Source organism: Cucumis melo, chromosome 10, assembly GCF_025177605.1.
Source record: "Cucumis melo cultivar AY chromosome 10, USDA_Cmelo_AY_1.0, whole genome shotgun sequence".
NCBI lineage: Eukaryota > Viridiplantae > Streptophyta > Magnoliopsida > Cucurbitales > Cucurbitaceae > Cucumis > Cucumis melo.
Window position 1 is genome coordinate 14511516 of NC_066866.1, and position 72089 is coordinate 14583604.

The 72089-nt window shown below is 35.8% G+C and overlaps 1 protein-coding gene across 1 annotated transcript; it reads right to left on the minus strand.

The window, feature by feature from the left end:
• Positions 1 to 2431: 2431 nt before the first annotated feature.
• LOC103499095 (uncharacterized) lies at positions 2432 to 31863 on the minus strand. The gene is made up of 7 exons (XM_008461989.3): positions 31539 to 31863; positions 30834 to 30880; positions 4701 to 4827; positions 4368 to 4566; positions 3270 to 3399; positions 2957 to 3100; positions 2432 to 2860 (listed from the first exon to the last, which is right to left on the minus strand). Exons 1-7 carry the CDS (start codon positions 31723 to 31725, stop codon positions 2711 to 2713), a joined length of 984 nt encoding a protein of 327 aa, XP_008460211.1. The 5' UTR covers positions 31726 to 31863; the 3' UTR covers positions 2432 to 2710.
• Between the last annotated feature and the right edge of the window lie 40226 nt (positions 31864 to 72089).

Here is a 72089-nt window from a genome sequence, read left to right on the forward strand (position 1 = left end):
TTTTTATATTAACTTTTTTATATTTCTTTCAACCTTTCAAATTCTTCCTTTTCAAATCTTTGGTTATAAATATCTCATTATTTTTTTTACTCATTCATGTTCACAAGTCATAACAAAATGTTATGGTTGAAGAATAAATCAAATCATGTTTTTCTATTCTCTCTCTTTTTTCTTTTTTTTTTGATTTTATTGTCTATATTTTTATATAGAATTATGCAAGCTTGTGTATTTTCTTCATTTATAAGTTTCTTCTTAGTACACAACAAAAGTTGGGAAAACTTGAACCACCAACTTTGTGGCTCATATGTACATATGTCTATGCTCCTTATGTTTAAATCATGTAATATTGAGATTTTTTTTAGTGTAACCATGGGAATCTTTCTTATGTTTTTAATTAATGAAATGGTTGGGTGCCTTGTACTTTGATTTTGTTAAAACAATGTAAATATTGGTGAAATCTATTAAGTATACATAAAGGTAAATAAAATGTGTCAAGGAATATTGAAGTCTTTCCTTTTAATTTTTTTTTACCTACATAATCATTAAAAAAAATTATGATTTCACATTTACAATTTCATAATTTCAAAAGAAATATGATTTTGGTGGATGTTTTACCCTTTCATTATTATTCTTTTTTAGTCTTACTTTAGTGACAACTTTATCGTTCACATAGTTTTAATATTGTTTGTGGTCATTTTCACATTCAACAAGATAGAAGTTACACACTTCATTAACTTTTCATCTTCTTATTAAAAAAAAAAATTGATTCCATAACCGATATTAGTTAATGTTATATATTATTAGGGCCACAATATAACTTTTTCATCTTCCATAACTGATATTACATAATGTTATATGTTATTACGCAACTTAACAACCTTTCAATCTTCCACTTTATTTGGATATGTATAGATTAAATGGTTAAGTTTGCAACGTAGCCTAAGATGTTAAGAAATGAAATTTGAATTGTGTAAACAAATCAAATTTAAATATACATTCGAAAGATGACACAATTGTCTCTTTACCGAATAAATTCATTTTTCACTCATTACGGTGTGAATATAAAAAAAGTATAAATATGAAAATATTGAAATGATTGTTCCAAGTTTATAAAGTTGTTAAAATTATAATTTTTTCGGGTGTGATTTTCACGTGCATCACACACGTTTACTAGTATAACAAAATAAGGTTACCATGATACACTCAAATAGACATCTATCACCTTATAGATATCTATCTGTGTCTATTAACAATTGGTAGAAAGTAAAAAATTACAATATTCATAAATATTTCTAACAATTTTAATAAGGTTGATTAAATATAAAAAATTACTCAAATATTTACGGTCTGTGTAACAAAACCCATAAAGTTAACAATTTTTTAAATATTTCAGGTTTGTCCTCCCGTCTTTCGTCTCTCTTCTGCTGCAATTTCTTTTATCGTCTTTCTTCCTTGTTCTTTTTTTCGCTGTGATTTCCTTCCATTGTCTTTCTTTTTTTCCTCTTCTTTTTTTACGTCGTTTAAATTTGAGTAATCAAATATGATTTCTTTCTATCGTCTTCCTTATTTTTCTCTTACTTTTTTCGCTGCGATTTCTTTCCATCGTCTTTCTTCTTTTTCTTTATCTTTTTTTTACGTCGTTTAGACTAGGCTAACCAAATCTAAAATATCGTATATAAATAATCTTGAAAAAAATCACTTAGATTGAAATAACTAAATGTAAACGATCATGTAAAAAAAATAAACAATCATGTAACAAAAAAATTTTAAAAAAAAATCGTTTAGCCCAATCTAAATGATCGTGTACCAAATAATTTTAAAAAAATAAATGATCGTGTAAGCAATCTACATGATCGTGTACCAAAAGAATAATCAAATTAAATAATATAATTGAAAAAAATAAATCAACTAGATTTAGATAGTTAAATCTAAAAGATCGAATCATGTACCAAATCTAAAGGATCGTTTAACTAAATTAAACGATTGAATTGAAAAAATAAATTATTTATATTTAGATATCAAAATCTAAACAATCATGTACCAAACAATAGTCAAATCTAAACGATTGTATACCAAATAATAACTAAATCTAAACGATCGTATACCAAATATATTACGCACGTTGTTAATAATGTGATTGATGAAATACTTTTGATATTTTCCATTGTAGATCTGTAGACTTTTTCTATTTTCGAAATTGTCCTATATGGTGTAAATATTTTGCCACTTTGTTATGTTTTTTTAAAAAAAATCTTTTTAATATATGTAACTTTATAATAATAATAAATAAATTTTGTTTAGGAAGGAAATCATGTTTGGAAGTAACTTATGAGGCATTGAAAACTTTATAACAAATACGTGCATTTAACACAATAGTGCAACTTCCCATGTAATAATTAATTAATTAATTTCGTTTAAAAAAAAAAAGACATCCAAGAAAACCGACCCCTAAAACGACATTTACTGCACCAATAAATAAGTACAAAATTTGAGCAAATGTTCTGTGAGATGAAAAACATCAATCGTAGGAACTATCACTGTGCAACTAGAAACGGTCAGATGAAGTTAGATACAATACAAAACAAGATAAATTAAAAATCTCAATTAAAGTTGATAATACTGACGGCATTGAGCTGATTGAGGCAAATCGTCTTCTTCCTTCAAAATCTTCACTCTAACATTTCTTCCATTGCAAACTTGAATTATGCGTTCAGCTCTTTGCTTTGGCATCTGAAGTCAAAGCTTTGATGCAAAGTCGAGGCTTCGTAGTAACAAGATTGTTTGAAAGAACCGACACCCCCACTACCGATGATCCAGGAGGCAACCCAGAAACAGGAAGCAGCTCAACAAGAACGCAAAGCTGTAGGATAATCAACGAGAACAGAACAAAATTATGACACTAAATAGCATGAAAGATCTATGTGCCAAAGGGCCTTAATTATAATAATCCACTCACCTCTGGAGATTTCAAATCTACAATGACGTCCGAGACCACACCTTTCACGGCAGCAGCCACAATGCTAAAACATTTATCGCGTCCCAGAATAACATTAGCACCAGAACTATCTTCCATTCCTCTTCTGTTGTACCCTACTGCAAACTACAATAAACACATAAATAAATGTCGAAAGTACGACGAAAAGAAAGAAAAATAAGGCCCTGGAGCTTGGCATATATCATGGATAACCAAGCTTCATTGGCTAATAAAAGGGATAGGAAAAGGGAGGAAAATAATCTTTACTCGCTAATGAAAATCACCAAAGCTTTACCTTTACGGGGTGTGAAAGAATGTTTCCTTTATCCTTCATGAAATGAAGAACGAGCTTTGATACAACGCCCTGGAGATCATTTTCATTCAAGGAACAAGTAGCCTGGATGGGGAATATGCGATGGCACCAACTGCACAAAGAAAATAATTAATTAATTAATTGTTGTATATACATTTCAATTTTTATCTTCTAGTTTGTCATCTCTTCATGGTGCGAAGAAGTTATTATGGCTTTGCCTTTCCCTTGTTTCTTTTGGGGAGAAAGGAATGGACGAAACCAGATATTTAGTCACGAACAGACAAATGCATTTACGTAATTTCATGAAATAGAGTTGCTTCAACTCCAATTTCATAGTTGCTTTAACTATGAAATATACTGATTTCATGAAATCAATTTTAGTCAACTCTCTGGTGTAAAGCTTTTTTGCGTAGTTGCGCTGATAGTACTTGTCATGGGCTGGGCCTAATTTCAAACCATTTTATTCTGCCATGCCCGTGAAGCAATAAGAGGTCTGTAGGCTACCTGCCCATGTGCATCAGTCACGGGTTTCCAGGACTTTCCTTAGCCAGCCTTTCTCACCATGGTGTGGTTCACTCATGATTAATTTGAATCAATCACTCTCATCAACTCTCCCAAACATCTTGTTGGATGCAACACCCAACTTTCATAAGGCTCACACAAACATCATTTAACAAGTAAGCAAACACGGGCGCACACACACAACAAAGCCACACAAATCCAACCTTTGCGGAAACTCTTTCCCAAGGTTATATACGGATATCATATACAAGAATACTGTTTGCAATGCATGCAACTCTTACAATCAATGAAAATGTTCCTCCTCTCTTAAGAAAAAACAATCAGCAAAAGGTAGTGATAAAAATACAGAACCACTAAAACAATAAATTTCTGAAATTAGTTGCCCCAATAACTACTTGGAAAAGTATGAACTACCAAATGAAAGCCCTAGCAACTATATAAATTTCTAGCAAATGCAAGCAAAAAAAGTCAACCACAACCAAAAAAATAGTAAGCTCATTCAAACTATTCTTAATTGAAATGGTAAAATCAGATCAAAATGAGTAAGAAACTACTTACGCGAGTGACTTCAAAGTCCTTGCTTCTAGAGACTGCATTATGTCTTTGACAATATAAACAGTATCAGGAGATATATCCTTTGTAAAGGTAAACAAAAGCAAACCACTCCGCGTTAGCTTCACTAGTGAAATAGGAGAACATTTCTCTACTTTTGCCTCACTCTTTGTAGATATCAAAGAAGTTTCTTTAGCATGTTCATCTGATGTCATCAAGGTGAAATACAACAAACAAAATTAGAAATCAGTGGAGGCACAACAACCAACAATTGCAACTTCAAAGTATATTGGCCACAAAAAGCTACTATTACTACTACTTCAGCATATTATTTATTACCAGTATTCCTTTCCCCTCCAACACTTATATGATCAATGTCCTCTGAAACTTTCCTCCGTTTAGAAGTTTCATTTTCATCAGATATCACCAAAGTTTCTGTCATAGAACTACTGAAGTACTGAACATACTGCAAGAAGCACAACTGAAACTGAGTACATATGATTGTTGGGCAGCAAAAAAAGACAGCGAGTAAAACTTCTCTTATAGAGAATATTAATGTAGCGATGCATTGTTACGGTTAAATGATAAAACTTGTTCTGTTTTGGATTGGGAACTACGGAGAGAAGGTGCTTAACATACAGTTCACATCAATCTTGACATTAAGGTTCCAATTTCGCTTCGTATATGCTTTCTGTATTCAGACATTTCACAGAAAATAACCAAAAGTAGATGATGATTTTTAAAAAAATTATGACAAAAAAAGGCATTCAAAAAATTGGTGTCCTTGCTTTTAACAAAAATTAAAAACCATTTTTCTGGCTAATAAAGAGGTAAAAATCAGCCTTAATAATAAAGTTTCAAACCCATTATCTTCCAATATATATCAAAATGAGAAATAGAGCATGCATTCCAACATAAAACTTAACTAATCACAGACGAGGCTTCCTAAAATGCTCATTACGAAAGCAAAACAGTTCGTGAAGCAAACAACATAGGGAGAAATATGGTGCTTTCTTCTCTCTCCTCTCAACCCTCCTTCTCTTCCCGCTCTCCCCTTGCCACACTTCTCTTAAAATCAGTCCCTCTCATCTGTTTCATAGTGAAAGTATGGTTCAGTCATGTTCAACATGATAACGAAGACAATCTTAAAGTGTATCATGGGAAAGAAAGTGTTCAAAACTTATTTTAGTAAAGAAAAGAACAGAAGGTTCTTGGTAATAACAAAAAAACCCCATTCTCAATCCACCGAAATGGTGTCAGAAAAGTCTTTAACAATGGGTAGTGGCCGTTTTAGGTGAGTTTCTTATTACCCATCTCGCTCAAAAGTTCTTAAGGTATAAACTCTTAAGTTTTTTTAAACACTCAAAAGGTCCCATTCCAATTCTTTTTTTCTTTTTCTTTTTCATGAATAAAGATAATTTCATTGAGAGATAATGAAAAATTCTAAGGGCACCAATTCTTTTTGTTTGTTAGGGCTTATTGTAGCCCACATATATCCTTCCCCATTGTAATTTTTTGATTATTAGAAAATATTAAGAAAGCTTCTATCATGGTTTTTTCTCCATGTATTAGGATTTTCCACGTATACCTTGTGCTTTGTCTTCTTCCTTTTAATATGGTATCAGAGCGTGCTGACAAAACCCTAACTGCCATTGGCAAAAACCAACCAGTTCAAGATAAATTTAGTTCTCCACCAATCTTGCTTCAGCCACAGCTGCTATCGCCACCCACTGCCGGAACCACCAATTTTTTCGTTGTCGTCACTGTCATTGCTGTCTAAGCCGTTGTTGATCGTTATATTCAGTTCTTGCATATTCGTCCAATTCCAGCGCTGCCACAACCCTTTGACGGAAACCTTAGCCGAAACATACACCATGAAACCAAGATTAGTGAGTCGTTCGCCTACCACAAAGGTAAATTCACTGCCGCGACAACGAGCTTCTCGCAACAGCCAAGTCTTCCTCATCATGCGTCACCTAGTTATAAACATCAAGGTTCGGTTGGTATCTCCCTGATAATGGTACAAAAACAGTTGGCTAATCTCCAGACAAGTTTTCAGCAACAAATTGCTGCTTGAGGGGCAGCCCTAGGCATTTCCACAAACCTAAATTTCAATACTGTGAATTTTGACCTTCCTTCTAGTTTACCAATGTGTCCAAAGAATCTAGGAACCTCTTTCCCTACTTTAATTACTGCAAATTATTTGTCTGGCTCTACGGGAAATTCCGTAGGGTTAACTGTAGTAGAAAAGTTGAATGGTCAAAATTATTTCTCCTGGTCCCAATCTATTAAAATGGCCTTGAGAGGCGTCACAAATTTGGGTATCTAACAAGAGAGTTACTGAGACAGACCAGAAGACCTTCAACAACGAATTGGAAAGGGGAGGATAACCTTCTTCGGCCTATGCTAATTAGTGGTGTGGAACCTCAAATTGGGAAACCTTTGTTGTATGCTACTACCGCTCGAGACATATGGGATACAGTTCATAAGTTATACTTAAAGAGAGAGAATGCATCTCACCTTTATACTTTGCATAAGTAGATTCATGAGTGCAAGCACGGGACAATGGATATCACTTCTTATTTTAACAAACTAACCTTGATTTGGCAAGGATGGACCTATATCGAGAGATTGTTTGAGACTTCCTCCATGGAGGTATTTAGTACTCCAAAATTGAAGAAGTTGATCGTGTACATGGTTTTCTTACTAGCTTGAATTCCAAGTTTGACTTAGTTCGTGGTCGTATACTGGGTCAGAGGTCTTTCCCTTCATTGATGGAGGTGTGTTATGAGGTTCCTTTAGAAGATCACACAAGTGCAATGAACATCTAGACAGTTCTTGCCACTGATTTTGTGGCCTTCAATCTGAAGTCCTCCAATTCTGACAATGAAAAGCAAAACAAGAAGTTTGTCCTGATGTGTGAACACCGTAAGAAACCTTACATACAAAAGATAGTTGTTGGAAGTTACATGGTCGACCACCAAATGGTCAGAAACATCCACTAGATGAGAAGCATAATTCTAGTAGGGCATTTTTGAGTGAATCTGTTGGAACTTCACAGCCCTCAACCCCTACAAGGAATCAAGCTGATCATGGTACTTCTTGTCTTGGAGCCATAGCACAATCAGGTAACCATCAATTCTTCAGTCTTATTAGCATCGATGGGAAGAAACCTTAGATATTTGATTCAAGTGCTACAAACCATTTAACTGGATCCTCTGAACATTTTAGATCATATCCTCCTGGTGTTGGCAATGAAAAAATTAGGATTGCAGATGGGTTCTTTGCTCCTACTGCAAGCAAGGGTCATATTCTCTTTTTAATGGTCTCACTTTATAGAACATGCTACATGTGCCTAAGATATCTTACAATTTATTGTCTATTGTCAAGCTATCTTCTCACCTGATACTGTTTCTTTTCAAGACTTGAGCTCGAGGAAGATGATTGGCACTGCCTGAGACAGTAGGAGACTCTATTTCCTAGAAAATGATGATTCCTCTAGGGATCATTATAGGACTAGTTTATTGTCATCTTATTTTTTCAACTTTTGAAAAGATTATTTGTGCCGCTTTCGTCTTAGCCACCCAAATTTTCAATATATGAAGTATCTATTTCCTCATGTCACTTCTACATCCTATGAATGTCACTTCTCCATCCTATGATGTGTGTATTTGTGCAAAACAGCATAGAGTCTCATTTCTGTCTCAGGCCTATAGACCTACCTAGCCTTTCACCCTCATTCATAGCAATGTTTGGGGGCCCTCGTAGATCACTACCGCTTCAGGGAAACGTTGGTTTGTGACCTTTATTGATGATCATACCTGTCTCACATAAGTCTTTCTCCTCATTGATAAATTTGAAGTCTCATTATTATTTCAATAGTTTTACACAACCATTGAGACACAATTCCACGCCTAAACCGCTATTTTGCATAGCGAAAACGGTCATGAGTTCCTAAATGATACCCTTCATGAATTTTTGTCCTCTAAAGAGATTGTCCACCAAAGTTCCTACGCCTATACTCCACAACAGAACGATGTGGCTGAACAAAAAAATTGTCACCTCCTCGAGGTTGCTCGCTTTCTCATGTTGTCTAGTTCTATTCCCTCCTACTTATGTGGTGATGCAGTCATCACGACGGCTCATCTTATCAATAGAATGTTGTTTCACATTCTCCACCTCCAAACACCTCTTGAATGTTTCGAGTCCTACCCAACCACACAACTTATTCTTAATGTTCCTTTCCATGTGTTTGGGTACACTGCCTTTGTTCACAATCATGTGTTTTCGTAGGGTATTAGAGAGTTTATTACATGTTACCATCCTTCTTCTCGAAAGTATTTCGTGTCCATGGATGTTACCTTCCTCGAAGAAAAACCATTATTTCCTATGAGACCTCTTTAAGGGGAGAGTGTGAGTGAAGAGGCTGACTAACCCATTCCCTTCATTCCTTTAGCTCTTACTGCGCCTCTAGAATTCATCCTCCATGACACCATTCTACCCACCAACCAAGTCTCCTAAATTAGGAAAAATCTTAGGAAGAAGATGGTGCACCCCAATGCTTCGTTGGTTCCGGTCCATGAATCTGAACCAACACAATTTCAATGAACTTAATAATAATAACTTGTGTGTTGAGGATGATATTCTTGATGTGGTTCAGGTGGACAGAATGTTAGACCACCAATTATTCATTAATACCAGAGGAGGAATAAAGATATTAGCAAAAAGCAGTAAAGAATATGTAGGAGTCGGTTGTTATAGAGGGGACCATCTTTCTGTTAGAATTGTTTGTTATAGGGGGGAGCACCTGGAAGTTAATAAATAGGGAGAGGAGAGAGGGAATGGTGGGGGAATGTTTTCATTGAGTAGTGGGCTCTACAACTCTAGTGAGAGAGTTTTTAGTGATAGTTTCTTACGTCAATGAATTACATATCGTAATTCATTGATTCTATCTTTCTTATTGTATTCAGCACTTTACATTTCAACAAAGTTGCTCTTTCTATTCTGAGATTACTGTGTTTACACAGAACTAATATGATAGCTCTAGAAGAGACTAGCCTGGATGACTCAGACAAACCAAAGCGTTATGATTTCTCTCTTGACATGCTCATTGCCTTGAGGAAGGGTACTAGGTCTTGTATGAACACTCTACATGTAATTACATGTCTTCCAGTAATCTATCGCCTAAGTTCAAGGCGTTCACTACAAGTCTCGACACTACAATAGTATCAAAAAACATATATGAAGCTCTAGAGAGTCATGGGTGGAACACTGCTGTCATGAAAGAAATGGGAGCGTTTGAGAAGAATAAGACATAGGATTTTTGCACTCTTCCTAAAGGGGATAAGACAGTGGAATGCAAATGGGTGTTTACTCTAAAGTACAAAATTAGATGGGACCTTAGATAGGTACAAGGCCAGGCTTGTTGCAAAAGAGTTCACTTAGCTTATTGGTAGATTATTCAGAGACTTTTTCTCATATGGCAAAGTTAAACACAGACAAGGTACTTTTGTTTGTTGCAGTCAACAAAGAGTGACCTTACCATCAACTTGATGTAAAGAATGTTTTCTTAAATGGTGATTAGGAAGAAGTGTACATGAGTCCTCCCCCAAGTTTTGAAGTTCATTTTGATCACCAAGTTAGTAAGCTTCGAAAATCTTTTTATGGTCAAAACAATCTCATAGGACATGGTTCGACAAGTTTACCACCTTGATAAATCTCAAGGTTTCACTTAGGGATATTCTAATCACACATTGTTTACAAAAATGTCTGAATCTGAAAAAATTGTTGGGTTGAATGTGTATGTCGAAAGCATTTTCCTATCAAGAGATGATACTGTTGAGACTACCAAGTTGAAAAAGATGATGGGTGATGTGTTTGAAATCAAATACCTAGAAAATCTGAAGTACTTCCTCGAGATGGAGGTGGCAGATCAAGAGAAGGAATCTTTGTTTCACAAAGAAACTATACTCTTAACCTGTTCAAAGAAATAGGTATGACTGGATGCAAACCTACTAGTACCCCTTTGAAATTTAATGCAAAACTGAGAAAGTTTGTTGACAATGTTCCTATTGATAAAGAGAAGTGATTACTTTTACAAATACAAGTTATAATGACCTTTTTATAGAATAATATAGTAGAATTACCATAAAAATGTGATAATGCATAATAAATTTCATGAAAAGATGAACTATGCGATCTAAGAGTTATAAAAGATAAAATGTCCGTTTATCATGGTGTCTTTCTCTTCGCTTGGTTGGTTGACTTGAACCGGATTCTATCTAAGGACTCATCTAATTTTGTACTTTAGAGTGAATACCCATTCGCATTCCACCGTCTTGTCCCCTTCAGGAAGAGTGCAAAGATCCCATGTCTTATTCTTCTCAAACGCTCCCATTTCTTTCATGACAGCAGTGTTCCACCCATGACTCTCCATGGCTTCATATATGTTCTTTGATACTGTTGCAGTGTCGAGACTTGTAGTGAACGCCTTGAACTTAGGCGATAGATTACTGGAAGACATGTAATTACATGTAGAGTGTTCATACAAGACCTAGTACCCTTCCTCAAGGTAATGAGCATGTCAGGAGAGAAATCATAACGCTCTAGTTTGTCTAGTCATCCGAGCTAGTCTCTTCTAGAGCTATCATATTAGTTCTGTGTTGGATCTCAATCCAACACAGTAATCTCAAAATAGAAAGAGCAACTTTATTGAAATGTAAAGTGTTGAATACAATAAGAAAGATAGAATCAATGAATTACGATATATAATTCATTGACGTAAGAAACTATCACTGAAAACTCTAGCATTGCAGTGCCCACTACTCAATGAAAACATTCCCCCCACCATTCCCTCTCCCCTCCCTATTTATAAACTTCCAGGTGGTCCCCCTATAACAAACAATTCTAATAGAAAGATGGTCCCCCTATAACAACCGACTCCTACATATTCTATGGCTTGACGGACCTCTCTACCTTGTCATTTTTACATTTTCTTGACTGCATTTGTACTACAACTTCAATGCCTGATAGGCCTAAAGATTATTAATATAAATGCAATGCATTTTCATTATCGTTCTGTTATTTCTTTATTTACCTCGTATTTTAGTTTTCTATGATGTGATTGAAATAAAAAGTTAGCATGTTTTGTTTGAGAAATCCAAATGGTTGTGATGTTTAGTTTGTTTAACCAGAATTAGATTCAACGTCTAATTCTATTCGAGAAAAGAAAATAAATATTGGGAGTTAACTACTAAAGAGAACAAGTAACTAAGATCTCATTAAACGCCCGTATGTGATTTTAGAAGTAAAATCAACTTTGAGATTTAAACCTTATTATACATATAAAAAATGTGTGTGTGGCATTTAAATCCGGAGGGGTTACTTGCCTTAAAACATGAATAATGCATTCAAAAGGATTTTGATACAAATCTTGTGGTTGACTTCAGCATATGGATCCCAAAAAGCTACCATATGTGGCAAAAGCACCGAGAGGTTGCTCAGCTTAATTTGAAGTTAAATAAGTATCGCCTCAAAGAAATTTATCTTTTTTTCATTTCGCACTATTGCATAGGAACTTTTTCTCCATTATTTTGAAAGTCCGCTAACAAAGTCAGTTCAACAACATTCCCATATCCATGTCACCTTTCACACTCTAACATTAGTGTAAATAATAGCATTAGTTTTGTTAGAATTAGTACTTTTGGAAAAAATAAAATATAAGATTTTATTTCCTAAATATTTCCTAAATCTTTTCCTTTCTTATTCCTATTGTACTCTATTTATACTCCCTTTGTACCTATTGTTTTTGGTTCATAAGAAAAATAATAAAAACTAAAGTATCGTGGTTTTTCTCCCGGTTCTCGGGTTTCCACGTAAGTCTCGGGTTGTTGTTAATTGCTTTCAATATGGTATCAGAGCAAAGCAATAACGAAACCCTAGAAAATAACCTAGGAGAAACCCAGATCGAAACTGAACCCGTCGCCGCCGCCGCCGCCGCCGCCGCCGGAATCGCCGCCGCCGTGGACGCCGCCGTCGCCGCCGCCATGGAGAAACTGCTCCAGAACCTACAGAAACCGCCGATCTACCCAACGGGAGTGGTTCCGCAGCCGTACGCGCCGCCGTCTGACCAGAAGTTGATTCACGCGCCGCTCGTGTCCGGCGCGTGGGCCCACGCGCCGCCGCCGTTTCACGTCACCGCCCATCCCGTTCCCTTCTACGCACCGTCGGATGTCCAGCCGTCAAACCCTTCCGGCCATCCGCATCCTCATGCGCCGTCTACGAGCTCCGGACAGCATCCCTCAACCGTAAATTTGTCAAATCAGTACAGTAAGCAGCAGCTGTACGTTGACCCTTTACAGCAACCGCTGTTTTCTGGTAACGGAATTGATCAACCCCAAAACAGATCGGACATTGAAGCGAGCGAATCTTCAACGCATTCCAAACCAACCGAGTTGCCGATGTATTCCAAGAACCCGGTAACTTCGTTCCCTAATTCACAGTCAAATTATATAACTGGCTCTTTGGGTTCGTCTACAGGGAATTTTTCAGGCGAAAAATTAAATGGTCAAAATTATTTTTCTTGGTCCCAATCAATAAAGATGTTCCTCGAAGGTCGATACCAGTTCGGATTCTTAACTGGAGAGACTGTACGTCCTCCACCGGGAGACGCCTTGGAACGACTCTGGAAAGGAGAGGACTCATTTATTCGGTCCATGCTGATTAATAGTATGGAACCACAGATCGGCAAGCCTTTACTATATGCAGCCACAGCAAAAGATTTGTGGGATACAACTCAGACCCTTTACTCGAAACGACAGAATGCCTCTCGGTTATATACACTGCGAAAACAGGTCCATAATTGCAAACAAGGGACCTTGGACGTAACTACCTATTTTAACAAGCTCTCTCTCCTCTGGCAAGAGATGGATTTGTGCAGAGAGACAGTTTGGGACACACCAAATGACAGTACACAATATGCTAAACTTGAAGAGGCTGACCGTGTTTATGACTTCCTTGCAGGACTTAATCCCAAATTTGATAATGTTTGTGGTCGTATACTCGGACAAAGACCTCTTCCCTCCCTAATGGAAGTTTGTTTTGAAGTCCGCCTGGAAGAGGATCGCACTAATGCCATGGGTGTATTGACTACCCCTACCATTGACTCCGCAGCCTTTAGCGCTCGGTCCTCAAATCATGACAGTGACAAGAATAATGGGAAGTCAATTCCTGTGTGTGAGCACTGCAAGAAACAATGGCACACCAAGGATCAGTGTTGGAAACTCCACGGTCGTCCCCCAGGAGGTAAGAAACGGTCCTCCAACGAGAAACAGAACTCAGGACGTGCCTACATTAGTGAGACTACACCTGCTAGCACTTCTCAATCAACTGATCCTACTGTGAGCCAGACCAAGACTCCTACTCTGGGTGCCATTGCTCAGTCAGGTATGCCTCAGTCCCTTGGGCTTATTAGCGTTGATGGGAAGAATCCCTGGATCTTAGACTCGGGGGCTACAGATCACTTGACAGGTTCTTCAGAACACTTTATCTCATATGCCCCGTGTGCCGGTAATGAAAAAATCCGAATAGCCGATGGCTCTCTAGCTCCGATCGCTGGCAAAGGACAAATAGTTCCCTTTGACGGTTTTGCTCTCCAGAATGTTTTGCATGTCCCTAAACTGTCTTACAATTTGTTATCTATAAGCAAGATCACTCGTGAGTTGCATTGTAAAGCTATCTTCTTACCTGAATCGGTTTATTTTCAGGACATGAGCTCGGGGAGGACGATTGGCACTGCCCGGCATAGCAGGGGACTTTACATCCTTGATGATGATACCTCATGTAGTAGTTTGTCTAGGGTTAGTTTACTGTCATCCTACTTTAGCACTTCTGAACAAGACTGTATGTTGTGGCATTTTCGACTGGGCCACCCAAACTTTACATATATGCAACATTTATTTCCCCACCTTTTTTCTAAAGTTGATGTCTCTTCTCTATCTTGTGATGTGTGTATCCGGGCAAAACAACATCGAGTCTCTTTTCCCTCACAACCATATAAACCTACACAACCATTTAACCTCATCCATAGTGACGTTTGGGGTCCTTCCAAGGTCACCACCTCCTCGGGAAAGCGGTGGTTTGTAACTTTCATTGATGACCATACCCGTCTCACCTGGGTCTACCTTATCTCAGATAAATCCGAGGTTCCATCCATTTTCCAAAACTTCTATCATACTATCAAAACACAATTTCATACAAAAATTGCAATTCTTCGAAGTGATAATGGTCGGGAATTCCAAAACCATAACCTTAGTGAATTTCTAGCCTCCAAGGGGATTGTTCACCAAACCTCATGTGCCTACACTCCTCAACAAAATGGAGTGGCCGAACGAAAAAACCGACACCTTGTGGAAGTAGCCCGCTCACTTATGCTTTCCACTTCCCTTCCATCATATCTGTGGGGAGATGCTATTCTTACAGCTGCTCACTTAATCAATAGAATGCCTTCTCGTATCCTCCACCTTCAGACTCCCTTAGATTGTCTTAAGGAGTCTTACCCCTCTACTCGTCTTGTTTCTGAGGTTCCTCTTCGTGTGTTTGGGTGCACCGCCTATGTCCATAATTTCGGCCCTAATCAGACCAAATTTACCCCTCGGGCTCAGGCCTGTGTGTTTGTTGGGTATCCCCTTCACCAACACGGTTATAAATGTTTTCACCCGCCGTCTAGGAAATATTTTGTCACTATGGACGTTACTTTCTGTGAAAACCGACCATACTTTCCTGTTAGCCATCTTCAGGGGGAGAATGTGAGTGAAGAGTCTAACAACACCTTTGAATTTATTGAACCTACTCTTATTACCGTGTCTGACATTGATCCTCATCCCATAATCTTACCCACAAACCAAGTTCCCTGGAAAACATATTACAGGAGGAATCTCAGAAAGGAAGTTGGGTCCCCTACTAGTCAACCGCCGGCTCCAGTCCAAAATTTCGAACCTCCTCGAGACCAAGGTATGGAAAACCCTACAAAACCTTGTACTAATAATACAATGAGTGAGAATGACAAGTCTGATGTTGCTGTTCTTGAAAATATGGAAGAAAAGAACCGTGATGATGAGACTGAGGTGAGAATAGAAACCAGTAACGATGAAGCTGAACAGGGTCATACAAGAAAACTTGATGAGTATGATCCCTCTCTTGACATTCCAATTGCATTGAGAAAAGGTACCAGATCATGCACTAAACATCCCATTTGCAACTATGTTTCCTATGATAATCTCTCTCCACAGTTTAGAGCATTTACAGCAAACCTTGACTCTACCATAATACCGAAAAATATCTACACTGCTCTAGAGTGTCCTGAATGGAAGAATGCTGTTATGGAAGAGATGAAGGCTCTCGAAAAGAATAGAACTTGGGAGATCTGTGCTCTACCCAAGGGACATAAAACTGTAGGATGCAAATGGGTATTCTCTCTCAAATACAAAGCAGATGGTACGCTTGATAGACACAAGGCAAGGTTAGTTGCAAAGGGGTTCACTCAAACCTATGGTATTGACTATTCGGAAACTTTTTCTCCAGTTGCTAAATTGAATACTGTTAGAGTCCTGCTATCTGTTGCTGTGAACAAAGATTGGCCTCTATACCAGCTGGATGTTAAGAATGCTTTTTTGAATGGAGACCTTGTGGAGGAAGTCTACATGAGCCCCCCACCAGGATTTGAAGCCCAATTTGGTCAGGAGGTGTGTAAACTCCAAAAATCTCTATATGGTCTGAAACAGTCTCCGAGAGCATGGTTTGACAGATTCACTACCTTTGTCAAGTCCCAAGGGTACAGTCAAGGGCACTCTGACCATACTTTATTTACAAAGGCTTCCAAAACAGGAAAGATAGCTATTCTAATTGTTTATGTGGATGACATTGTTTTGACTGGAGATGATCAAACAGAGATCAGTCAACTAAAGCAGAGAATGGGTGATGAATTTGAAATCAAAGACTTGGGAAATCTGAAATATTTCCTTGGAATGGAGGTGGCTAGATCAAAAGAAGGTATTTCCGTGTCTCAGAGAAAATACACCCTTGATTTGCTAACCGAGACAGGTATGTTGGGATGTCGTCCTGCTGATACTCCTATTGAATTCAACTGTAAACTAGGAAACTCTGATGATCAAGTTCCAGTTGATAAAGAACAATATCAGCGCCTTGTAGGTAAATTAATTTACTTATCCCATACTCGTCCGGATATTTCCTTTGCTGTGAGTGTTGTCAGCCAGTTTATGCAGGCTCCCTATGAGAAACATATGGAAGCTGTTAACAGAATCCTGAGATACTTGAAAAATACACCTGGTAAAGGGTTGATGTTTAGAAAAACAAATAGAAAGACCATTGAGGCATATACTGACTCAGATTGGGCAGGATCTGTTATTGATAGAAAGTCTACATCCGGTTATTGTACCTTTGTTTGGGGCAATCTTGTAACTTGGAGGAGTAAGAAGCAAAGTGTTGTGGCCAGGAGCAGTGCTGAGGCTGAATACAGAGCTATGAGTCTGGGAATATGTGAGGAAATTTGGCTCCAGAAAGTCTTGTCAGATCTTCATCAGGAATGTGAGACACCATTGAAGCTTTTTTGTGATAATAAAGCCGCTATTAGTATTGCTAACAACCCAGTGCAACATGATAGAACTAAACATGTTGAGATTGATCGGCATTTCATCAAAGAAAGACTTGACAGTGGAAGCATATGCATTCCGTACATTCCTTCAAGCCAACAGATTGCTGATGTTCTTACCAAGGGGCTTCTCCGACCACACTTCGACCTTTGCGTTAGCAAGTTGGGACTCATTGATATTTACCTCCCAACTTGAGGGGGAGTGTTAGAATTAGTACTTTTGGAAAAAATAAAATATAAGATTTTATTTCCTAAATATTTCCTAAATCTTTTCCTTTCTTATTCCTATTGTACTCTATTTATACTCCCTTTGTACCTATTGTTTTTGGTTCATAAGAAAAATAATAAAAACTAAAGTATCGTGGTTTTTCTCCCGGTTCTCGGGTTTCCACGTAAGTCTCGGGTTGTTGTTAATTGCTTTCAATAAGTTTAGATACATGATAATGTGAATATATACTTACTTAATACTATAAGATACCGTATAAGAACAAAAGTAGGCATTATAATCCAAATATCTTAATATCCCAATGTTCGACCTTGGTTTATCCAGGTAACCTCTTTTTCACGCACACTTGAGCAAAATAGAGAAAAACTTATACATAATAGAAAAATCTTAAGGTTTAAGCAACGTAATAAGATTATGCTTGTTAGAGTTAGTGGGCTTGGCCTATAGAGAGATTTTCCCTAAATATCTTTCCTTTTTTATCTCATTGTATTATTCTATTTATTCCCCTCTCGTGTACCTTTTGTAATTATCAGAAAATAATAAGAAAAGTAATAGTGCTTTTTCTCCCGATACTTAGGTTTCCACGTAATCGGTGTTTTTGTTGGTTTATCGCTTACAATATGATACTTAGGTTTTCACCCTTGATTTGTTAACCGAGACAAGTATGTTGAGATGTCTTCCTGCTGATACCCCTATTGAATTCAACTGTAAACTACGAAATCATGTGCTCAAGTTCCAATTGATAAAGAACAATATTAGTGCCTTGTGGGTAAATAGATTACGTCTCATTTTCCTCCAGATATTTCATTTGCTGTGAGTGTTGTCAACCAGTTCATGTAGGCTCCTTATGAAGAACACATGGAGGCTGTCAACAAAATCATGAGATACTTGAAAACAACACTTGGTAAATGAGTGATGTTCAGAAAGACATAGAAAACGGTTGAGGCCCATACTGATTCAGATTGAGCAGGATCTGTCGTTGACAGAAAATCTACCACCGGTTACTATACCTTTGTATGGGACAATCTTGTAACTTGGAGAAGTAAGAAACAAAATGTTGTGGCCAGGAGCAATGCTGAGACCGAATACAAGCCTATAAGTTTGGGGATATGTGAGGAAATTTGGTTGCAGAAAGTCTTGTCTGATCTTCATCAAGAGTACGAGACACCAATGAAGTTATTTTGTGATAACAAAGCAGCCATTAGCATCACTAACAATCCAGTTCAACATGATTTTTTTTTAACAGAGACAAACTTCTTCATTAATAATAAGAACTCAAAGTACAGGACACAATGATATACGTGGAAACCCTAGTACAAGGAGAAAAACCACGATATAACTTCTTTTATTATTTTCTTATGCAACAAAGAATACAAGAGGTGAAGATTAATAGGCAAGAAGACACTAAATAAAAAAGGAAAGAATAATTAGGGTAAAATAAATGACAAAACACCCTTAGACTTTCAACAGATAACAAGCCCACTAATTCTAAGGCTCTCAAGTTGGGACGTAAATGTCAATAAGACCCAACTTACTAACACATGAAGCAAAACTCTATCTAAGAAGCCCCATGTGAGAATATCGACAACTTATTGATTTGAGAAAATGTAAGGAATGCATATACTACCATTATCTAGTCTTTCTTTAACAAAGTGTCTATCAATTTCTACATGTTTGATTCTATCATGTAGAACCGGGTTATTAACGATGCTAATAGCAGTCTTATTATTGCAAAATAATTTTATCATAGTCCTGACGAAGATCTGATAAAACCTTCTATAGCCAAATCTCCTCACATATTCCCAAACTCATAGCCCTATGCTCAGCTTCAGCACTGCTTTTGGCCACAACCCCTTGTTTCTTACTCCTTCAAGTTACGAGATTGCCCCAACAAAAGTACAATACCTAAAGGTAGATTTTCTATCAACAAACCATGTGCAGTCAGAATCAATATAGGCCTTAATACACCTTCTGTCACTCTTCCTGAACATCAACCCTTTACCAGGAGTTGTTTTTAAATACCTCAAAATTCTGTTGACTTCCTCAATGTGTTCCTCATAAGGAGCCTGCATGAACTGACTAACAGTATGTAAGGCCCCCCATATTACATACATATAAAAGGAAGGGTAGAATGGTAAACCAACATGACAACAATGATGAGGGAATAAAAAGGCAATGATCGTGCAGCGTGGACCCAAGGAGAGAGAATGTTGGAAGGCCTATATATAGCACATTTTCGGGATTGGGTTAGGTAGGTTTTATTTGGATATTTCCTTGAGTAGGGCGGCTGATGTGGCCTAGGGTTACCCTATTTGTGGGGAGCAAGGGTGGTATTTTATCTTACTGTTGTTGCTTTGTTGTTTTGGATATTGTTCTTTACTACTTGCTAAATCTTATGAATGTATCTTTTTGGCAATATAAATAAATAAGTACAGAGTGCTGCCTCTGTTTTTGCCATTTTGTCATTAGAGTTGGGTAAATTAGTGTTTATTCGTGGGTAACCTAACAAATTGGTATCAGAGCCATTAGAAACTGGGGGTGTTCACAAGGCAAATGGCTCAGCAGCAGATGGAAGGAAGGGTCGACGGAACTGAAAAGGAAATCCTAAGCTTGAAGGAGATGATGCTCGAAATGAAGAAGGCGGTTGAGAGGCTGGCGGATGAGATGAAGGAAAGCCAAAGTTATAAAAAAAGGGAGGAATCGGGAACGTCCGACGGCTCAGTGATGAAACAAAAAGGGAAGATGGAAGAGACTGAGTTGATAACAGAGACAAATGTGACGGTGACAGATAGAAGCAAATATAAGAAGCTTGAGATGCCAATGTTCTTGGGAGAAAATCCAGAATCATGGGTGTACAGGACAGAGCATTTCTTTGAGATCAACAATCTGCCTGAAGCTGAGAAAGTAAAAGTAGCAGTGGTAAATTTTGGCCAAGATGAAGTAGATTGGTATTGTTGGAGTCATAATAGAAAAAAAGTGGAATCCTGGGAGGACCTTAAGAGTCGGATGTTTGAATTTTTTCGGGATTCGGGACAGAAGAGCTTAGGGGCAAGGCTAATTCGAATCCAACAAGATGGTTCCTACAACGATTACGTGAAGAAATTTGTGACCTATTCAGCTCCGTTACCATATATGGCAGAAAGCGTATTGGTAGACGCATTTGTAACTAGGTTGGAACCCTCCTTACAAGCTGAGGTTATTAGCAGGCATCCCCAGACCTTGGAGGAGTGCATGAAAGAAGCACAACTGGTAAATGACAAAAACTTAGCTTTGAAATTTACTATAATGGAGTTGGGAATGGCAGAGTGGGACGAGGGGGGGGTCGTCTACAGGCAAGAAGACAGGAGAAAATGAGAAAGTAATGCCACGTAAAACTGATTTCCAGATGAAGCAAATTACCATACCCATTAAGGGTCATTTTAAAAAAGGAGAGCCGCCTATTAAGAGATTATCGGATGCAGAGTTTAGAGCAAAGTTGGACCGAGGGCTTTGTTTCCGATGCAATGACAAGTACTTCCCAAGACATCGTTGTAAAACCAAGGAAAAAAGAGAACTAATGTTCTTTATAATAAATGAAGAAGAAGAAACTGAGGAAGTGCATAGCAAAAACGAAATGGCAGAGAGGACTGTGGAGCTAAAGAACTTGGAACTCACCGAAGACACCAAAATTGAACTGAAGACTACGACCAGTCTAACCTCAAAAGGTACTATGAAGCTCAAAGGCTGGGTAGGGCATAAGGAGATTGTGGTGTTGATCGATAGCGAGGCGACTCACAATTTTATTCACCAGGCCTTAGCGGAAGAATTGCAAATGAGGCTGGAACAAAATACCCAATTTGGGTATACTATTGGGGATGGGACTCGTTGTAGAGGAAAAGGGGTCTGCCGAAGAGTAGAACTGAAGCTAAAAGAGGTCACTATCATAGCGGATTTTTTAGCAGTAGAGCTGGGAACCGTCGATGCAGTGCTAGGAATGCAATGGTTGGACACAACAGGAACCATGAGGATTCATTGGCCTTCCTTGACGATGATTTTTTGGAATGAGGGTAGACAGATTGTTCTTAAGGGAGATCCTTCCCTCATTAGAGCCGAATGTTCGTTGAAAACAATAGAGAAAACATGCCAAGATGAAGACCAAGGGTTCCTTCTGGAGTGGACAAACATGGAGTTGTCAGCCGAGGAAGATTATGAGACGGACCAAGAATTGAAAGGTGATGAAGCTGACATACCTATGATCAGGTTTTTGATACAACAATATGCCGATATTTTTACAACCCCCAAGGGCCTACCTCCCAAAAGAGAAATCGATCACCGTATCCTGACATTGCCCGACCAAAGACCCATTAATGTAAGACCATATAAGTATGGACATGCCCAGAAGGAAGAAATCGAAAACCTAGTAGCTGAAATGCTAAAAAATGGGATCATTCGGCCTAGCCGTAGCCCCTATTCAAGCCATGTTCTATTGGTTAAAAAAAATAGATGGAGGATGGCGGTTTTGTGTAGATTACAGGAAGTTGAATCAAGTCACAGTCTCCGATAAATTCCCCATTCTAGTAATCGAGGAGTTATTAGATGAACTAGATGGAGCAGCTGTATTCTCAAAGTTGGATCTCAAATCAGGGTATCATCAAATCAGAATGAAGGAGGAGGACATAGAAAAAACGGCTTTTCGCACACATGAAGGCCACTATGAGTTTCTGGTGATGCCATTTGGCCAGATGAACGCTCCAGCAACCTTCCAATCCTTGATGAACCAGGTTTTTAAACCTTTTCTTAGACGTTGTGTATTGGTATTTTTTGATGACATCCTAGTGTACAGCAATGATATCAGTGAGCATGAGAAACACCTCGGGATGGTTTTCGCCGTGTTAAGGGATAATCAACTCTACGCAAACAAGAAGAAATGTGTCTTTGCACACTCTAAGATTCAATATTTGGGGCACCAGATATCAAAGCATGGGGTGGAAGCAGATGAAGAAAAGATTAAAAGCATGGTCAGTTGGCCGAGACCTTCAGATGTGTCGGAATTAAGAGGTTTCTTGGGGTTGACTGGTTACTACCGAAGGTTTGTTAAAGGTTACAATGACATTGCAATGCCCCTCACTTAACTCTTACAGAAAGAATGCATTTAAATGGGGAGAGGAAGCCGAAACCGCATTCGTAAAACTCAAAGTAGCAATGACCACTATACCTGTGTTAGCATTACCGGATTGGAATCTACCCTTCACCATAGAAACGGATGCATCAGGCAGCGGATTGGGAGCGGTGTTATCTCAAGAAGGACATCCCATAGCTTTTTTCAGTCAGAAATTGTTGCAGAGAGCTCAAACGAAGTCCATATACGAAAGAGAATTGATGGTTGTGGTGCTATCAGTACAAAAGTGGCGTCACTACTTATTGGGAAGGAAATTCACCATCATTTCTGATCAGAAGGCTTTGAAATTTTTGCTAGAGCAAAGAGAAGTGCAGCCACAATTTCAGAAATGGTTGACCAACTTCTCGGGTAAGACTTTGAAATCCTTTATCAACCTGGTTTGTTAAATAAAGCGGCAGACGCTCTCTCACGAGTTGACACAAGGGTAGAGCTCAATGCGTTGACAACCTCTGGAATTGTGGACATGAACACCGTGAGTGAAGTGGAAAATGATGAGGAACTCCAGCGAATTATCGAGAAGTTGAAGAAGGAACCGGAAGATGGGGGTAAATTCGAGTGGAAGAATGGTCGGCTATTGTACAAAGGAAGACTGGTCTTGTCACATACTTCGTCCCTCATTCCCCGATTGCTGCACACCTTCCATGATTCTGTTTTGGGAGGCCATCCAGGGTTCTTATGAACATACAAGAGAATGAGTGGGGAACTTCATTGGCAGGGTATGAAGAATGCGAGATTTGTCAGCGAAATAAGTATGAAGCCACTAAACCAGCAGGTGTTCTATAGCCTCTGCCAATTCCAGACAAAATTCTAGACGATTGGACCATGGACTTTATCGAGGGACTACCTAAGGCAGGGGGTGTTAATGTAATCATGGTGGTGGTAGATCGCCTAACTAAATATGCATATTTCATCACTCTTAAACACCCCTTCTCGGCGAAACAAGTGGCCATAACCTTCATTGACAAAGTGGTAAGGCGGCATGGCATCCTTAAATCCATCATTTCTGATAGGGATAAAATCTTCCTTAGCAATTTTTGGAAGGAATTGTTTGCAACCATTGGGACCCTATTGAAAAGAAGCACCGCATTTCACCCACAGACCGATGGACAAACTGAAAGGGTAAACCAATGCCTTGAAACATATCTGAGATGCTTTTGTAATGAGCAACCGCACAAATGGGATCAGTTCATTCCATGGGCCGAGTTGTGGTATAACACTACGTTCCATGCATCTACAAAAACTACTCCCTTTGAAGCTGTCTATGGTCGCACTCCCCCTCCCCTGCTATCCTATGGAGATCGAAAAACTCTTAACAACGAGGTAGAATCGATGCTGAAAGAGCGGGACCTAGCTATTAACGCTTTAAAGGAAAACTTGTGTTTAGCTCAAAATCGGATGAAGAAAATGGCCGACCTCAAAAGAAGAGAGCTCAAGCTGAAGGTGAGAGAAGAGGTGTACCTCAAACTGAGACCCTATCGACAACGCTCGCTGGCTAGGAAAAGATCAGAAAAGTTGGCACCAAGGTTTTACGGGCCATACAAGATCATTGAAGAAATAGGGGCAGTAGCTTATCGGCTGGAACTTCCCCCTGAAGCAGCAATCCACAATGTTTCTCACATATCACAGTTAAAACCAAAATTGGGTGACCAGCAGGTAGTACAACGTCAGCACCCCATGCTGACAGAAGATTTTGAGTTACAATTATGGCCGAAAACTGTCCTAGGCATCCGTTGAAACAAGGAATTAGGAGCAAACGAATGGTTGATCAAATGGCATGGATTACCGGATAGTGAAGCTACCTGGGAGTCGGTTTATCAAATGAACCAGCAGTTTCCTTCTTTTCACCTTGAGGACAAGGTGAATGTGGAACCGAGGGGTATTGTAAGGCCCCCCATATTACATACATATAAAAGGAAGGGTAGAATGGTAAACCAACATGACAACAATGATAAGGGAATAAAAAGGCAATGATTGTGCAGCGTGGGACCCAGGGAGAGAGAATGTTGGAAGGCCTATATATAGCACATTTTCGGGATTAGGTTAGGTTTTATTTGGATATTTCCTTGAGTAGGGCGGCTGATGTGGCCTAGGGTTACCCTATTTGTGGGGAGCAAGGGTGGTATGTTATCTTATTGTTGTTGCTTTGTTGCTTTTGATATTGTTCTTTCCTACTTGTTAAATCTTATGAATGTATCTTTTTGGCAATATAAATAAATAAGTACAGAGTGCTGCCTCTGTTTTTGCCATTAGAGTTGGGTAAATTAGTGTTTATTCGTGGGTAACCTAACACAGTACTTACAACATAGAAGATATCTGGCCTAGTGTGAGATAAGTAGATCAACTTCCCCACCAGGCACTGATATTTTTCTTTATCAACTAAATTTTCCAATTTAGCATTGAACTCAATACACATATTGGCAGGTCGGCATCCCAACATACCTATTTCAGCCAACAAAACAACAAAGATCCATTTCCTGCCAAATCAGAGAAAGTTTGTTAAAATAGGATGTCACATCCATAGTTCCTTGTTTGCATTCATGGACTTGTTTTCGCAGTATGTAGAGCAGAGAGGCATTCGAACACCTCGAATACAATTTCTTTGTGTCCCAAATGTCCTTAGTAGACACAGCGTACAACAAGGGCTTGCCAATCTATGGCTCCATAGGTTGATTAATGTGGCCCAAATAAGAGAATTCTCCCCTTTCCAGTAGCATTTCTAAGGATCTCCTGGTGGAGGACAAGGTATCGCCCCTATCATAAAAACAAATTTGTGGCACCCCTCACAGATCATTTTAACAAATTGGGACCTCAAGAAAGAGTTCTGATCGTTCAGTTTCTCCCTTTAAAAAGAAAATCTTGTAAACTATGCCACAGCACTAGACACATAAGTAGAGGACAAAGTAGGAAACAAGTTACCAAATGCTCATAATACATCGATGAGGTTGTATGAAGATCGGGACAAGGGGTATTAGATGGAGCTCCTAACATTGCCTCAACCGCTGAGATTTGCTGTTGAAGCATGTCTAGTTGTCGTCGGGCGGTACCCTGAGAAAAATTCCACACATGAGGTTTGGATTGAACCAAAGATTCACCAACCTCAAATGTTGACTGGACATAAGGATTACCAACACCAAGGTGACAGTTGGGTAGAATTTGGTTCTCGATAGGGTTGGATGGAATTAGGGATTGCGGCAAAGTTGTAGGTGACGGTTGGACAAAGTTATGGTTTGCGGCTTCACAGTCTAGTGTTTGCGGCAAGAAGGTTTGAGAGGAATCTAGGGTTTGCAGCAAGATGGTTGCCAGCTAGGCAAGACAGATCGGTGTTAGCTTGAAAACTTGAAAAGAGCCATGATAACCATCTCTATGCTAGCTCTGCTAGATTGGTCCCCTCCTTTTGTCATTGAAATTGATGCTTCGAGAATAGGGTTAGGGGCAATTCTCTCATAAAATGGGCATCCCATTGCGTTCTTTAGCCAAAAACTAGACCCAAGAGCCCAAGCCAAATCAATATATGAGAGGGAGTTAATGGTTGTAGTTCTATCAGTCCAAAAGTGGAGACACTACCTCTTAGGGAGGAAGTTGACAATCATTTCAAATCAGAAGGCTCTTAAATTCCTCTTAGAACAAAGAAAAGTTCAGCCTCAATTTAAAAAATGGTTTACCAAGCTGTAGGTGTATGATTTTAAGATTTTGTATCAACAGAGGCTACAAAACAAAGCTGCTGATGCTCTTTCCAGAATGGAACAAACCCCTTAATTGAATGTTATGACAACCCCTGGAATTGTTGATTTGGAAGTACTGTTGAAGGAAGAAGAGGACAATGAATTACATAAACTTATTGAAGCACTAAAGAAGGAACCAACTGAAGATAACAAATATCAATGGGTGAACGGTAGACTCCTATACAAAGGGAGACTAGTTCTCTCCAAGAAGTCAACATTAATTCCTACCCTACTGCATACATTTCATGACTCTATTTTAGGAGGTCGCTTGGGCTTCTTGAGAACTTATAAGAGAATAAGTGGGGAACTGCAATAGAAGGGAATGAAGGCAGACATCAAAAAATATGTTGGACGGTGTGATACTTGCTAGAGAAACAAGACAGAAGCTACACGGCCAGCTAGTTTGTTGCAGCCAATTCCATTACCCGAGCGTATATTAGAGGATTGGTCAATGGATTTAATGGACGGATTGCCAATGGCAGGGGGAGTTAATGTAATTCTGGTTGTGGTGGATAGATTAAGCAAATATGCTCATTTCGTTACATTGAAACACTCTTTTTCAGCTAAACAAGTGGCAGAATCATTCATTGATAAGGTGGTAAGAAAGCATGGCATCCCCAAAACCATAATCACAGACCGGGACAAAATATTCCCAAGTAACTTCTAGAAAGAGTTATTCTCAACCATGGGCACTATATTGAAGATAAGTACAGCCTTCCATCCTCAAATGGATGGGCAAACTAAAAGGATAAATAGATGCTTAGAGACCTATTTGAGATGTTTTTGCAATGAGCGACCGAGTAGATGGCACAAATTTATCACCTAGGCTGAATTGTGGTACAATACCATGTTTCATGCTTCCACCAAAACCACCCCTTTCCAACTGGTGTTCGGTAGACCTCCCTGCAGAAGTTTCCGTTTCAGCTCTTTCATGATAAAAGGTGCCGCTCTAAATCCATACTTTCGACACGAAAGAACATAGTAGTGGTTCTTCAATGAGATACTACTACTAATAATCTACTACCTCATAAATAGTACCTCGGGGTAGCCACCGCTCCGTCTTCCTTATTTATTATTCATGCTAGGTGCTTAGCAGTTCGGACCCTCTGCTAGACAACAAGAGAAAAAGTAGCTTCAAAAAAAGCTTTTCAAATTCTTCACAATTCTTTGCGCCTTGCTGCTTAGTTGTAGAGTCGCTCGGCAGCTAGGGTTTGAGATCTTCTTCCTCCACCCTTGATCTCGTATGGAGATAAGAAATCCTCCAACAATGAGGTAGAGTTGATTCTGAAAGAAAGAGATATGGCCATCAATGTGCTGAAAGAAAATTTGAGTGTAGCTCAAAACCAGATGAAGAAAATGGTTGATTTGAAGAGAAGGGAACTGAAGTTTAAAGTGGGAGAAGAAGATTATCTTAAACTGAGACCCTATAGGCAACACTCACTGGCTAGAAAAAGGAGTGAAAAACTTGCTCCTAAGTTTTATGAACCTTATAAAACAATTGAGGAAATTGGAGAAGTTGCCTACTATTTATGACTGCCATCGGAAGCTGTTATTCACAATGTTTTCCATGTGTCTCAATTGAAGCTCAGGCTTGGAAAACAACAGCAAGTGCAACACCGACCGCCAATAATAACAGAGGAATTTAAATTGCAATTATGGTCAGAGACAGTGATGGGAATACGATGGGGTAAAGAGTGGGAGCAAATGAATGGCTAATCAAATGGAAGGGCTAGCTGGAAAGTGAAGCTACTTGGGAGTCGGTATATCAGATGAACCAACAATTTCCTACATTTCACTTTGAGGACAAGGTGAATTTGGAATCTAGGGATATTGTTGGGCCGTCGATCATCCACACATATAAAAGAAGGGGCAGAAAGGTCATTAGCCAGCAAATAAATGATGAGGAAATGATTGGGGAAAAGATCGTGATAGGTGGGGCCACGAGTAGGAGAGAGAGAGTGCTATAAATAGAACATAATGGGAATGTTGTAGGTACGGTTTATTTTTGTGTAAAAGCTGCAGAAGCTAAGGGAGAGGATTTCCCAGTCCCTTTTTAAAGGTGTTGGGTATGTCTTATTGTTTTCTTTACATTTTTTTGTTAAGTCTTCTTGTGAACCTTGTTTTCTGGTTAAAGTAGTATAAATAACAGAGTGCTACCTCTATTTTAGCCCTTCGTTAGGACTGATTATACTAGTTTGAGGTAGATTCCTAATAGTTAGTTGCAAAGGGGTTTACTCAGACTTATAAGATTGATTATTCTGAGACTTTTTCTCCCGTTGCAAAGCTAAACACCATTAGAGTCCTTTTATTTGTTGCTGTGAATAAAGATTGGCCCTTATATCAGCTAGACGTTTAGAATGCATTCTTCAATGGAGATTTAGAAGAGGTAGTCTATATGAGCCCCCTCCAGGCTTTGAAGCCCAGTTTGAACATTGGGTTTGCAAGCTTCAGAAATCCTTATATGGGTTAAAACAGTCATCAAGAGCAGAGTTTGACAGGTTAACCACCTTCATTAAGTCCCAAGGATATAGTCAGAGGCACTCTGATCCTACTCTGTTTACGAAAGTCTCCAAGGCTGGGAAGATTGCCACGTTGATTGTCTATGTTGATGACATTGTGCTTTCAGGGGATGACACTGTTGGATTGCCCAACTAAAAAAGGAAATGGGAGATGAATTTGAAATTAAAGATCTGAGGAATCTTAAGTACTTCATTCGGATGGAAATAGCCAAATCTAAAGAAGGCATTTATATGTCTCAAAGAAAGTACACTCTTGATTTGTTGATTGAAAGAGGTATGAAGAGATGTCGACCGTCTGATACACCTATCGAGTTTAATGCTAAACTGAGAAATTTAGTTGATAAAGTCTCAATTGATAAAGAAAAGTATTGACACATGGTAGGAAAGTTGATCTACTTATCCCATACTCGACCAGATATCTCCTATGTGTTGTTAGTACAGTTAGCCAGTTCACGCAAACTCTTTACGAGGAACACATGGAGGCAATTAACAAAATTCTGCTATACTTGGTAAAAGGTTGATGTTCAGGAAAATTGACAGACGATGTATTGAGGCCTATACTAATTTAGACTAGGCAAGGTTTGTTGTTGAAAAAAAACCCACCTCAGGGTACTGTACGTTCGTGTAGGTCAATCTCATAACTTGGAGAAGTAAAAAGGAAGGGTTGTGGCCAGTAGAAGCGTTGAAGCTGAGTACAAGGCTACGAGTTTAGGAATATGTGAAGAGATTTGACTACAAAAGATCTTATATGATCTTTATCAAAACTATGAGATGCCTATGAAGTTATTCTGCGATAATATGGCGGCTATTAGCATCGCTTCCCTATTCAACATGATAGAACCAACATGTGGAGATTGATAGACACTTTATTAAGAAAAGGCTGGACAATGGTAGCATATGCATTCCTTACATTCCCTCAAGTCAACAGGTTGCTGACATTCTAACCAAGGGGCTTATTAGACAGATTTTTGATTCTTGTGTCAGCTAGTTGGATCTTACAGACATTCACATCCCAACTTGAGGAGGAAGGGTGTTAGAATAAGTGGGCTTAGCCTTTTTTCAAAGCCCATGAGTTCTTTTGTTCCTTTGGTAACTCTAATTATTATTTCCTTTTTTATCTTGGCTCATGTTGCCTATTAATCTTTCCCCTTTGTATTATTTGTATTATGAGAAAATAATAAGAAAACTTGGCACCATGGTTTTTCTTCCTGTACTAGGGTCTCCACGAAAATTTGTGTGTTGTTGTTTTCAATAAATACAGCCAAAATATCTCATTCCAATTGAGATATTCTCCCTCCACTCACTTATAGAAGGCTCTTACTCTTATTAGGATCAAGAGCTAAGTCAAATGAAGCACACCACAAATCACATTGTGGTGGTATGTACTTGGTATCCACCGCTATCACGTCCTTAATCTTCTCCCTCAAACAAAGATATACTCTTCCTATTGGTCTACCTAATCTAATATGACTACTATACATCCAAATCTACCTAATATGATAGAGCTTTACTTGTTTGCCATGTATCAAGCACCTCTTTGTCCAATCTAGGTATTCATTGTACAAGACTCACTGATTTTTTATTCAACACCCAAGGACTCTAACCACATTGCTAAGTTAAGAGCATGGCTCAAATATCACTTGATGAATGAAGTGGGATGGACTTTACATAAGAAGTGGTTGAGGAATTCTCCTCTTTTTTAGAATGAGGATGCTGAAATTTCTTCAAAATGTAGGTGTGTGGAGATGTCAAAAGCAATTCATTCATAAGATATTTTGTAATATCACTATTTCAATATATTATAGTGACTAGATTAACTAATTAGATTTCCAAGTTCCTGTTACATGGTTGTGTTAATCTCTTATGATTTAATAGAACTATTGTATCTGCTCTTCCAATGGAAATGTATTTAATCCCAACCCAATTCTAACCAACTTTTCAGCAATTGTTTTTCATGCTACGGCCTCTAAATTCAAGTATGAAGTCCCTAGGTCATTTCGAAGGCAATATAGCAGATCAAATCAAAATCGCCAGAACAGAATTAGTATCTTCAAACACCCTAGATTCAACTCAATAATTTACCATTTAAACTTCAGAAAGTCTCGTTAGATAGAAACACGAAGTCATGAAGGTTAGAATGCATGACGTGGAGAATATTCAACAAAGTAATAAAACATAACCTTTTCAAGGATAAAGATAGCTTCTTTTGTGGCACTCTTCTCCCTCTCTGAAAAACAAAGAAAGGAATTATAGTATTTTCTCTTACTTTTATTTATTATTTTAAAGTAAGAAATTCCATCCTAACTCAGTTAAATTGAAAGGCGTCATTCAGATATGAACATCTATAAGATGGGGGGAAATGAAGTAAAATGCACAAAAATACACAATAAAAAATGAAACTGCATAAACAACGACAGCCGAGCAAAAAGAGCCACAGAGCTAACTACGCAAAAAGGGGGTTCCAATCCAAAACTGTACACCTAGAAGATAACCATATTCCTCCAAAGAACTCTCATGATCCTTAAAATCTACATTATTCCTCTCCAATCAGAAACCACACATGACTATCACAAAAGGGCTGATTCAAGAGATTCCAAAACTAGCCAGGCAAATATTCCGATGAAGTGTAAAGTCCACAGCGCAAATGAAAGAACGCTAATGGAAGAGCACGTGTTTATGGCATTAAAATCTTCCCCATAAAAAACGGCATGTAAACAAAACCTGAAATTTGAAGTTAATTGGCACTACGCTAACCAAAAATACCAATTTACGAGCATTCTTTTATTTGACGGCAATAAAAATAGCGACCAATCGATAGCAAAATACAGTTAAAGAACCAAATAAGGACATATGGCACTGCAAGCAATGGTAGAAGTGATTCTCACTGATAGTGCAAGTGATGAGGAACCCAGACTGGCAACGGTGAAGAAGCGCAGACGGTGCATTGTAGTCGAAACGAGGGAGGCTTATTACAGCAGAGTGCTGCTCCCATGGCGTCATCGTTTTCCTTTCGGTTTCAGCGACATTTTCTGCACGTTTGGACGCTTCTGCTTCAGGTTTGACGGAAGCCATTGTTCTGTTCTTCTGTCTCTGCCATTTAGGTGTTTGTACTAATAGATTACTTTGGCCGATGATCTTTCCGATGACAAAATCTACAACAAAAAATTTGAGAAAACACTATTTTATATTTGATTTTACAGAATCTGATTAATTTTTTCATTCATCAATTTCGAAAACCGAAAAAGACCATAAGCCGCAACGAACAATAATAAAATATGAACAATAACAAAATGTGATCTTAACCACCCGTCAACACAACGGGTGTAATATATTTGCTACACGTTTAAATTTGGCTTATTTAATACTCTATCATTTAGATTTAGTCTAGACAATTTTTCAATTTTTTGTATACAATCATTTAATTTGGTTAGACAAACGTATCCAAATCTAAATAATTTTTTTCAAGATTCACGATCGTTTAGATTTATCTATTTTTTTTGTACATATTTGGCTATCCAACACTACAAGAAATCGGACTTTTTCCGACGTCAAAAAAGACGTCGGCATAAAAGACGTCGGGAATAAGAGGTTCTCTCGACGCATAAAGTAAGACGTCGGGAGAAAAAGCTATTCTCGATGCATAAAGTAAAATGTTGGGAATAAGAGGTTTTTCCGAAGCACAATTCATGCGTCGGGCACAAGACGTCGGGAAATAAGGGGTATTCTCGACGTCGTAAGTAATTCGTCGGAAAAAACCTCACATGGGAAATAAGGAGTATTCCCAAGGCCTAGGTTTTCCTGACGCCGTAAGTGTGCGTCGGGAAAGGCCTAGGTTTTCCCGACGCCGTAAGTAGTGCGTCGGGAAAAGCCTCACGTGGGAAATAAGGGGTATTCCCAAGGCCTAGGTTTTCCCGACGCTGTAAGTGTGCGTCAGGAAAGGCAAGTAGTGCGTCGGAAAAGATCTAGGTTTTCCCGACGCCGTAGCCGTATGTAGTGCGTCGGGAGATCCCCTGATTATTTATTTCATTTCTGTTTTACACAGAACTAAAAATGAAAGGGAAAGGGTTCGGAGAAGAGAGAAAAATTTGTCGCTGTCCGTAGCTCGTCGTCGTCCCTTCCATTGTCATTGTCGTCCGTCGTCACGACTACAACTTCAGCTTCAGCCTTCCTCCATCCGTAGCTCGCCGCCAACCTTCTCTTTGCTGTCTTTCAAGTTCTTCTCTCTCCATTCTCACTTTTTCAGGATCCCGTTTGTCACCCTATAGCTAAGTCAGTCAATGACTTTCAAAACAAATATATCTTAAATGATTTTTTTTTATTGAAACAACTTTCATTGAATGAATATGTGTGCGTCTGTGCATCATAGGGTTGCCCTAACATTGGACAAACAAGAAAAATCTCAAGTTTAACGAACCTTTTCAAGTGCTTTTCTCGAACTTTCAGTATAGTGTCGGCAAAACGGTTCCTTAACAAAGTTGCACGGTAAAGCCTGTGGGGGGAGGCTTTTCCGACGCAGTACATGGCGTTGGGAAAGCAGAAGAGGCTTTCCAGACGTCGTGGATTGCGTCGGGAAAGACGGCGTTGGGAGAGGCTTTCCCGACGCATGACCAACACAGCATCGGGAAAGCCTATCCCGACTCACTTCCCCCGACGTTTGTCCCGACGCCGAGGACTGCGTCGGGAGATCCTTTCCCGACGTATTTTTCACTTTCCTCGACGTTTTTCGACGTCGGAAAATCCCGATTTCTTGTAGTGCAATGTACACGATCTTGAGCAACCAAATAAAGTTTGAAAAAAAATATATCTTTTATATTTAATATACAATTTTGAACCAAAAAACAGTTTAAAAAAAAAGGAAAAGAAGAAAGACGATAAAATTTGCAGACGAGTAGAAGAAGAAAAAAGATAATAGAGAATGACAAATCTGAAATATTTAAAAATAGCTAATGGGGTTTGTTACACGACCCGTAAATATTTTACCTATTTGTTATATTTATGAAAATTCCCCTTAATTATTTATATTTTTAAATACTTTTATTTTTGGAAATATATATATAATATAATATTGTAATTATTTTATATCACATTTATTAGGTATCTTGTAGGGAAACTTTCATAAATGTAACAAAACACCAAACTATTTACGTGTAACAAAGCCCATAAAGTTATCCATTTTTTAAATATTTTAAGTTTGCCCTTCCATCTTTCTTCTCTTCCTCGCGATTTCTTTCATCGTCTTTCTTTTTTTCCTTCTTTTTTTTCTGCCGCGATTTCTTTCCATCGTATTTCTTCTTTTCCTCTTATTTTTTTCTGCTATGATTTATTTCCATCGTCTTTCTTTTTTTCTGATTCTTTTCTTACGTCGTTTAACTTTTCCATCGTATTTCTTCTTTTCCTCTTTTTTTTTCGCTGTGATTTCTTTCCATTGTCTTTCTTCTTTTCCTCTTTTTTTTCTGTCGTTTAAATTTGGGTAACCAAATCTAAACGACCGTATACAAAAAATAGCAAAATCTAAAAGATCGTGTATAAATAATTTTGAAAAAAATCATTTAGATTGGAGTAGTCAAATGTAAACGATCATGTAAAAAAATAAAAGATCGTGTATAAAGAATCTTGAAAAAAAATCATTTAGATTGGAGTAGCCAAATGTAAACGATCGTGTAAAAAAAGTAAACGATCGTGTAGAAAAAATAAAAGATTGTGTATAAAAAATCTTGAAAAAATCATTTAGATTGGAGTAGTCAAATGTAAACGATCGTGTAAAAAAAATAAATTATCGTTTAGAGAAATCTAAACGATCGTGTACCAAAAGAATTAAAGAAATCGTGTACCAAATTTTGAAAAAAAAACCGTTTAGATTTGGGGACAAATCTAAACGATTGTGTAACCAAATTTAAACATAACCAAATTAAACGATTGTGTAACAAAATTAAATGATAGAATTGAAAAGATAAATTTTAGCCTATATCCAAACGATCGCGTACTAAACAATAACTAAATCTAAATGATCGCAAATATATTATGCACGTTGTTGACGGCATGGTTGACGGAGCATTTTTGGTATTTTACACGGTGGGCCTCTGGGCTTTTTCTATTATTGGAATTATTCTATACAGTGTAAATACTTTGCCGCTTTGTTATATTTTTTAAAAGACCCCGTCTTATAACTTATCTATTTAATATATTAAATAAATAATATGGGAGTCTTTTAAAAAATATAACAAAACGACAGAATATTTACTTTATACACGATCGTTTAGATTTATTTTAAGATTATTTGCTACATGATCGTTTATATTTATCTATTTTTTTAATACAGACAAATCTAAACGATGTTTTTTTTAGGAGATCTTGAACAACTAAATAACAGTTTGAAAAAAAAATAGATCTTTTATATTTATGATGCACGATCTTGAACCAAATAACAATTCGGAAAAAAAAAAAAAGAGGAAGAGAAGAAAGACGATGGAAAGAAAAAAATCGTTGAGGAAGAGGAGAAGAAATACGATAAAAGGGAAGAGCAAACCTGGAATATTTAAAAATGATCAACTTCATGGGCTTCATTTTGTTATACAGACCGTAAATATTTTACCTGTTTGTTTTATTTATGAAAATTTTCCAATAATATATTTATTTTCATTTAATTTTTGGATATCATTTATTAGATATCCATTTTAAATATGATATAAAATTAAGGCAATTATGGTAAGAATATATTAAAGAATTTCCACACAATTATTTTAATTTCTGTTGATTGCACATCATTTACGCATCCTATTTTCGCTCTCTCTATCCAGCTTTCTGGTGCCATAATCGATCACTCTCTCCATCCAATTTATATACTTTCTGATCTCTCTCTGTCCTATCCTTCTTATTCTGGTCATTTCCTTTCAAGTTATCCGGTGAGTGCATATTTTTTCATATTATTAATTATGTTTATGAAATTTTGTCATATAAATTAATTTTCTGTTGAAGTTTTCAATCATCTCCTTCAACTAATTGTTTCATGTTATTAACTTTGTTTCTTAAATTGTGGATTATAGTATATAGTCAGTCAAGTATATAATTCACATCCTTTCCCTTTCATATTTAAATAGTATTGTACAGTGATTATTATATACCCTTGCATATTTAAAATAATTTTGTGTTGTGATCATTATGTACATTTGCATATTTAAAATAATACATAAACAATGATGCATATATTTCTACTATTTCTTATCATGTATGGCCAAAATGGCAGTATATTATCATGGTTTTTTCAACGATTCCTTTGAGTGCATATTTGTTTCATGTTATTAAATTTGTTTCTTAAATTGTGAATCATAGCTTAAAGTCAGTTAAGTATATATTCCACGCCCTTTCCTTTTCGTACTTGAATAGTACTGTACAATGGTCATTATATACCCTTGCATATTTTAAATAATTTTGTACAATGATCATTATATCCATTTGCATATTTAAAATAATATGAAATTAATGATATATTAAATTTCTATTATTTGTTATTAGACGTGGCCAAAATTGTAGTATATACTATCGTCTGCTATACCCGATAGATTTACATAGAAAATGGAAGAACGATGTTCCTTATAGATTTTTGAATGAAGAAGACCACCGTTTGGAAGTTTCTTTAACAGGTGAAGTTTTCCCAATATTTGAATAAAGAAAACCATTCCCACGTTTCGCTTTCCTTATGAGATGGTCCACTTTCCTTTTTTTTTTTTAATATATTAATAATATTAAAAGTGGATAGTTTGGTCATTTGGGCTCTATATTTGTGTAAAATTGTAGCTGATTAGCACATTCGTGAAAAATATATGACAATATTGGGTCCATCATGTAAATAGAGGCCCTATTTAGGCTCTTATAGTTAAAACCTCAATCTACAACCGCAACAATCGACAGTAATCCAGCCGTCTCATCACAAAGCGACTTCAACCCAACGCAGGTGCCTGAGGCCTAACACTTCCAAAATTTTTGGGATAATAAGGGATATAGAAAGAATTTTAGTGGTCATTTTGAAAAATTTCAAAACCATTTTTTTTCTTTAGGTTTTTAGCAAATGGCACTTACAGTACGTGCATGCTATTTTATAAAATACCAAAATACCCACATTCTCAAACTATGAGTCTATAATTATTTTCAATGTAATTAACATGTGTTATGCATCTATGAGTCTATAATTATTTTCAACGTGTTAGAGATATAGCAACCCCTATGTAACGACCCAAACTTTTAAACCAAGTTTAGGTCATTACTCAAAAAACAAATAACAATTGACACTTTGATGAAAAAAAAAACTAAACTTCTTATAAAATTAATATCAAATTTTATGTTCATAAAGCATAAAATTTGCAATATCAGTAAAAATAATTTGAAAACATGACCAACAAATTCTAACAATTTTAAAGATAAATAAATAAACAAATGAGATAAAACTTTAAATAAAATGTCTAAAAATCAAAACACTGAAAAACTGATAATAGAAAATGTGGAAGCAAAACAAGGTCCCCATATGACATGTCACAGGTCCTTTATGTCGCTCGCTAGCTTTCCAAATCCTCTACCTTTTGCCTGAAATATTAAATATAAAAAAAGTTGGTATATAAAATATACCCAGCAAGAGACCAATTACTAGTCCCATTAGATGATATGTTAACTTCCCATTAGGAACATAATAATAATGTTGTGTACCCATTAGGGCACACCTGGGCGAGTGAGACCATATGAACAAACCTAATCGTGCAAGTAATCTCGTAAGGACACTCCTAGTCGTGCCAGTGATCATAGGTACACACTCTTAATGATGTCTATGATACGTAGGTACACCTCTAATCGTATGAGTGATTCCGTCAAAACAACTCTAGTCATGTGAGTGACCTCATATAAACACAGTATAAATGACCCCTAACTGTGCATGTGAACATTAGGTACACCCTTAATCGTGTGAGTGGTCTCATAAGAACACCCGTAGTCGTGCGAGTGACCGTAACCTTTCAAATAAGATTGTGCAACATTTTTTTGCTTGGTCAATAAGTCAGCCGTATAAAATTCGAAAACCGCAGACAAACTCATGGTATGATGTAGCCTCCCTTCACGTTATTGAGAAAATTGTTTTATAAAACGTGAGAGAGAAAGGAAATCATTAAAAACATCATAAATGAAAGCATTGAAGTCTATCAGTTGCAAAGAAAAGCTTAGTTTGCAAAGAGTGCGACAAGGCTTGGTCGGGGATTCAACTACTATGCCTCCTCTATAGTACATTTTGAACATTTTTAGCCTTGGTAGGCTTGCATATGAAAATGCTGAAATGTCACACCCTAGGTCGGTGACACAAAAATGAAAGCAATAGATTAAACAATGAAGAAAACATAAACAGTTGATATTCTCCCATAGGCAAACAACGCCTATTGCTTTCCCCATGCGGCCATAGGCAAACAACGCTCTGGACAAGCATGTTCGTGATATTCTCCCTCACCTAAACAGTTGACGTCCCTATCAACTGGCAAAGCTTGAATTCTTTTATCTTCTGTGTCCAGGCTTCTAGATCTTCATCACGTTCCCAACTGGTTTCTTCCACAGGAAGGTGTTCTTCCACTTTACCACATACTGGTGCATCCTTCTTGTGGGTCTTCTGCCCTTTCTTACTTGCTCAGTCAGAATTTCTTTAACATCTTTGTCTTCTTTCTGACTAAGGTCGATGATTGGGTAAACTACGACATTTTGCTGCAGGTCTTCGGTATCTTGATTATAGGGCTTAAGGTTACTCACATGAATTACTGGGTGGATTTTCATCCATATGGGTAACGTTACTCTATAAGATGTATTCCCTACCGTTTTCAACACTTCTACTAGTCCTTTGTACTTTCTGACAAGGTGTTGGTCTTTGCGTCCCTGAAATCTGATCTCTTCATCCACTTCGAGGCCTTTTCTAGGTATGCTCAAGCGATGTTTGTTATTTATTTCCACTCCTTCGTAAAGTTATGGGCTTGGGGGTTTTTTCCCTACACAGGGATGATCAACAAGGTGTGGCAATACATGTTGCCTACCAAAAACAATCTCAAATGGGCTTCTCCCAATCAACGAAACTTATCTGAGCATTGAAACAGAATTTGGCTACATCCAACAACTGGACCCAATTCTTTTGCCTTGCATTTACAAAATGACGCAAATATTCTTCGAGCATGTAGTTGAATCGCTCGGTTTGACCCTTGGTCTAGGGTGGTAGCTTGAGGATATGTTCAGACTCGTCCTCAAGAAGGTAATTAACTACATCCAAAGGGAGCCAATAAATTTACCATCTTTGTTGCTCACTATACTTGTCAGGATTCCCCAGAATTTAACAACATGCCTAAAGAACAATTGGGCTATCAGTTGAGTTGGACACTGCTTGGTAGTGAGGATGAAGGTGGCATATTTTTAAAACCGATCAATGATGACCAAGATGGCCTCAAAGTCACCTACCTTAGGAAGATGAGTGATGAAGTCCATAGAAACACTATCGCAAGGTCTTGTTAGAACTGGCAGAGGATCGAGAAGTCTGACATCCTTTGCTTTCTCGATTTTATCCTGTTGACAGATGAGACATGTCTTTGTGTACTACATGATGTCATCTCTCATGTTTGGCCAAAAGCAGCCCTTCTTCAACAAAGCGTACATCCTCTACCATCCAGGATGGCTAGCCGACAAGGGTGTCGTGACACTCATGTAACAAACTATCTTGTTTTACCTGCCTTAGCTAAATTCATAACGTTCTGAATAGCAGGATCTTTCTGCAAGGACTCTCTTAAGACATCTCTAATTGATTCGTCAATCTTACTCATCTGAAGGTGAGCTAACATGCACATGGCTGCATGTTCATTTTTTCTACTTAAGGCATTAGTAGCTCGGTTGCTCTACCCCTTCTTATGTTTAAATTCAAAATCAAACTCGGCCAGAAATTCATGCCACCTTGCTTGCTTCGAAGTCAACTTTGGCTAAGTAAAGAAGTGGCAGGCCAAACTGTTATTCGTCTTCACAATAAATGTGGAACCTAGTAGGTATTGTCTCCAAGCCCTCAGGTAATGTACCACTACAATAATCTCTTTTTTAGACATGATATACCTCTTCTCAACTTTCGACTTTCGTATGTGACCAGGTGTCCATTCTGTAGAAGAACATCACCTAATGCATAATCAGACGCTCCGTCTCAACCTCGAAAGATTTGGTCACATCAGTGATTCCTCAAACCGTCCTTCCATCATGGCTTGCTTCAGGCCATCGAAAGCGGCTTGACACTTAGGGGTCCAACCCATTGAATGTCCTTTAGTAACTCAGTCAGATGACTTGCTCTTTTGGAGAATCCTTCCACGAATTGCCTATAATAATTTGCTAATTCGAGGAAGCAGCGTAATTCTGATACTAATTTTGGTATTGTCCGATCATGTATCACAACAATCGTTCCTTCTTCCATCCCAATTTGGCCACACTCTATCACATGGCCCAAGAATTTTATCTACTCTTGCGTAAAGGAGCATTTTTCTCTCTTGATATACAATTGGTTTTCCTTCAATTTTTAAAGAACCCTTTGAAGGTGGTCCCTGTTTTCCTCCATGGTTGAGCTATAAACCACTATATCATCTAGGTAAACCACAAAAAATTTGTCAAGATATTCATGGAAGACCTGGTTCATTAGTGTACAAAAGGTTGCAAGGGCATTGGTAAGACCAAATGGCATTATGAGGAACTCAAATGCTCCATATCTTGTGACACAGGTTGTCTTAGGTTCGTCTCCCTGTGCAATTCTTACTTGGTAATATCTTACCACATGTCTAACTTTGAAAAATACTTTGCCCCATGTAAGCTATGAAACAAGTCAGTGATTATGGGAAGTGGATACTTGTTGCGAATCGTGAGCTTGTTCAAGGCACGGTAGTCCATATACAATCGTAAACTCTTATCCTTCTTCTTTTGTAAAAGAACTAAGGCCTCATACGGAGCTTTTGCAAGCTTAATAAACCCTTCATTTAATAACTGATCTAATTGTTTCCGAAGTTTGGCTAACTCCGATAGAGCCATACGATAAGCATTCTTTGTAGGTAGTTTTGCCCATGGTAATAACTCGATCTCATGATCAGTCATCCTTCATTGTGGCAAAGACTTGGGCAAACTGTCAGGCCTTACATTGTGGTACTTCTCTAGGACACACAGAATGTCATTGGGGACTGTCTCCCCTAGGTTCTCCAACGAATCAAGTGGGATGGCCATAAACGTTAGTTCGTCTCAAGCGAGACTCTTCTTCAATTGCCAAAATCATTTTCTACCCGTTAGGCTGGTGAATGTCAATCTGTATAACAGTGGGGGTAGATCCAGTGATCACCGAACATTTGGCTAAAGGCATTGGTATCATTTTATGTTCAAGTAGAAACTCTATTCCTAGTACCACATGAAAGTCATCCATTTTTACAACCATAAAATCTATGAGGCTGTTCCATCCTTCCAACCTTATCATCATTCATTTCACTAGTCTGACGATAGGTAGAGAAACATAATTCATGGCTTTCGTTCTCCCTGTATCCTTCTCCCAATGAAGATTTATTCGCTAACTTTTACCTCTGTTATAAAATTGTGAGTTACACTGGAATCAACCATAGTGCTCTTGGTTGGTTTCTGGTTGATCTAGGTGTTAGCAAACATTAAGCCCCTTTCCACTGGTGTACTTATCTCCCCTACCTTCTTCTGGAGAGATGACAAGAATTTTAAGGTCTTCATTTGAGGGTTATCACCTTCTTCTCTCTGGTCCACTTCCCCTTCTGTTTGACCCAGTTTATCATCTACATCTGAGGCTAAAAAGGCTTGGAAGGCATTGAAGGCGACTTTGTTCTGACATTCTCTAGCCAAATGTGGTCCCTTACATATGAAACAACTGAGAGGATGATTGGATGCATTCTAATTATTTGGTCCTCGCCAGGTGTTTCCTATATTCGGTTGGTAGGGCCTGTGGTCTCCACTAGGACGTTTGTCTCCCTTGGCAGTTTTGGGAGAACTCGGGTGGTTGTTCTTATTTCCCTCAAATGAGGAGCTTTGATGATGTCTCACATCTTAAGGGTCATTTGACAAGTCCAACAACTATTCGGCTACGACATATACTGATGTGAGGTCTTGGACTCTTTGTTCATAAAACTTTGTCTTCGCCTACGGTTTCAGTCTTTCGACAAAACAAAAAACTTTATCTTTCTCAGACATATCACGTATGTCTAACATCGGTCCTACAAACTATTTTACATACTCACGAATGCTGTTAGTGTGTTTTAGTTCACATAATTTTTTTCGAGCCAAGATTTCAACATTCTCGGGGAAGAATTGCGAGCATAGTTGTTTCTTTAAAGCATCCCAAGTGTCTATTGTGCAACATCCTTCTTGAATGTCAACATACTGAAACCTCCACCATAACTTGGCATCCTCGGATAGATGGATCATCACCAATGTGACTTTGGCTTCTTTTGCGATCGTGTTTATGGCATTCAAGTATTGCTCGGCTTCTTTTGCGATCGTATTTATGGCATTCAAGTATTGCTCGAGATAAAAAATGTAGTTATCTAAGGCCTTTGCATCCCTTTCCCTATAGAAGGGCTTGGGTTCCAGAATCTTTACTCTGTTAATAGGAGTCGTTCCTCTGGCCAGAGCTTGGTTTGCCATTGCTTTCATTGTGAGATTCAATCTTGTGTTCACATCTTTGATTTCATTCCCAACGACATCGAGGGTAGCTCAAAAATCCTCCGACATGTCATTTATCATCTTTAAAAGTGTCTTCTGAGAGCTATCTAGCTTAATGAAACGTTCCTCAATATGGGCAACAGAGCCCGTCGAACTGTCCTCACGTTCATGGCTACCAGTTCTTCCAACTTTTCCTTTTAGAGTGTCGCCTCTTGCCAACAACTCTTGTATTAGCAATCCTTTGACATGGTCGGCCACCACATCGACAGTATTAGCTTTCTCAGAAATTTCTTCGAGACGAAACTCCAAGAAGCGGATGGAGTCGAGAACTTCCACTAGGTAGAGCATCTACTCTTCCAGCTCTACTAGTTGGTTTTTCTAGGCCTTGCCCGATTGATTCATCGTCGACATGTTTCTGTCTTGACTATTGATTAGCCAATTCAGCTCTGATACCACTTGTCATAATCGTAACATTTCAAACATGATTGTACGACACTTGTTCTGCTCGGTCAACAAGTCAGTCGTAAACAATTTGAAAACTGTAGACAAACTTATGGTATGATGTAACCTCCCTTCACGTTCTTGAGAAAATTATTTTATAAAACATGAGAGAGAAAGGAAATCATTGAAAACATTATAAATGAAAGCATTGAAGACTGTCAGTTGCAAAGAAAAGCTTAGTTTGCAAAGAATGCAACAAGGCTTGGTTGAGGATTCAACTACTATGCCTCCCTTATAGTACATATTGAACATTTTTAGCCGTGGCAAGTTTGCATATGAAAATACTGAAATGTCACACCCTAGGTCAACAACATGAAAATGAAAGCAATAGATTAAACAATTAAGAAAACATAAAGACAAGATAATTTGGGGGTATTTGGATAAGCAGCCATAAGCAAACAACGCCCTGAACAAGCATGTTCTTGACACTAGACGCGTGCCTAGGCCCAAGTCGTGCGCCTTAGTCTTCTCCTCGAATAGGTGGGGCATTTTCCATAAGTCGCAGCTTAAGCGCGTGCCTTCACGCGACTTCCTTGAGGCGTAAAGACGCAAAAAGGTGGCTAGGCGCAAGCTTTTGTATCATATGTGGGTTGGTCTTTATTAATTAAAAAAATATATTATTATATCTATTTTTTAAGCCTAATTGCGTAGCTTCAAAGTTAAGAAACGAAAAGACGTTCTTCTCTCCGGTTTAAACTTAATGACTTCTTCAATCGAGCTTTGCGTTTGCTGTTCCCTCTCTCTTTCTGCCTTTAATGGAGCTCTGTCACGTGTCACCGATGCCGGCCAGGGCCACTGGCCATCCTTCTTCTTCTTCTTCACATAAATCATGATTACATATTCCTCTTTCTTTTTCAACTTTATCTCCATCCCATCTTGTTTAAACACAAATATTTGGTGCCATTACTTTGTTTTTTGGTGCAAAAACAGAAGGGAAAAGAAGACAAAGAAGCTTCCTAAGTCTATTTTTTCCATCATTAATCCTTGTAAAATCATTACCGATTAGCCAAACTTCATACTTGCAATTTTCACAACTACTGCCAAGTCTGCCATACGATTGACAATTTTTGTTCTAATAATTTTTTTTATTACTTCATACTGATTTTGATAACATAGGTCATAGATGGCTAATGATAATTTGAGGAAAGATCCGACATGGAAATATGGTCGATTGCAAAATGACTAAGATATAAATACTTTTGTGTGTGGATTTTTTTCAAAAATAACAAAATGATGGGTATATAGAATGAAACAACACATTGTTAGTGGTTATATAAATGTCACAGCTTGTAGAAAATGTTCAGATCACATGAAGGAAGAAATTAAAGAGTACATGTCTAAGAAAAAGGAGATTATAGAACAAAGAAATTTGATTGTGGACATTGATGTACAACATAGGTGACAAGGCAAGTCAAGCAAGTTGCGCAAATATCATGGCCATTGCGAGCTTAGTGTTGCACGCGGTTGTGTGTTTGTATGGGGTCTTTTAGGTTTGACAAGAGTATGACGGATTGGGTGATAACTTTTATTTTTACAAGTTATCACCATTTTGATGTTCTAAACCCTAAACTTGTAGAAATCAAGTTATTATGGCCTTTTAGGTAGAATAATGAAGTTTGAATGCTAGAAAAAGAAAAAAACGTGTAGCTAAATAGATAGAATAAGTTAATTATGCATTACAAATAGCAAAAGAGTTTTATGCTTGTTTATCATAGTTTTTATGTCTTAATCCCAGGTTTTTAGGTGAAAAAGAAAGTAATCGAGAAAACGTTACGCGAAGAGACACACAACCACTAGGCAATCAGAGAAATTATTCTAGGCGATTTACATCGTTAGAAGACAAAATGATTGGTACGAATGTTAGAAAAGGACGAAATGAACGTCTCCAGGGCGCTGAGAAGCTTTATCAGAGAATTAATGAAGCTTAGATGATGTTAAGTCCCATCCATCATCGCCTATAACTAGAAGGTTATCCCTTTAGAACAAGTGTGCAAAATTTTTTAAAACAAGCTCACTTAATCCTTTATCTTTCTTCGATATTTTAGGTCAGAGCTTGAAACATAGTTGAGAGAAATCTCCATCCACGCTTCCCCTCAGTGTAATAGCCAGAAAATGGAGCCAATGATTATAAGAAATTGTACTCAAAGGCTCGACGTACTTTCTCTTACTTCCAGTTGTAATTTCTTATGCTGTATCTGTAATTCAAACCTCATGGCGGAAAGTCCTAAAGTTTTAGTTATGAATGCAATTTCCTTCTATTTCCATTCTCTCATTTATTTATCTCTTCATGTTATTGATTCTATGTGTGTAGTACCAGAAAATCTTTATGTTTATATTATTTGTCTTGTTCAATTATATGCTGCAATCAATCAAGAGAAAGAATAAAGCAATGGATGTTGTCATTCGACAGAGGGATGACCTTAACTTAACTAAACAAGCGGCAAAAAGAATGTAGTAATACATTATTGGTTGAATTCCTCCTTAACATATTTATAAAAAATGTGAGTGTGTGATATGTGATAACTTGTAGAAATACAAGATATTGTAGCATTTTATGTAAAATAATGAAGCCTTAAAGCATACGAATTGGAAGAAAATGCGAAGAAAAGGAGAAAAATTGATCAAGTTATGCATCCTGAACTATAAAAGAACTTTATCCCTGTTTTATAACGTTTTATTTGTCTTATCGACACAGGATGTTAGGCAAAAAGCAGTGGAATCAGTCATAATATTAGAAGCTTATTGTTTTAGAGCTCGATAATATTTCGCGATGTGCTTTGAATTACAACTTGGAAGTCTATTTATAGACCCCATATTTAAAATACAATTAAAATAGAAAAAATTAAAAGATAAGATCGAATCAGATATGATAGGACCCCTTATCCGGTAAGATTTTAAAAAGAAGATAAGATTGAATTTGATAGGATAGGACCCCTTTATGATAAGATTCTCGTTGATCTTAAAATCCTAAAAACTAAATTAATTTATACAAGAAGTTAAATAATGAATGATGGATAAGAATCCATCTTTGTACAAAACTTAAATGTGAAAATTTCTTCCACTAATAAACTACTTCATTATTACATTACTTTAATTATTGTACATATTTAATAACTAACCTATTTATTATTCACAAATATTTATTATCAATATCAACATTATCTATATAATAAATGAGAAAATATATGACAAAACAAGGATTTGTCGGTCATTGTTCCAAGGAGAAATTGAAGCTCTTTTCCATATTTGTTGTCCTTTTTTGCAAGTAGTAAATCATGTATACCATTAATCGTATTCCCTACGATGGATTACTGGTTGACCAACGGACTCACCACGCTTTATCATTGCGACTTACGACCGAGACCATCAAACGTAGTAAAAATATCCATGAAATATACGCAATTTTATTTTAGCTCTTGGACTTGGTCTTTATTGGCACTTGTTTCTTAAATATTTTCTTAGATTTCTGGATGACAAAATAATATTTACTAAATAAAGTAGAATATTTATGAAGTTTACTCATAAATTACAATAGTGATGAGAATATACATTACACTTTTATATATATATATATATATATATATATACACACACACATAAAACTAATATAATAATTTTGAATAGAAATCTTCTTTTAGAAGATTGTTGAACATATTTTTCTCTTGAAACATGTTTTTGGATTGGGAGCTCGCATAGGTTATGAGTCGAGAATCCTGGATTCAAAGCTCACATAGGTTGTGAGTCGAGAAATGGGTCGTCCAGATCGTATTCTGGATCTGCTTGCTCCTCATCTTCCTGTATGGAAGAAGATGCTGATTTTGAAGATGATGAAGCATTTACCACTGTCGATAATAATCTTTGGAAATCTACATCAGTTGTGGCCTGAGCAAGTGCTCCAAGAAGTTTTGATTTATTATTTAAGAACTCAACGTTCTTTCTTTGATCAAGATCTTGTAAATATCTGTTCTCTGTGAACCATTCTTACATGTGTTTGACGGTGGCATGTTGAAAATTATATTTTTCCCACTATTTGATCTTGAGAGTTTTAACCAACATTTTGTATTGAAGATATGATGTTGTGTTGTAGCTCCAACAAAATATCCATGGGATTTAAAAATAAAGGCATAATCTCATCGAATTATGAAAAATATTCTTTTAAATTGTTCTTGTGAAATAAAAATATGATTCGTGAATTGGATTTGGTAGAATATCGTCTGTAAGACCAAAATTATTCCACCATTGAATAAACCATAAAGGAAAATTGATTTTGTAGGTGTTTTGGCAAAAAGAGATGAATCATGTGTGGTTCCTATTTGAAAACCAAAATCCTCTAAACCAAGCTTTGATGTAATCTTGGTAGGAGTAGGATTGAGGAACAAAAGGCTTTGAAATGGATTTTCTATAAAAATTCCTTGAGTCCAATGAGTTGGATTGATTGCTTTGAGAATTTTTAATTTTGAAAAAATAATTTTTGAAGGATTTTTTTTTGTTTGAAACATGAGTTATTTCTACAGACTTGGTGTCTACTAGAATAAACTCATAGAATTTTCTTATTTTTCTGAGGTCTTTTGGAAGGAAATTGAAACCCCAGGGAAGATTTTTGAAACTGTCTCTTCTAGTGTGAGACTTTGATATTCATGTTCTATGATAGGATCATAGACAATGATCATTTTTTGAAAATAAGTTTTAATCTTGGGTTTTGGCACAAATTGTTTATTAGGGGTGACAACTTGCGAATAAATTGTAGAAGGAGGAGTAGAAGACTCTATATTGGATGAAGGAAAGGTAAGAAGCCTCATTTGAATGACTCTGCTAGAAGGACGGACGAGATTCGCTGAAGGCCTAGGTAGATCGAGTTGATGACTCTGTGGTAGATCCAATCCATATGCCGGGCGATCTTGCTCTAGATCAGGTTACCATGGTAAACACTAAATCCATTGCATATTGATCTGCACTCATAGGTGAGGGTGTAGAGTTAGATGAAGAAGATGGGCGGTAGACCTTTGAAGATGTAGAGTTTGTTCTTCCTCTAACACTTCCCTTTTCCAAACACATTTTCTTTCGAGACAGAGTTTTGGAGTTAGAAACTCCCTTGAGAGGTAATCAACTAGGGGGTCTTGTTCTTCTTTTACAGACACAACCTCAAAATCAAAACAAGACAGTATGACTTGCCATCTGGCAAAATATTATTTTGAGATAATATTTTTTACATCTTTTTCTAACACAAATTTTGAAGCTCTAGAATCTGTTTTGATAATGAATTTTTTTATTGATTAGTTCTACTTGGAAGTTTTGAACACAAAGAACTAATACAAGTAATTCTTTTCTCATCGTTGAGTAAGTTTTTTGTGTGTCATTCCAAATTCCTGAATGGAATCAGATCATTGATTTGGTCTTATCTAGGCATTGTTTTAGGATTTCTCCATATCCGATATCAGAGGCATTAGTTTCAATGATAAGGTTTGCTTTTGAATTAATGAGACTGAGGCAAGGGATTGATTTGACTAGACTTAATTTTTTGAATAGTCTGGGTGTGTTTGTCGGATCACGGTTTTGGATTTTTCTTTAACCTTTGGTACATTGGTTTGCAAATGGGCCCGAGGTTTTGGATGAAATCAGATACATAATTTAAACAACCCAAAAACCTTTGAAGTTGGGTTTTATCTAGGATTTGGTCAGGAAAATTTAAAGCAAACTCAATTGATCTTTAAATGGGCTTAATTTTTCCTAAGTGGATTTCAAAACCAAAAAATCTTAATTTTGTTTCAAACAATTTGATTTTTGGTAGAAAGACTACCAAACCATTTCTTTTATGATATCTATAAAAATATTGATATGTTTAAAATGTCTTTTTATGCTTGGAGAGAAAACTAAAACATCATCGATATAAACAATTGTAAAATCTTGAAAATCATTAAAAATATCATTCATGATTTTTTGTAATTCTAAGGGAGCAGTTTTAGCCCAAAAGGCATTAAATTCCATTTGTATTGTCTGAACGGAACATTAAAAACAGTCTTGTATTTATCTTTTTCAGAAATTTGAATTTGCCAAAATCCGAATTTATATCAAATTTTGAAAATGTTTTTGCATTTGCAATTCTTTTGAGTAAATCTTGTTTATTAGAAATTCGATATCTAATCCATTCCAAGACTTTGTTTAAAGGTTTGTAATTGATTACTAACCTTGGAACTCAACGCTCTTTTTCGGCATTATTGACATATAAGGCGGCGCACGACCATGGACTTTTTTAGGGCCTTATTAGATTTTTATCTAATAAGTCTTGAATTTCTTTCCTGTAATGTGTTAGAAAGTTTGAATTTATTTGAATCGATCTAGCCTTTGTTGGGTTATTTTGTAGGAATTAAAGCTTTTTAAATAACCTCTATGGTTTTTTCAAAATATTTTGTAGGAATTAAAGCTTCTTGAATACAATTTTGATCAACACCTAAGTCTATTAGTGCTATGAAAATAATTTTGAAATCTTCTATTTCTAGTGTAATTAAACAATATCATTTTTGAAAACTTATTCTTGAAATTAAATTAACTTCAGGATTTAAATTACTTAGAAAATCTTTTCCTATATCTGAATCTCCTAAATTATCATTTTGTTTTATTTAAGAAATTTCTTTTTTAATTTCTAAATCTCATATTTATGTTGAGAAATTTCTCTTTTTAGGCAATTGATTTCAAATTTTAAATCATCAATAGAAACTGGTGTTTCTTCTTTTGTTGTTTTTAAAATTTTGGAAAGACTTTTTTCAGGAATTGTTTTCCTTTTTGGAAATGGTTTTGAAGAAGACTCTTTTATTAAAATATTTCTTTTTAATTCTTCATTTGAAACAGGATTAATAGTTTGAAATAATAAATCCTGTTCAGAAGTTAAGACATTTATTTCATTTAAAACACATTTGCATGGGTCTTTTCACATGCTCTTGGTCTTTCATCTGATGAAGATTGGCTTGAAATTTCTGAATCGGTTTCATATGAAATTTCCTATAATTTAAATTAAAAAATATAGGATGAATCTGAAGAATTTTCTTCTTCATTTATTTCATGGATACTTCTTTGTGGACACTTATTGGCGTAATGTCCTTTTCTGCGTTTGTAGCAAAACACTTTTTTCCCTCTTTTTTGAGCTTTCTTTTGTTGTATTTTAGTGGGTTTCTTGTAATTTGAATATTTGTGATATCTCTTAAGGGTATAAGGTTTGCTATACCTTCGAGATTTTCTACAATATGTGGGTCTCATATTATAGTTTTTTAAACGAATGTTTTATGAAGAAGAACGTGGTCCTTTGACTTTTTCAAATCCATATTGAGGATAAAAGGTCTTCATTTCTCTTTTATGAAGATTTGAATGCTTTTGAACTTCGGTTTGAATTTTTATCTCATTGCAGATATTTAAACCACACTCAATAATCTTAGCCGTTAATTGAGCATAAGTAAGGTCTTTCCAAGGTATTTGCTCGGGGTAAGCTTTATTGAGAGAGTTGTAAACACATTCTGCCATAAAGCTTGGAAGTCCATCAATGAACATTTCTTTCCAATACTTGGCATTGCAATCCTTGAAGATATAAATCCTTAATAAGAACATATCTTTATACCATCTAAAGTTGCCCATAGAGCAATATTTTAGATTTTTGATTATTTTCCTCTGGTTGTTTATATCAATGTCACTTCCTAGACCGAAGTGCCTGTTAATTTTGTAGAGAAAAGTTTCTACAATGTCCTCTACTTCTTCCTCTGCATCTTGAGTTGTTGAAGTTTCTTCTTTAACTTTAAAATTATCCTTTTAACTCTTGCTCTATGTTTTCTAATTGCTTCTTTTTGTTCATTGGTTAGGGCATGATCCCACCATAATTTAAGGCTTCCACTAAGTCCATTGGTTAGAAGCATAGCAGCTTGTCCATTTGAATGACCATTAGATTCATAGGCTATGACACAAGTTAACATATGATTTAATATGTCATAGATTTGATATTCTGGAGTTCTATCAATATTCCATACATACATGGATTCTCCATTGAACTCTGTATTTATGGCATATCTTTGTTTTTGCTCTAAACCTTCTCCTGGAAATGAGGGTCAAGGTGTAACGCCCCGACGTTCGAGGTAAAATTTTAGCATTTTAAGTAATTTCTTCGGAAATTTGAGTTTTGGTAAAACGATAAAATAATAATATAATATTGATTAGATTATTATTATCGGGAATTATTATTACAATTTTAATGTTGATATTTTCTTTTATTTTATTTAAAATAAATATTAATATTCTTATTTAATATTATTATAATTAATTAATATCAATATTCTATTATAAATTTATATTAATTTTATTCAATATATATATATATATATCATTATTTATTTTTATTATATTTAAGATTATTATTATTATTATTATTTATTTTTATTACATATATATATATTTATTATATATATATATATATATATATATATATTTTTTTTTTAAAAAAAAAGGAAGGAAAGAAAAACCCTAAGCCGCGCGCACGCCCCCCCCCTCCCCCTCCGTTTTCGTTTTCTCCCCACCGCGCGCCGCCATCCATTTCCTCTTCTTCCTCCATCCTTCGCCCGACCACCGCCGCCGCTTCTTCTTCTTCTTCGTCCGTCGTCTCCGTCTCCGAAAAACGAACAGCCGCCGCGACCTCAGCTCTTCTTCTCCTTCTTCTCCGGTGAACCCGAGCCCGCAATCGCAGCCGTGAAGCTTAACGGATCTCCGTTTTGCACCCAGCCAACGCCGCCGCCGCCTGTCCATTTGTTTCCACCGTCGGACGCCTCCCAGCGTCGTTTCGCCACCGTCGCCGTCGCCGGAAGAGAGAAAGCCCTCCAAAAACCGTGCTGCCCGTTTCGCCCAGCTCGACCCGGTTCCAAGCTGACCCGACCCGAAACCACTTCCAGCCGAGCCGAGCGAGCCGAACCAAGCCGAGCGAGCCGAACCAAGCCGAGCCGCGAGCCGAGTGAGCCGAGCCGCGAGCCGAACCAAGCCGAGCCGCGAGCCGAGTGAGCCGAGCCGCGAGCCGAACCAAGCCGAGCCGCGAGCCGAGTGAGCCGAGCCGCGAGCCGAACCAAGCCGAGCCGAGTCGAGCCGAGCCGAGTCGAGCCGAGCCGAGCCGAGCCGAGCCGAGAACCAAGCCGGGCCGAGCCGAGCCAAGCCGAGCCGAGCCGAGCCGAGCCACCTAAGCCTTCCTTCCTCCATTTCGGCTCACGGTGAGTCTTCGGTAAGGATTGTTTTGATGAATTCTCTAATGTTACCTCGTCCGATTCGAGTTTGAATGTTGGATTAAGTTATGGCCCTACTTTTCTCCCTTGAAGATAGTACAGAGTTGACGCTTAAGTTCTCGGGTTCCGCGGCAGGTCTGGTTGGAGATAGCTTCCTTTCCTTGGGTAAGTCAACGGATGTCGCTTCCGACCTTTTTTAAACGACTTCTACTAAAGTCATCAACTAAAACTTTCGTGTTTCGTTAGGTGGATCTGTCGAGCGTGGATTTCGATCGAGGGGCATAACCGAGTATCAGGTAAGGGTTTTCCTACTACTGGACCCCGAATCCAGACTGAAAACGTAGTAATTCACAGGGGATTATACGTTAGTGATTGTACTGAATAACTGTATGCGTGTTGACTGTTAAGTACTGATATTATATTTGTCTGATGTAAATATACTGTGACTGCGAGTTGTGGATTAAGATTTTATGTTGATGGACCTTGAAGTTACGGTTCAGTATGTAGTAAAACACTGGTCTGGATGTGGTTCATGGAATTTGGACGGGGATGGATAGTGAGTCCGGTTTTGGTCGGTTAGTCGATTGGACCTAAGGTTTTCCCTATTGGTGTGCGAATCGGTAATGCATATAGCAACTGAGGGTGTAGATGTTTAAACCTATACTATCTGACTGACAAAGCCTATGGCAGGACTGTGATATGAATGCCGTTGGGAAGTGACTGATGTAGACAGTTTAGTTTGGACTGAGGGGTAACGGTTAGCTTCATCTATGGGGTAGTGTGCCTTACGGATATGTGCGCCCTTCGGGAGCACTAGACTGATATGTGCATCCTTCGGGGGCACTAGACTGATATGTGCGTCCTTCGGGAGCACTAGACTGATATGTGCATCCTTCGGGAGCACTAGACTGATATGTGCATCCTTCGGGAGCACTAGACTGATATGTGCATCCTTCGGGAGCACTAGACTGATATGTGCATCCTTCGGGAGCACTAGACTGTTATGTAGGGTACCCCCGAATAGGAAGTTAACTGTTGTCCCCTAACGGGCCCAGTAGTGGGTCCCTTACTGGGTATGTTTATACTCACCCTTTCTCTTTTAAACTTTTCAAGTAAGGGCACAGCGAGGGGCAGACCGACGAGAGGCAGGAAGGACGCGTGAAGGCCATATGGACGCGTCTGGTTTTCTTATCGCTTCCGCTATGTATTTTGTCAGAATATTTTGACTTGTGATTTTGAACTGGTGACTTGATATTTTATTTTGTGACCTTTTGATTATTTAAAATAGGGCCCGAAACTGTCTTTTGTAAGATTTTTAATGTTTTAATGAATCGTAACTGGTCAGTTTTAAATTTTATGTTGAATGGTCGAGTTTTGGTGTTTGGTAGTGACCTCAGCTTAGTCCGGAAAGCTGGGTCGTTACACAAGGATGGAAATTAATTTGGTCCCTTTTGTTAACAAATCTTCCAAAGTTTATTTTATTGATTTGTTTCTCCTCTTCATTTACTGAAAGGTTTTCAAAATCTTCCATAGATTGAATCGCGTCTTCTTCATGAAGAACATTAATTGAACTCTCTCCCTTTAGGTTGCCTAGACGTTTATTAATTTCATCTAAAAGTTCTTTTTTAGTTTTTAACTTAACATTTTTTAAGGGTTGGAAAAGATTAGGAGTTCTTGAGAAGGAGGATTGATAATTTTTCTTCAAGTTTGAAAGCATTCTGTTAGAATAATTGTTTTGAACTTGAATACCCTTTATTTCCTTATTTGTAGGAGCCTTATGTTCTTTGGATTCTTTGATAATTTGAAAAGGTTTTGCTAAAACATTTTCGTTATAAAAACTTTAAACTCAACATCTTACGTTGGAGGATAATCAACTTTGATTTCTCCTCTTTGAGTTTTCCATGATTCCTTTTCTTTGATTGTACAAAGATGATCAAACTCTTTTCTTTGGTTGAACCATCTAAAAAATGCAATATGCTCTTGAAGTATTTCAAGGGTTTTGAAATACTCTTCTTTGAACAACTTCCTTTATGTTTCAGAGTAGTTTTTGAAAAAGGCAATTCTTTCAGTTCGATTTTCTTTAGACATAAATTCTTTTTGAATGGATTCTCTGTCAAGCTCAAACTTTGACTCTGAAATAATAACATTTAATTGAGAACTAGTATCCATTTCTATTTGGGTTGGAGAACTTGGGAGATTTTCTTCATAAATATATTTGGTATTCCTCGATCTATTTTAACAGATTTAATTTTTAGATTAGGTATTGGCTCACTTCTAATACTAGATTTACTTGGTCTTGAACTCATGAATTTTGGAGAACTCATATTTTTCTTAACAACAGGGAACCTGGGCGGTTGGTTTTCAAATTTGATTTCTACTTCCCCATCATAATCTTCAATGATATGGGAAACCTCTTTTCTTTCCTTTGGGGGATAAAAGAGTTGTCTAAAATCCGTCAAGGATTTTTTTTCACTTCTTCCAAGAGAGGAGTTTTGGAACACTAACAGATGATTTATAGAGATTTGTTTCTATCAACATACCTTTTCCTTTAGTTGACGACAATAAAGCTTTTGGATACATGGTAGTAGTCAAAACTTTGCAAGTGACTTTGTAAACAAGGGTTAATTTTTTAACTCTTTCTTTAAAATTTAATTCTTGGCCAGTAATATCTAGGCTTAAGGTTTTGAGAAGGTGTAGATCATCAAGAGACACTATAAAATTTGGAAAACAATTAAAATAGACAAGGTCATTGGCCAAATTTGATTAAATTATTCCTAATAAAAATTTTGAAAAATCTTTGTGACGTTTATCGTGTAAAAGTGCTAAGATTGGTGTATCCAGTCTGGATCTAAACATTGGAATTAAGACTACTTGGACAGCACCTATGTGGAGAAATGATAATTATTTTTTATGCTTTTCAATATCATTTCTTGGAAATAATTGTATGGAATCAATTTTTTCATAAACGGGAATTCTTTTTTCAACAATTTTACACAAAGATTTTCTTTGAAATTGAAAGCATTTTGAAAGTAAATTGTTTTTAAATCAAGTTTCGGAATTCTCCAATTAAGAAAATCATTTTCTATTTTTGCAATCCGAATTGATTCTTTTGTAACATCACTTACATTAGAGGAAGTAGTATGTTTCTCCTCAATTTCTTTTTGAGAAAGTTCTTTTGAAGAAGATTTAGAAGATAAAATTTTCTTCAAGAAATTAGACATTTGAATTTTAAATTCTCATACTATAAATATTTATTTTTCAAAAATTCTATTAAATTTAGAAATAAAATTTCTTGGATCGAGAATCTATACTTGTATGTGCTAAGACGGATTACTGCTGACCAACAGTCTCACTGCGCTTCCTTATATCTTACTATCGAGACCACAAACTTAGACACTGACGTACAGACGGACGTAGAGTCTAGATCTTCGAAATTGAATCTCTTGTAATAATAAAAAGTTTGAAGAATAAATCTTATTGAAGAGAACTAAAATTATCAAACTCTTCTCCCCCGGGATTAAAATTTGAAAACGAATTGAAAGGAAATTGAACTGTTATTGAAGGCTCTGATACCAATTGCTCGATGCTAACTGCAAAGAGAATTAGGAGCGATAGTTTACAAGAAGGAAGCAATAAGAATATTAGGAGCTTATTGTTTTAGAGCTCGATAATATTTCGCGATGTGCTTTGTATTACAACTTGGAAGTCTATTTATAGACCATGGATTTCAAACACAATTGAAATAGAAAAAATTAAAAGATAAGATCAAATCAGATAGGAAATGACCTTTTATCCGATTAGATTTTAAAAAGAAGATAAGATCGAATCAGACAAGACATGACCCCTTATCTGATACGATTCTCGTTAATCTTCAAATCCTAAAAGCTAAGTTAATTTATACAAGAAGTTAAATAATAAATAATGGATAAGAATCCATCTTCGTACAAAACTAAAATGTGGAAATTTCTTCACCTAATAAACTACTTCATTATTACATTACTTTAATTATTGTACATATTTAATTTGAAATCAATTGAACGAAATTTGAACTATTATTGAATGGCTCTGATACCAATTGCTCGATGCTAACCGCAAAGAGAATTAGGATCGATAGTTTACAAAAGAAGCAGTCGGGATATTAAGAGCTTATCGATAGCTCAGTCATATTTTGTGATGTGCTTTGCATTACGACTTGGAAGTCTATTTATCGACCCTGGATTTGAAACACAAATGAAATGGGAAAAATTAAAAGATAAGATTGAATCAGACAGAACAAGACCCCTTAATTATCTGATAAGATTTAAAAAGATAAGATCGAATCAGATAGGACAAGATCCCTTATCTAATAAGATTCTCGTTGCTGAAAAACTGAAACCTAAAGATATTTTTAATAAAAGTGGAGGATATATCCACTTATATGCCTAAGCCTAAAAGAAAAAAAAAGGTGGGTTTTCCATTACTATCCTATCATGGAAAATTCCATAACCAAAATGACACCAATTATTATTACACATTTTTACAAATAGCAAACAATATTATTACAAATAATATTTCTCCAACTATGAATTGTCATCCAATAGGAAAATGGAAGCAAACAGTTCATGTCCTCTTTTGCATGTAGAAATTGTATATACCATTAATAGTATTCCCTACAACGGATTACAGACTGACCAACGGATTCACCGCGCTCCAATATTACATCTTACTGCTGAGACCATCAAATGTAGTTGAACACTCCATGGTTTACATAATCATTTTAACTCTTGGACTTGATCTTGAATTGCACTTATTGTCTTTAATTTTTTTTGGATTTCTAGATGACAGAACAATATTTACAGAGTAAACTAGAATATTTACAAAGTTTATTCATCAATTACACTAGAGATGAGGATATAAATTACATTCTTCTTCTTCTTCTTTTTTTTTAAAGATACACATATATACATAAAACTAATATAGTACTTTTGAATAGAAATATTCTTTTAGAGGACTTTATATTTAACCTATCTTTCTTTTTGAAATATGTATATGTCGTCGGAGCTCACATAGGTTATGAGTCGAGAAATAGATCGTCCAAATTGTATTTTGGATCTTCTTGCTCTTCGTTTTCCTGTATGGAAGAAGATGTTGACTTTGATGATGAAGAAGCATTTACTACTGTCGATAATAATTTTAGAAATCCGCATCAGTTGTGGCTTGAGCAAGTGCTGCAAGAAGCTTTGATTTGTCATTTAGAAACTCAGCGTTCTTTCTTTGATCAACGATTTGTAGATATCAATTCTCTGCAAACCATTCTTTCATATGTTTGATGGTTGCATGTTGAAAATTGTATTTTTCCTACCATTTTATTTTGAGATTTTTTACCAACATCTTATATTTAGGATATGATGCTGTGTTGTAGCTCCAAGAAAATATCTATGGGATTTGAAAATAAATATGAAATGAATTATGAAATGAATTCTTTTGAATTGTTCTTGAAAAATAAAAATATAATTCTTGAATTGGAGTTGGTAGAATATTGCCTATAATGCCAAAATTATTCCACCATCGAATGAACCATAAAAGAAAATTGATTTTATAGGCATTTTGGCAAAAAGAAATGAACCATGAGTGGTTCCTATTTGATAAACAAAAATACTCTAAACCAAGCTTTGATGTAATCTTGGTACGAGTAGGATTGAGGAACAAAAGGTTTTGAAAGGGATTTTTCTGTAAAAATTCCTTGATTCCAATGAGTTGGATTGATTGCTTTGAAAATTTTTAATTTTGAATAAGTGATTTTTGAAGGATCATTTTTGTTTGGAACATGAGTTATTTCTACAGACTTGGTGTCTACTAGAATAAACTCATAGAATTTTCTTGTTTTTATGAGATCTTCCGGAAGGAAATTGAAACCCTCAGGGAATATTTTTGAAATTGTCTTTTCTAAAGTGAGACTTTGGTATTTAGGTTTTATGATATGATCATAGACAGTGATTGGTTTTTGAAAATAAGTTTTTATCTCGGGTATGGGCAAGAAATGTTTATCGAGAGTGACAGCCTGAGAATAAGTTGTAGAAGGGGGAGTAGAAGACTCTATATTAGATGAAGGAGAGGTAGAAAGCCTCATTTGAACGTCTTCGGTAGAAGAACGGATGAGATTGACCGAAGTTCTAGGTGGAGTTGATGACTTTGTGGGAGATCCAATCCGTATGCTGGACGATCTTAATTTGGATTGGGTTACTGTGGTAAACCCTAAATCCATTGCATATTGATCTGCACTCATCGGTGAGGGTGCAGAGTTTGAAGAAGAAGATGGACGGTTACCCTTTGAAGAGGTAGAGTCTGTTCTTCTTCTAGCGCTTCTCTTTTCTAAACTCATTTTCTTTCAAGAGAGAGCTTTTAGAAAGTAGAGAGAGTTTTGGAGTTAGAAACTCCTTTGAGAGGTAATCGGCTAGGGGGTTTTGTACTCCTTTTTTAGGCACAACTTCAAAATCAAAGCAAGATAATATTGCTTGCCATCTGAATAAAATTTGTTTTAAGACAATATTTTTACATCTTTTTCCAACACGAATTTTGAAGTTCTAGAATCTGTTTTGATAACGAATTTTTTATTGATTAGTTCTGCTTGGAACTTTTGAACACAGAGAACTATTGCAAGTAATTCTTTTTTTCACCGTTGAGTAATTTTTTGGTGTATCGTTCCAAATTCTTAAGTGAAATTGGATTATTGACTCGATCTTATCTAGACACTGTTTGAGGATTTCTCCATATCCTAAATCAGAGGCATCAGTTTCAATGGTAATGTTTGCTTTTGGATTAATGAGACTGAGGCAAGGGAATGATTTGACTAAAGACTTAATTTTTTGAACAGTTTGGGTGTGTTTTTCATACCACAGTTTTCGATTTTTCTTTTACCTTTGGTACAATGGTTTGCAAATGGGCCTGAAGGTTTTGGAAGAAATCAGACACATAATTCAAACAACCCAAAAACCTTTGAAGTTGGGTTTTATCTAAAATTTGATGCAAACTCAATTGATCTTTGAATGGGTTTGATTTTTCCTAAGTATATTTCAAAATTCAAAAATTTTATTTTTGTTTCAAATAATTTGACTTTTGGTAAAGAGACTACTAAACTATTTCTTTTAATGACATCTATGAAAATATTGATATGTATAAAATGCTTTTCTAAATTTGGAGAAAAGATTAAAACATCATCAATATTGACAATTGTAAAATCTTAAAAATCATTAAAAATATCATTCACAATTTTTTGAAATTTTGATGGAGCGTTTTTTATTCCAAGAGGCATTACATTCCATTCGTATTATCCCAACGGAACATTAAAAGCAACTTTGTATTTATCTTTTTCAAAAATTTGAATTTAATGAGTAAATCTTGTTTATTGGGAATTGGATATCTAATCCATTCCAAAATTTTATTTAAAGGTTTATAATTGATTACTAACCTTGGAACTCCACGCTCTTTTTCGACAGCATTGTTGACATAAAAGGCGACGCACGACCATGGGCTTTTTGAGGGCCTTATTAGATGTTTATCTAATAAGTCTTGAATTTCTCTTTTGCAATGTGTTAGCAAATCTGAATTCTTTTGAATTGGTCTAGCATTTGTTGGGATACCCAATTCTTTGAATTCTTTGGAATATGGAAGATCAACTATGTACTTTTTTCTTTCCTAAAATTCATTTGGTAAATTGGAACAAATTTCTTTTTCAATTTTTAATTGAATTTCTTTTATTTTATTTTGAATTGAAAATACTTTCAAATTTTTTTCAATCATTTTGTAATCAATTTCTTCTTTTAGAAAACTAATTTATTTTTGTTTTCTTTTTATTTGTTCACTTTTTAAAACATTAATTTCTAAAAGCTAATGAGGTAAAATTGGAGAGATAAATTCAAAAATCAAATTTTCTCCAAATTTCTTTGTTACTAATCCGTTTTCTGTTATCGTTAAAGGATACAATTGAGTAATAAAAGGTGTCCCAAGAATTAATTCTTGGCAAAAATCTTTAACTAAAAGAAAAGATGTTTTGAAATAATGTTCTTAATTACAAACATATACTTTTGAAAGTTTAAATTTGATATTTAATCTATTTCTATTTGCTCCAGTAAGAATCTCTATTGTTTTTTCAAAATATTTCGTAGGAATTAAACCCTCTTGCATACAATTTTGATATGCTTATGAGTCTATTAGTGCTTTCAAAGTAATTTTGAAATCTTCTATTTGTAATGTAGTTAAACAATACTATTTTGGAAACTTATTCTTGAAATTAAATTAATTTCAGTATTTAGATTACTTAGAAAATCTTTTGCTAAATCTAAATATCCTAAATTATCATTTTGTTTAATTTGAGAAATTTCTTTTTTAATTTGTAAAATTTCATATTTATGTTGAGAAATTTCTCTTTTTTAAGCAATTGATTTGAAAATTTAAATTATCAATAGAAACTGGTGTTTCTTCCTTTGGAGTTTTTAAAATTTTGGAAAGAATTTTTTCAGGAATTATTTTTCTTTGTGGAAATGGTTTTGAAGAAGATTCTTTTGTTAAAGAATCTCTAAGTGTTTCAAAAATATTTCTTTTTAAATCTTCATTTGAAACATGATTGTTTAGAAGAATAAATCATGTTCGGAAGTTAAAACATTTCTTTAATTTAAAACAGATTTGCATGGTTTCTTGATACAACCACATGCTCTTGGTACCTCATTTAAGGAGGATTGGCTTGAAACTTTTGAATCTGTTTTATCTGCATTTTCCTGCAATTTAAAGTCAAAAATATAGAATGAATATGAAGAATATTCTTCATTTATTTCATAGATACCTCTTTTCGGACACTTATTAACATAATGTCCTTTTCTGCATTTGTAGCAAAAAAAACTTTTTATTTAATTTTCCTCTTTTTTGAATTTCCTTTTTCTATTTTTCAACAGGTCTCTTGTAATTTGAATATTTGTTATGCCTCTTAGGGGTGTGAGGCTTGCTGTACCTTCTTGTTCTTCTATAATATGTAGGTCTCATATTATAGTTTTTTGGACGAAATTTTCTTGCAGAAGAACCTGGTTCTCGAACTTTCTCAAATCCATATTGAGAACAAAAAGTCGTCATTTCTCTCTTATGAATATTTGAATGCTTTTGAACTTTAGTTTGAATTTTTTATCTCATTGTAGATATCTAGACCACACTTTATAATCTTAGAAGTTAATTGAGCATAAGTAAGGCTTTCTCGAGGTATTTACTTGAGGTAAGCTTTGTTGAAAGAGCTGTAGACTCGTTCTGCCGTAAAGCTTGGAAGTTCATTAATGAACATTTCATTCCAATGCCTGGCATTATAATCCTTGAAGATATCAATCCTTAATAAGAATATATCTTTATACCATCTAAAGTTTCCCATTGAGGAACATTTTAGATTTTTGATTACTTTTCTCTGGTTTTCTACATCAGTGTCACTTCCTAGACAAAAATGTCATAGATTTGATATTCTGGAGTTCCACCAAGGTTCCATACATATATGGATTCTCCATTGAACTTCGTATTCATGGAATATCTTTGTCTTTTCTCTAAACCTTCTCCTGGAAATGAAGGTCGAGGATAGAAATTACTTTGATCTCTTTTGTTAATAAACTTTCCAAAGTTTATTTTATTGATTTGTTTTTCTTCTTCATTGACTGAGAGATTTTCAAAATCTTCTATAAATTGGGTTGCATCTTCTTTTTTTAATGACATTGATCGAACTTTCGCCCTTGAAGCAACTTTGGCGCTTGTTAATCTCATCAAGTAGTTTTTGTTTTTGAGTTTTTATCTTAACCTTTTCTAAGGGTTGGAAAAGATTTGGTGTTTCTTCTTGAGTAGGAGGATTGATAATTTCTTCTAGCTTCAATACTTGGCTTGTAATTGAAGAAAGCATTCTGTTAGAATATAATTGTTTTGAACTTGAATACTCCTTATTTCCTTATTTGTAGGAGCCTTGTTTTCATCGGATTCCTTGATGATTTGAAAAGGTTTTACTATAACATTTTCATTGTAAAAGCTTTTGAACCCAACATCTTCCATTGGAGGATAATCGACTTTGATTTCTCCTCTTTTAGTTTTCCGTGATTCCTTTTCTTTCATAGTACAAAGATGGTCGAACTATTTCCTTTGGTTGAACCATCTAAAAAATGCTATATGCTTTCGAATTATTTCAAGGGTTTTGAAATAGTCTTCTCTAAACAGCTTTCTTTCTATTTCAGAGTAGTTTTTGAAAAAGACAATTCTTTCAGTTCGATTTGCATTTGGCATAAATTCCTTTTGAAGAGAATCTTTGTCAAGCTCAAACTTGGATTATGAAATAATTACATTTAATTGAGAATTTGTATCCGTCTCGGTTTGGGTTGGAGAATTTGAGAGATTTTCTTCATAAATAATATTTAGTATTCCTTGATCTAATCTAACAGATTTAATTTTTAGAGAATTTGATATGTTCATATTAGGTATTGGTTCACTCCTAATACTAGATGTACTTGGCCTTGAGCTCATAAATTCTCGACAACTCATATTTTCTTTGACTATAGGGAATTTAGGTGATTCATTTTCAAACTTGATTTCTACTTTCCCATCAGGATGTTCAATGATATGAGAAACCTCTTTTTCTTTCTTTTGAGGGGTGAAGGTATTGTCTAGAACCTAATGAGGAGTTTTCGTAACTTCTTCCCAAGAAAGGAGTTTGGGAACACTAATAGATGATTCATTGAGATTTTTTCAACCAACATGGTTTTTCCCTTAGTTGACGACATTAAAGCCTTTGGGTGCATGATAGTAGTTAAAACCTTGTAAGTGACTTTGTAGACAAGTGTTAACTTTATAACACTTCTTCAAAGTTCAATCCTTGTCCAGTAATATCTAAACTCAAGGTTTTAAGAATGTGCAGATCATCAAGAGACACCATAAAATTTGGAAAACAATTAAAATAAACAAGACCATTGGCCAAATTTGATTCAATGATTCCTAAAAGTGAACTTGAAAAATCTTTGTGGCATTTGTCACGTAAAATTGCTGAAATCGGTGTATCCATACCGTATCTAAACATTGGAATTAAAGCTACTTGGACAGCACCTATGTGAAGAAATAAATATTCTTTTTGATGTTTTTCAATATCATTTCTTGGAAATAATTGTATGGAATCAATTTTTCTACAGACTGAAATTTTTATTTCAACAATTTTTACGCAAAGATTTTCTTTAAAATTAAAAGTATTTTGAAAATATATTGTTTTGGAATAAATTTTGGGAATTCCACAAGTGAGAAAATCATTTTCTATTTTTGCTATTTGCGTCGATTCATTTGTAACATCATTTGTATTTGAGGAAGCAATATGTGACTCCTCAATTTCTTTTTGAGAAAGTTTTTTTGAAAAATTTAGAAGATAAAAGTTTCTTTAGGAACTTAGACATTTGAAAATTTTAAATTCTCATTCTATAAATGTTTATTTTTTCAAAAATTCTATTAATTCTAGAAATAAAATTTATGGGATCAAGAATCTATAAATGTTGAGTCCTTGAAAGTATTAAAGTTCAAAAGTTTTTTAAAGCAAATCTTGTTCGATAATTTTGAGACCTGCTGAATTCAAGAGGTTTATATAACATGCTATTTTAGTTTGAGATAATGATTTAAAGCATGAGATCGTTAGAGCATGTTTTAGTCTACACCTAAGAGTTATCTAAAGAATTGTGGCAACCCTACGGGGAAGTTATTCATGTCAAAGGTCTTGTGATGAAGATATTTAGTAGATGTCTAGAGTGTCCATCACTGTAACTAGGTAGAGACTAGGGTCTTTACGGATGCCTAGATTTTTCCATCTCATAATAACCACCACAAGATAGGGCACTATTGATGCCTAGACTATTGTCTCGTAGAGTACAAAGATTCAAGGTATAGCAAAGAAAAAGAAATATTTGAGACAACTATTTAAGTTTGATAACCATATATTTGTTTTCCCCTTGCTTAAAATGTAGTTGTTCTTGTTTTGCTTAAAGAGTCGTATTTGTTTAAGTTGTTTGCTACTCAATGAATTATTAAGCATGTTTTGTTTTAAAACTAGTTACTCATTGAGCTTTAGCTCACACTTTCCAAAAATGTTTTCTTACTTTCAAGGTAGAGATCGTGGACCCGGTGCCTGACTTCATCTTCCTATCTACTAGTGTACTTTTCTTGAATTTCAACCTAGTATGTGTAGCTTCAATTGTGTTCTCTGGTCTGTACATAAATTAGGTTCAGTAATGCTAGTTGTAGGTTGTACAGAATTAGACTTTGAGATGTATCAACTTTGGTTTGTAGTTGTTGTGTTTATGTCTATTTCAAACTTGTGATGATCGTTGTAAGTTTGGGTTTCACTATGTGTTTATATAAAGTTTGCTCTTATTTTCGTTGCATTATATGGTCTATGTTTAGCTCAATTTTAATTCTAGTAGGACCAGCAGGATCGTTAGAAAAACGATATATGTTGGCTTCACGCCATCTCTTGGGTTAAGAGCAAGTGGTTTGGAAGGGGTATGACAAATTTACTTTAGAAAGATTCTATCTTAGACTCCTTTTAAGATTCTATCTTAGACTCCTTTTGGTTCAACATGGTCTCTCCTCTTAAACTCCTTTTGATTCAACCTAGTTTCGCTAATGAAATTTACCTATTAGTTGAAACTCATGCTTGGTATTATAAATGTTATTTGATTGATTAAGAGCGTCAACACAACATGTGGTCCATCAAATTAACCTAATTACTAGGTAGCTAATTAATGGAAGTAGAGTATCTCTCGATGGCTTCTATTACATCTAAACTTGAGGGGCTTGAGTATTATGTGAGATCTAGGAGTGGATCATTCACGTACCATAAATTTATTTTGTAATTAATCGGTCGGCATTACCTATTGCTTAAAGTTCATTTTTCCATTAACGAACAAAATAGATTGAAGTGCACTGCAATTATATTCGTGATGTTTTTGTTTGGAATGATACTATGGTTACATGCCATCCTTCTGCTAACGAGCAACGTTTACAAATAGCTTCACTTAAGAATTTAGGGAAAACAACTATTTGGATTTTGCTTCTACACATTTGTGATCATATGCTCCAACTTGAGGGATATTAGGAAATGTATTTTCAATGATTTGTATATTTTATTCTTTTAATTTACTTTGGAATGCATTATAGTTTTAACCCAAAATTAAAGTGTATAGATATTCATATTATTCTAAAAGAAAACCTAAAGAAACTTGCTGACATCGTGCTTTAATGAAATTTTTATTACTTCATGGATAGCTAGCTTGAAAAAAATAAGGAATTTAACAATTTTGCTATTAACCTCTATTTATTGGGTTTTTTTTTTTTTATATACTCGTTGCTCTCCATCCAAGTTATCTTTAGACCAACACATTGCAACTAAAAATCCATAGAAACCATGAGCAAAAAAGGGTCAAAACTCACATCAAAGTGTTCATTTACTAATTTCATGCTTTTTCAAATCTTTCTACCTTCAAAGAGAGTTTATTATCTTTTCCTACAAAATTCTTGTACCCATTTGTAGCGTTGCCCACCATCTAATTCGATATTCTTTTCCTCTTTTCCTCTCTCATAATGATATCGTATAGAAGCCACGTTATATATTAGATTATAATTAATTTGAACAAAGTTTTTATTAATAAAATAATATCACCCTAAAAATGTCTCCAATACCGGTAGAAATTATTGTCTTCGATACACGAATTAATCTCGCATTCATGTGGGAAGGTCCGGGTAGCAACGTCTTCAACTTTGATCCATTTAATAATCTTTTGAATTTTGGTTTCTAAAATTTACGTTTATAAATATTAGAACTTGACTTTGAGATCAAACCTTTAAATCCCTGATCTCACTTTTTTCGAGCTATGTTTCTTATGTTTTATTAACTATATTATTTAGAAATATTTTCAAAATCTAAATCAAGTTATAAAAACCAGTCAGAATATATTTGACTAATAATTTCAATTGTTAGACTAAGATTGATGAAAACCGTCGTACATAATCAAGAAAAGAAAAACAGAATTTTGAAAAACCATATATGGTTGTAATGATTTGTTTTCTATTCTCTTCTTCAAAAGCCGATGGTATTTTTTCGGGACATTTTTTTCAACTTTGAATGAGTTGGTATGAACCAAAGATCAATCTCATATCGATACATAAGAATAATGCATATTTTTTTAGGGGGACAAACCGAATTGTCATCATTATTATTTGATTTTCGTGATTAATATTTGAAGAATTTGAATTGTGCAATACACACGCACATATAAGAAGGAAAGTATTTGACAATAATGTTCGACTTCAAATTACTCTCCAATTTGATTTTGCAAAAAATATTGATCTACTTTTATTAGTTTGGATATTTGTTTGTACCTACTAGGCAAGCACAAGCCAAATGGAGAGGCAAGTTTTGATAAATAATGAAGGCACCACTTTCTTTCGAACCAGTCTCAATGGGCTTAATGCGTTATCGGGTCCATCTCTTCCTTCTTCTTTCTATATCCGTTCATTCTTCTTTCTCTACGTCTTACTTAATTGAATTATATATACTCAAAATGAAATCTCCATGCATACATTTAATGGTAGAAATATTTAATATAATCTTAGGTTTTAAATTTGTGGATGCATTTAATGTTAAAATATTTCATCTTTAGTTAGAATATCTTGAATTTGATATTTGACGTTTTGAACAACTAAATATGAGATCTTGCTAATCCTAAAGAATGGTTCAAAGAAGCGTGTTATATAAACTCTCAAATCTCGTAGGTACATTTAATCTATAATTTGAGTTAATCTCTCTTATAATATATTGCTCTCTTTGGTGGGTAGATTCTCTATTTCTTTACGTTTTTTGTCCACCTTTTATGTGTCGATTTCTCAATAAGTTACACTTATTGGAAATTCAGGTGTGGGGTTGCTATCAATCCCTTTTGCCCTTTCAGAAGGAGGGTGGATAAGTTTAATTGCTCTCTTCATTTTGGCAACCATATTTTACTACATGGGCATACTTCTCCATCGATGCATGGAGGTAAAACCGCATATAAAAACTTACCCGGACGTGGGGGCATTAGCGTTCGGAAGCTCCGGAAGAGTAATAGTTGCAATATTTGTTTATCTAGAATCATATTTGGTTGCAGTTGAGTATCTGATAATGGGAGGAGATGGATTAGAAAGGCTATTTCCAAATGAAGGTTTTAGTGTTGGGAGTGTAAGAATTGATGGAAGGAAGATGTATATGATGGTGACTGCATTAGTAATATTACCAACTACATGGCCAAGGAGTTTTGGAGCTTTGGCTTATATTTCACTTGGTGGCATTTTGGGTTCAATTTGTTTGATTTTTTGTGTGTTGTGGGCAGGTGTAGTAGATGGTGTTGGACTCAAACAAAAGGGTGCTGTTTTAAAATTTCAAGGACTACCAACTACTCTAAGCTTATTTACCTTTTGTTATTGTGCACATGTTGTTTTCCCTTCTCTTCGCTCTTCTATGAGGAATAAAATCCATTTCTCAAAGGTAAATCTTCATCTCTTCTTCTACATCCCCACCCCGGATTTAAAGGAGGTCTTCCTTTTCTAAGTTGATATTTAGCTTTTGTTCAGATTTTTAGTTTTATTGTAAATGTATTAAAATTTGTTAATTAGATCATTTTTCATGTAAAATTATTGTTTTATTAACATATTTCCACACATGGGCTTGCTACCTAAGAAAAAATAATTTTTGCTCGTTGGTGGGTCATTTTAGGATTTTTATTGGGGGTTTTTCTAAAAAATAGGACAAAGTGCGAAAAAATTTGTATCTTATAGAACAATTTTGAAAAAAGAAAAAGACCCATAAGCCCACAATGTAAAATAACAAAAACACCCTGAAATTAATCAATCACATACGCGTGAAACAACGATTTTTTACCTAGTCTAAATGATTTTGTACTCAGTCTAAACGATTTTGTACTCAGTCTAAATGATCTTAACTACTAGAAAAAGGGCCAAAACAATGATACTTAAACGTTGTCATAATTAAATTTCGTGACAGTTATTTTTAGTCATTGTTCCAACAGTCATGTACTCTGTCTAATGGATTAAACTGTCATAATAGGTCCATTTTCTTGTCAAGCTTGTACCAAATCTAAACGATCTTGTACCCTAGTTTACCCAGTCTAAATGATCTTGTATCCTTGTACCCTTGTATACCCAGTCTAAATGATCCTGTACCCTTGTATACCTAGTCTAAATGATCTTGTACCCTTGTACCTTTGTACTCAGTCTAAACGAAATCTTGTACCCTTTTACCCAGCCTAAATGAGATCTTGTACAATTGTCCTAGTCTAAATGATCTTGTACACAGTCTAAATGAAAAAAAAATGAGAGATAAAGAAGAAGGAAATTCTGAAAGAGGAAATGAAGAAAATGCAAACAAGAAGTGGAAATATGAAGAAGGAGAAGTAATAATATCAAGAAATTAATAATATGAAAAAGTGAAAAATAAATCGCAAAGAAGAAAAAAAATAATTGAAAAATTGTCCCGTAATAATCAAAATCTAACAAGGGCAAATATAGAATTTACAAAAAGGTAATTGGCTTCATTGACTTTTCTTAAATTATCATATGGATCGTAAATATTTAGCACTTTTGTTATATTTATGTAAATTTACCTTTTATCTATGTGTCTATGATATGTTCCTGTGCTTAAATATGTTATTAAAGAAATAATTTTAAGTTTCCTTCAGTAATTTGGTTATTGAAATTTGTGTTTGTTTTCTATGGTAGATACTTGAATTTTAAACCGAATTCTAGAAACTAACAAGTTTTTAAAAAAATATTTTGGAAAAGTATTTTAAATAACAAAACTACTGTAAATATTTATAAATATAGCAAAGTATCACAGTTTATCTATTGTAAACTACTATTTGTATCTATTCTATGTCATAATAGACAATATTAGTCTAGTGCGGTCTATCACATATTTGTTATATTTATAAAAGAAACTCGCTTTTCAAAACTTGACTTGAATTTTAAAAGTTACCTCCGCACAAAAAATAATGGATGGGAGTGATGTATACAAGGTTAATTAATGTTCAAAAACACAAAATAGTTATATATAGCAAAAACACAAATAGACCATACATATTATTTCTTGAAAACAAATTTTATTAATTAAATCGTTCGAGGACCTAATTATGAGAATATTTCAGACGTAAAGGTGGACCAAAATCTCTTGACTAAACAAAAATAGACCATGTTATATATGTTGTGTTAGTATTCTTTTCATTTTAAGTCTCTCACAACTTGACTATATATATATATCAAATTTTGGATTGTAGGTTCTATTGGTTTCGTTCCTGTTAAGCACAATAAATTATAGTTCGATGGCCATTTTGGGATATTTAATGTATGGAGAGAACGTTGAGTCGCAAATAACCTTAAGTCTTCCTCAACATAAAATCAGTACAAAAATAGCAATTTTTACAAGCCTCGTCAATCCTCTTTCAAAATATGGTTCTATAATCTATCCAATTGCCCATGCCATTGAAGATGCATCTCCACTTTTAGCAACTCGTATGATGTCGATTACAGTTAGAACTCTACTACTTGTCACCACTCTCATTGTGGCTATGTCAATTCCATTTTTTGCATATGTGATGGCATTTATAGGTGCATTTGCTGGTGTTGCAACCTCCATTTTGATTCCATGCATTTGCTACCTCAAGATCAATCAAGATGCGTGTAAATTTGGATGGGAATTAATGTTCATTGTATTGATTATGTTGACGGGATCATGTATTGGAGTTGTGGGTACCTATACTTCTACAAAAGAAGTTATAAAACGGTTACGAAATTGATCATCTTCAACCAATCAACTTGGAAGGGGATAAATGTTTTTGTCTTAACTACCAAAGCTGTGTTTGGTACATAGAGTGCATTTGAGGAACTATTTTTACACTTTGCTTCTTCTATGAACATTTTGTTGGAGAAAACGACGTCAATAAAACAATTACCGTTCAAAATATAAATGCAACAACAATTTCGAAAATCAAAAGTTAGCCCCAAAAAAATAATGAAGGCATAATCGGAAAGAAAACTACAAGCTTATAAAAATTCAAGATCTTGTGGAAATTGGGAAGTTCAATATTTAGTTTGAGCTAGCTAGGCAGCTTTCGACGACAGTTATTCCCTAGCTTTGCATGGGCTGAAGTGTCACACTTAGCCCTGCAACGCGTCTTAAACCTCGTGTTGTGGCATGCAAACGCAACTTGATCAGCAAACTTGACGCCTCAATTATGAAATGGGAGAATGCTCATTCTTAACCTTGAACTTGAACTTTATGGTCTAGTTCCAACATAAACCCTTAAATTGCTAACACAATTAATAAGAAGAATTCACAACGTAAGATAACAAACACAGGTTTCTTTTATTAATTTAATAGCATGCATTCCAAATACATAATACAAACTTTCTTGGAAAATTGCCAAAAATAGGTCAATTTTGGAGGGATTGTTGACTTTTAGGATCGGGTTTGAAAAAAAATTGAGTTTTAGGACAAATTGATAGTGAAAAGTCAATTTTGCCCTTAATGAAATTTTCCTTCTTCTTAACCTAAACACAACAAATAGAAAAAAGAAAAAGAAAAAGAAAATCATTGGAAAATTGCAAAAATAGGCCAATTTTTAAGGGTTGATGACTTTTAGGATTGTGTTTAAAAAATGTTGAGTTTTAGGACAAATTGGGTGTGAAAGGTCAATTTTGCCCTTAATGAAAAATTTTTCTTCTCCTTAACCTAAAACATAACATAAAAAAAAAAAAAAAAAAACCATTTGATATTCAATTCTTGTTTTCCAGCCCGCAAACCCTTATCCTTCAACATGTCTGCAACATCAACGATGGGCAACGACAACAGTGAACGTCTACAACATCGGCAACGATGAGAAATTTTTCCATTTTACGCATTTTAATGAATTTATCCTATGTTCATGATAACTTGTAGAAATACAAGTTATTATAGCCTCTTAGATATAATACTGTGACCAAAATGTATAAAAAATATGTCAAAATGCGCAGCTTATGTTGTAAATTCATAAATATTCGAAAATACACTTTACATAAGTATTTATGTTTGTTTCACCATGTTTTTAGTGTCTTAACACAGGATTAGAAACAAAAGAAGAAGTTAATGAATCATGGAGGGACTCGCGCAAAGACTAGGCAAGAAAACCACATCAAAACGCGAGAAGATGTTCATTACAAGACAAAAGTGGTAAATGGAGTTGATGTTACTTGACAGAGGCAACTTTCGGCACTAACATGCTCAAAAGATTAGATTTTCCGCCTAAATTTCCCTATATAAAAGACTTCATCCCCACCAAAGAAAAAAGAGGTCTAAATGGACTATTAGAGGCCTGAAGAGGCTAGAAACCTAGAGAGTAGTGGAAAGGAATAGTCTTTCCACTGTCTGTAAAGCATTTCTTCATCTTCTCCAGTCAGTCAATGAGTGAAAGCTTGAGGTTTGAGTGAAGAAGATCCCATCCACCATCTCCCCTAACTTGTAATGTCATTTCTATTATTTCCATTCTTTGTATTTCATTGCAATTTATTTGTTCATATTGTACAGTGGCCTAAGGCCTATATTCTTTAATACATTACATTTTTATACCTTTTAAATTCATCATCTCTTTACTGTTCACTTGTCCTTGTGTTATCTGTAGTTAAAGATCTATGATAAGTTCTTGATAAGAAGGTTAGCTTATAACTCTTATCGCATTAGTTGAGCTATAATCATCACCTAGCCAGTGTTTATCGCCAACCACCCGAGAGGGCAAGTAGCAAGGATATGACTAACGTGCGCAAAGAGGAGTTTGGAGATAAACTTCACCTTGGCAAGATAACTTCCATCATTTGCGTCCTAAAGGAGAACAAGTATGGGTATAAGACGTCGAAAGGTTGTCACCCTTAAAAGAGAAGCTCTATAGGTCTTAT

Coding starts and splice junctions, on each gene's coding strand:
- LOC103499095 (XM_008461989.3), bottom strand. CDS start 31,725: ATGGCTTCCGTCAAACCTGAAGCAGAAGCGTCCAAACGTGCAGAAAAT. Junction 30,881..31,538: donor CCTCATCACTTGCACTATCA/GTGAGAATCACT, acceptor TTTGTTTTTCAG/AGAGGGAGAAGAGTGCCACA. Junction 4,567..4,700: donor TGGAGGGGAAAGGAATACTG/GTAATAAATAAT, acceptor TGATGACATCAG/ATGAACATGCTAAAGAAACT.